The following is a 72,089-nucleotide window of genomic DNA, read 5'->3' as shown; positions in this document are numbered from 1 at the left end:
TTGGTTAATGAATAAAGGCTTCAGAGACAAGGTAAACTGAGTCGAGTATTAAAGGAGAACAAGGTTTGGAAAGGCAGAGGGAGAAGAGCAGGCATTCCAAGTGAGGCGATGACAAGGGCAAATGCATGGAGAGAAAAACCAGTGTGGTCAATGAGGTGGTCAGCCTGTCTACAAGAGGGATCTGGAATACCAGGGCAATTATGTAAATTTGATGCGTAGGGGTCCAAGTATTGTGGGGCTTTAAAGCTACACTGAGAGGCTTGTGGTTCATGTAATAGAAAATAAGGGGCCACAGAAGGATTTTGACCTAGGGAGTGATGTTATAAAATGGTGTTTTCAGACTCTATTTCTGGCAGTGATACAGAGGATGAAGAAAGACTAGGAGCAAGGCAGCTGAGTTGGCTTAGCAGTAAGGGAAAACAGGACACTCTGACCATAGTGGAGGCCATGGGGGCAGAGGCAAGAGATAATTCAAAAGAAATTTCAACCAGTCTCGGTGTCTGGCTAGATGTGGGGTAAGGATGGAGTAAGTCAAGAGCACATTTGAAGGTGGGTGAAGGATGGGGTGGGGGTTTCAATGACAGAACCAGGGAAGCCAGAGGAGGAAGTGTCTTTGAATGTGTGAAAAAAAAATTTTTTTTTTTAAGATTTATTTGACAGAGAGAGACACAGTGGGAGAGGGAACACAAGCAGGGGGAGTGGGAGAAGTTTGAAATGACCCTGTAGGAGGCTGATTTGAGAAAGTAATGAAACTTTGTTTCAAAACCTGAGTCTAAGTCATTTAACTGCATTAACAAGGAGAGTAGTGCCTGACTCACAGGGCGGCTATGGAACTGATTAACTGTGGTAAGAATGTGAAAGTGTTCTGTAAAGTGCTATCCAAATGTATGCCTTCAGCAGTTTACTATGCATGCATCTTCTCCCCACATGCATATGATGCTGAAGAGGATGTAGAGCTTTTTATTTTTATTTTATTTTATTTTATTTTATTTTATTTTATTTTATTTTATTTTATTTTATTTTATCTGACAGAGATAGAGACAGCGAGAGAGGGAACACAAGCAGAGGGAGTGGGAGAGGGAGAAGCAGGCTTCCCGCGGAGCAGGGAGCCCGACGTGGGGCTCGATCCCAGGACCCTGGGATCATGACCTGAGCCGAAGGCAGACACTTAACGACTGAGCCACCCAAGCGCCCCGGATGTAGAGCTTCTGCTCATAAATTTCACTCTGGTATGTTTTAAGATCTATCACTTATGGTGACAGGGAGACGGGTTGGGAGGGCTTTGCAGTGAAACAGATAAGATGATGAGGAGGATCTGGCCGAGGGTAGTGACAGTGCCGGTAGAACTCAGTAGACTTACAGGCTTTTCAGGAAGAATTGATTGATTGGATGTGCGACATGAGTAAGAAGGAGGATCCTAGGATGACATCTAGGCTTTAGCAGGGGAAATTGATAGATTGTGGTTTAAATCACTGAGCAAGAAAAGATGGGAGGAGGAGCAAACTTGATCAGAGAGGAATACCATGAATTTAGTTTGCACGCTGTGGTAGGCAGAGTCCTGCCCCACCCAAAGAAACCCACATCCTAATTCTCAGAACCTGTGAACATGTTTATGGAAAGGGGACTTTGCAGATGTGATTAAAGATTTTGAGATGAGATTATCCTAGACTGTCTGGATGGGCCCAGTGTCTTTCTGAGTGAAAGAGGTAAGGAGAGTAAGAGTCAGAGTGGAGGGATGTGAGAAGGATGCGCCATTGCTGGCTTTAAAGATGGAGGGGGCTGCAAGCCAAGGAATATGGGTGGCCTCTACAGGCTGCAAAAGGTAAGAAATGGATTCTCACCTAGAACTCCCCAAGTGAACACAGTTCTGCTAAAACCTTGATTTTAGCCAAGCGAAGCCTGTCTTGGACTCCTGACCTTCAGAACTGTAGCATAATACATTCTGGGGTTTTAAGCCACTAAGTTTGTAGAACTTTTTTACAGCAGCAATGGGGAACTAATATAAACACATTTGAGGTAGTAGGAGTCATCCAAACAGAGATCTAGGACAGTTTTATATACAGGCCTGGCATGGAATTACAGATTTGTCTATAATTAGTCATTAGCACATGTCATACATATATATGTATGTATGTATATTTTATATATTTATATGTATATTATATATATATATATGTATATGTTAACATCTCTGAAATCAGGATGTGTCCTACAATTGATAATATCTTATAATTGTTGCTGTCAGGCAACAGATGTGTTGTCTGTGCATGTCCAGGTGGCCAGACTAGACAAATGTCACCTCTGGACATTTCAGTCAACAAAACACAAAGACTAGTTGAGAAAGATTTGTGAGTCCTGTTGTTGTCTGAAGACTTTTTTTTAAGTAAGTTTTGGCAAGATCAAGAAAGGGCCAACCTCAAATTTTTCATTATGGGTACCAATGGCTTTGAAGAAATTCTTCGAGACATTACTAATTCTTTTAAGTAATGCCAATTTATCAACATTCATGATAGGACAAGAGATAGCACTGTGATGAAAAAACAAACATAAAGACGAATATGAGTCAGAAAGTAGCTCTGAGGAGTTGGATTCTGAAAAATCTTAATACCTTAATCAATATATTGTGCTTATATTTCCTTTTCATACATGTACAGAAGTCTTAAAGAACTTTTCAAAAGTTATGAAATGAAAATTTTAAGTGATAAGAAAGCATCATGTCAACCTAATTAACACACGCTTTACTTCTGCCATTCACAAAAGAATGGTGAACCTTACAATTGAATGGACTCTTAAACTTGACAGTGTTTATAGCCAAAGAGATGGGCAAAATGATTCAGAAAATACAGTATAAAAAGAGAAGATTCATGGAAAAAGTGTCAGAAGTATTAGTATCAAATAATTTGACAATATGTATCTAGAGCCATACAAATATTTATACTCCTTAATCCCATTTTTTTGGGTAATTCATCCTAAGAAAGTCATCTAAAAGGATAAAAAAAAAATAATTAGACAGTGGAAGGTTGCTTCCATGAGGAGCTGGCATGGATGACAATATCAGAAGCTGGCCTATGACCCTGAGTCCCAGCCCTCTGACACTGGCAAGTACACCACGCCTCATGCCAAATGAGAAACACAGTTCAAAGTTATTCAGAATATAGTGGTGGGTTTGATGAGTCATGACTTGGGTACTGGTAATCTTTCCCCCTTTCCAAAAGGGTATATCGAGCATCTTGACTTATCTGTATAATCTTACATTTATACTTACAGAGACATAGGAGAAAATGGGATCAGTTTGAGCCCATCCAATACGGTGCCATGCTATTGCGCAGAGTCTCTTACAGAGCCACTTCATGGGCCTTTCTGATCTCCAGCCTAAACACGTCGGCCTCTGGCCCAGGCACAGATCCCCGGCCCACAGGTACCCAGAGTGTGAAACCTTAGGAGGAAAAGAATTGTCTGTGGCTACTTTCGCAGAGGCAGGCTATGCCCATGGCAGGCACTTAGAATTTCATGGACTACCCACAACTACACAATTTAGGAAGGGGGACGGGCTATACTTTTTGTTACAGAAAAAGAAGAGATCATCTAAATATCCAAAAATAGTGAAGTAGATTATTCCATTATTTTAGTACATTCACTCAATAGAATTTTATTCACCTTTTGGAGATGACAATTATGAATAAGAAGGATAACAAGGAACAACATGGAAAAAAGAGAAATACAATAATGAACGTAACTACTAGTGAAGTTTCTTAAAAATATATATTTATATTGAAAATGATCACAGTTGTATAGGGAATGGGATTTATGAGTGACTGTTTTCTCTATAATGTGAATTTTGTGAGGCATTATTATGTTATTTTATAATCATAATAGGAGAAAACATGATTTGAACAACTGTAGTTTGTGAAATAAAGTCATCGATCCAACTTCATAAAAGATACATAATCTGGAGTTGCAAACTACTAAAATATGAAATAATTAATAGAAACTTTAGGACAAGTGACCAATAAAGGTCTGATCTGAGTAAATAATGATTTAAAATGGACTTATAAAGCCCCAGAGCAGAATAACCCATTTACTTTCATGTTCTTTCATTAGAAGTAAGTTTGTTACCAATACAGTGGTTCTTGCAAAAGCCAAAACAGAGGGCCACCTGGGTGGCTCAGTCCATTAAGCATCTGCCTTCGGCTCAGTTCATGATCCCAGGGATCCTGGGATCAAGGCCCCGTGTCGGGCTCCCTGCTCAGCGGGGAGTCTGCTTCTCCCTCTCCTTTTGCCTGCCACTCCCCCTGCTTGTGCTCTCTCTCTCTGTCAAATAAAACCTTTAAAAAAAATCCAAAATGGATTTTTATGTAACTCCTACTTAATAACATTCTTGACATCTTCAAAGATCTCAAAGGATTTTCACATATAATAAGTTTTTCTACCCTAACAACTGGGTAGCAATGATCAGTCCCATTTTGTGGTGGAAGAATTGGTAAAGACCTGTCCAAGATAACCATTGCCCAAATAGTCAAGTGAAAAATATAGTTAGCCTTTTGACTGCTCAGTTGGTAACAACAACTGCCCAGCATTCTGTACTCATGGAGCATTGCTAAATAGTAATTCTCCAGCTACATGAAACTCATATCTGTAGATCTCAAGCACCCCCACTCCTATACTGAGAATTATTCTCTTCATCAATGCATCAAAATTTTCTTTACCTTCTTTAACATATATTGAACATAATTTAGCCTTTCAAAATGAAGGATTCTAGTTATTAAAATGAATTATCAACAATTATATACTAACTTCTTTGCAGTGATGACTCCTTAGATTATTTAAATTTATGATAATTTTTATGGGAAAATGGCCCCAGATATATTTTTACCTTTTGCATTCCTGAATAATTATTCCTGAATATATATAAGTGTATACACACATAGACACATGCGCGCGCACACACACACACACATACACATACAGATTCCATCCTGGCAAGCCTGCCTACTTTCTTACTGCCCTTCTTTTTCTTTTTTTTTTTTTAAGATTTTATTTATTTATTTATTTGAGAGATAGAGAGCGAGCCAGCAAGAGAAGAGCAGAGGGAGAGAGACAAGCAGACTCTCCACTGAGTGCAGAGCCTGATGCAGGGGGCCAACACAGAGCCCATGAAGGGCGATCCCATGACCCTAAGATCATGACCTGAGCCGAAATCAAGAGTCTGATGCTCAATCGCTCAACTGACTGAGCCACCCAGGCGCCCCCTTACTGCCCCTTCTTAATTTCTACTTCTAATTTGCCTTGGACATAAAAACTAGTAAGCAAGTTTGTTAAAAATGTGTGTAGAACAAGAGTTTAAAAGTTTGATTTGGGTACTTTTATGTATGTAACATTATAAGCATTGGTATGCAGTTATCTAGAGGCCCTTTTATAGAGAGATTATTGGAAAAAGAAACCCCTCTCTCTAAAAACCCCAATTAAGGGCAGGTTGAGAAATAGCCATGTGCCAGGGACCTTGTGTTTTATGCCTCACTCCCTGACTTCTAGAAAATTCCCCCCATTTTATCTGGAAGTACCCCCCACCATCTATGTGGTTATAATGGGAAAAGCCATGGTTGGGCACTATGATCCCTCTCCCCATAGGGTCATAAATGTTGGGCACAGGAGTAGGCACATGATTGAAGACTGGCCATTCATTTTCTTCTCTGGACATGTGAAATCAGAAGGAAAGGAGGGAGAAAGATCAGTCTCTAAGTGGCCACACGCATCAGATGAAAATTCTGAGAACTGGTAAAGGTCCTAATCTCCATCCCATGAACACAAAGGCAGAGAAGGCAGTAAGAGAGGATGGAGCAGATGCAGAGAGAAGAGAGCGGTAGGCGAGGCAGGACAGCTTCTAGGAGCCTGGTTCTAAGGCCTTCCTGAGGCCCAGCTAAATCTTTGTCCTTGAGTTCCAAGTATCCCTATGGGGGGGGCTTTCAAAATGCTTAACAGTGGGGGCGCCTGGTTGGGCGTCTGCCTTCGGCTCAGGTCATGATCCCAGTGTCCTGGGATCGAGCCCCCGTCAGCCTCCTTGCTCAGCGGGGGGACCTCTCCCTCTGCCGCTCCCCCTGCTTGTGCGTTCTCTCTCTCTCTCTCTGTCAAATAAATAACTAAAATCTTAAAAACAAAAACAAAAACAACTTAACAGTGGCACAAGAAAAAAAAAAATCAGGTCAGGGCCAGATGGCTGCTACACAGTCCTGGAAGTCTGCTGCCCTTCTAGGCATTACCCCTTTTGTGATAGAGCACAGAATCCTGAGAAATCCCCAGGAGATAAGCGGGGCTGGCTGAGGCAGGAGGAGGCCTTTGGGGCAACAGAGCACTTTATTTATTTTTTTAAAGGAAGGAAGAACCCCCCCCTTTTTTTAAGATTTTTTTTTTATTTATTTGAGAGAGAGAGAACACAGGAGCAAGAGGGGGAGGGGCAGAGGCAGAGGCAGAGAGAGAAGCAGGCTCCCCGCTGAGCAGGGAGCCCAATGTGGGGCTCGATCCCAGGACCCTGGGATCAGACCTGAGCCGAAGGCAGATGCTTAACCGACTGAGCCACCCGGGTGTCCCAGGAACAGAGCTTTTTAAAATATAAATAACCAGCATCACTGTATAAGTACAACCAACTGACTTATCGGCCCTGTGTCCTTATTAAAAAATGTTGCTTTTTCACTTCAGCTAGTTTGAGTGATTTGTTATTCATAAATGTAAATCTAAAAAATTGTGATTGGTGCTGTGTCATGGTTTGCCATCTCTTTTGCTGACTGAATTTGACGGTGGATGGTGACTTCATAAATCCTTAGGGGCTGGAACAAACTTTGAGGTAATTTTGTCCAGTCTCCCGCTCACATTTACTTTTTATCCAAATAATGGATCACAAGGAAGAAAAAAAAATCTGTGCCTCTTAATTTAATCAAAGTACAAGGAATAAACCCACTAATTAATTTTGTTCATATTACAATGTAATACACGGTCATTGTAGAAAATTATTTTAAATCTAGATTTAAAAAAAAACTCTTCTCCAATCATTAATTTAAAAAAATCACTGTTAACACTCTTATTTGTATATATCCTTATTTTATGCATTTATAGAATTCCTAGTTTTTTCAAGAATAGTTTTACATGGCCACCATCTCTTACTTAATGTATTATGCTCTTTCTTTCCACAAAACCCAGATTTTAAAAATCTCTTGTCCCATATTTCATTTCTCGGTGTTTAGGCACTGGGGGAAGGGAGGGGGACAGATCTTCTGAGTTCTTCGAGGTACAAGGTTTATGTAGCTCTTTGCTCCTTGCTCACAGTGCAGATCTCAGGAGAACAGGGTTGACCTTATTTCCAAGCAGAATTATTCATGTCACTCCTTTTACTTTGGAAGCTGCTTAGCGAGTCATGTCTGACTGTATGAGAAGGGATGAATTTACACATTCAGCAGCAGGTGCACTGAAGTCAACGAAGTCCATTATTTAATCTCCCGAATTGCAAAATGGGAAGAAGACAAATGAGTTATGAAACCTCATATATCACTTAGCTTCCTTACTTTTATCCATTGGGAAGTAAAGTCTTTTCAAGTAAGAAAAGCTGTTTGCATTTAATCACTTAGACTTCCATCTAGGGTATTTTTAAGGTGATGCAAATTGTTGGTGTTAAAGAAGATCCACCAGACCAAGTGAAGTGGCTGGCCACCGTATGGGGACACATCCCCCACAATGCAGCAGAAGTGGAGAGACCTGAGAATTCAGATGGCCACAGAGGAATAGCCCGAGACGCTGGCAATAAAGAGCAGCAGTTAAGCTATGTGAGGCTGGGCAGGTCTGTGCTCCTAGAAGCCCAGTAAAATGAAAGAAGAAAAACTATTGCCGTTTCGGTCTGCAATGTTCAAAAAAATGTAGTGGTTCACCCGAACTCCACATTCATTGTCATCTGTCTGGATCAGGGGCTCAGTTCTGCAAACCACTACTGAAGAGGGGAGACTGGCAAATTAGAGTATGTCCAACAGTAAAAAAAAGCCAGAGGGTAAAAAGGGCACATAAGGAGGTTTTAAGGTAACAGGTATGGTTCATTTAGAGAGAAGAAGACTGAAAAAGAGGATGTCACTGTCTTTATCAATTTGAAAGTACCTAAATGTCTAGCAAAAGGAAAATATTTAAATATATTAGGGCACGTTTGTATGATGGGGCAGTAGACAGCCATTAAGGATCTCACATTCAAAAAACGAAGGAAGTGACAAAGTGAGAGTATAAAACAAATTTGCTTAAAAATAAAATGTTTTGTCTTTAATATTTATGAACTTTCTACAATAAAAATATCACATCTGTATTCATACAAAAACCAGTAAATATATAGACAAAAGAGAGAGAAAGAGGGGGGAAAAAGTCTGACATGGTAAGATGGAGGGGACTGTGTGTGTGTGTGTGTGTGTGTGTGTGTGTGAGTGTGTGAGTGTGTGTGTACAGAAGAGAGATTAGTGTTTTTTTCTCTTTATTTTTATTTTAAATTATAAAAATACATGAACACTTACTGTAAATAATTAGACAGTAATTTCAATCCTTCAACAAATGTTTACTGAGCATCTCTTAAGTACTTTTACTCTTCATGGTTCTAAAGGACAGAACGAGTAACAGTGGGGAGAAGGGACCTGGGAGCGGAAGGTGGCTCAGTATAAGAAAGAAATGTCAGAACTGCCAACAGAATGGGCTGTTTCATACAGTGAAGAACTTCCATGACTGGAAATATTCAATCATGTTCTTTACTGTGGGAATTCTTATACTGAATGATAAGATATAGGATTTCCAAGATCTCTTCTGATTCTGAGGATATATTACTTTCTACATTAATGCAAAGGATCAGGACATAAGTCCTCACCACTCATCCACCATACAATATTGGGCAATTCAATTCTCTTCTGATAGTCCTTTCTAAAGTCGGAGAAATAATACTGACTTAGACCAATGTAAACTTGATGGATAAGATTTAGAGAATGTTTCTGAAGTAGTTAGATCATGTTTAGTAGATAAGTGAAGTCATTTGTTGTAAATGATCTAATGCAATAATCAGGGCTACAGCATCATCTATAATATTACAATCTTTAATGAATGTCTTAAACTCAAGCTAGGATTGCAAATGCTCACTTTAAAAACCTCTGGTTCTACACCGAGCTCGTGGTTCATCTATTATTTCCACACTTTCACAATACAATTATGTCACAACGTGCCAGGGGCATGCTCATACTGCAGTGATTCAGAAAACATCATTTTGGAGATTGGAGCATGTTTAAAAAGGAGGAGGAAAAAGATAATTGTAAGAGCAAATTAACGCCACAATAAGCTACCACTTCATACCTACTAGGATGACTGTAACCAAAAAGACACAGTAAGCAATGCTGGTGAGTAGATTGGGGAAATGGAAGCCTCATACAGAGCTGGTGGAAATGTAAAATGGTGCGACCACTCCAAAAAACAGCTTGGAAGTTCCTCAGATGTTCACTGGGGAGTTATCACATGACCCAACAATCCTACTCGCAGGTATTAACCCAAAAGAAATGAAAACTACATCCACACAACAACTCGTATTTGAACATCCATAGCACCATGATTCATATAGCTAAAAAGTAGAAATCACTTAAATACCCATCAACTGATAAATAAACAAAAATGCGGTGTTCATAAAATGGAATATCATTCAGCAACAAAAAGGAATGAAGTATTGACAGGTACTACAGTGTTAGAGGAACCTTGAAAAGATTATGTGAAGTGAAAGAAGCCGGTCACAAAAGACCGCATATTGCATGATTCCATTTGTATGACATGTTCAGAATGGGCATAGAAACAGAAAGTAGATTAATGGTTGCTAGGACTGGGAGGCTGTGGGAGGGGGCACAGGGTTTCTTTTTGGGGTTATGAAATGTTCTCAAATGAATTGTGATTACATGACTCTGAACATAGGAAAACATTGCATCGTACACCGTAAATGGGTACATTTCAGTAACGCCATTTTGAAAAAAGAAAATAATGATAGTTTTTATAAGTTCATTTCAGCTTCCTAAATTCCTCTGGCTGATATCAGGCCTGCTGTAATATTTCCTGGACTTCGTTTCGTAGCCAGGACACCGCTACAGAAACAGTGTGTGGTCTTCCAGTACGATGTTCCGCTGGGGTCAGCACTTTGAAACAAAGGCCAGGAGGTAGAACAAGCTAGCAAACCAAACTTAGACCTTGTGAAAGACACTGCAAATGTAAAATATTAGCTCTAGGACCTCGCGACCTCCTTGGACCCAGTTAAAATTACGGCAGAGCAGAGCTCCATCGCATGGATCACAATCTAAACAGATAAAAAGCAGATGTTCCAATGTTTCAAAGCACACAAGTGAAAAGCCGGTCCCTGATTTGAGTCAAAGTCTTCTAAAGATCGGAAAAGGAGGCAAGAGTAATTTTTAAGTTGCCAAAAAGGAGAGAGGGAAAGAAACAAAACACCGCAAATGAAGACATTCACCAAAGAATCGGGGGTAGTGGCTGAAATACATCTTTTCTTTTTTTTCTTCTTCTTCTTTTTTTCTTGCTTGCCATGTCTAACAGGATCGAAAAATCCCAAGGACAGGGCCCTTGTGCTTTCCTTTTGAGTCCTTCCATGGCCCTTACACAGTATTCTGCCACAAAGAATTACAGTGACCTAAGGCCCTACACTGCCCAGCTTCTGCCCACCCTCACCTCACCTCCCTCTACACCTGCTCCCCACATGCTGGTTCTCAGATCTCAGGTTCTCGACCACCTTAGGCCTCTGCCCATGCTGGTCCTCTGCCTGAATGTTCTTCCATGTTCTTCTCATGGTTCCCTTTTGTTCATTTTCAGGTCTCCACTCAAACATTACCTTCTCAGAGAGGCCCTCCTTCACCACACCATATAAAGCAAATCCACTGCTGAATGGATGAATGTCAGTCATCTCATCCAATGTGTTTGCTACACAGTATTTATCACAAAGTCTTTCAACAGCATTCCACAAATATTTATTCAGTCCCTAGTTTTAGGTGCTGGGGGATACAGCAGTGTACAAAACAAGTAGCAGTTCAATTTGTATTTGTTGTTTCTTGCATATTCTTCATCTTCTCTATCATAAACCTATCCCATAATCTCTTTGTAAGCGGGGACTGGCTAAAGGGAGGCAGCATGATGCAGAGGTCAAGAGCAGTAACTCCAGAACGAGGAGAGAATCCTGGATCTACCACCTCACCAAATTATTTGATCACTCTGACCCTGTTTCCGCATCTGGCATAATAATAGTGTCTTATTTGGGGGGTGATTAAAGGACTAACCAGATAGTACGGTTAAGTCACTTGGAAAAATACCTAGCACACAGTAAACCCTATAAAAATGTTTATTAGAGAAAGGTTTTTTGACTATTGGGCCAATCCAGTACCTGACAAATAGCTAGTTTTAGCTGAACGAATTAGTAATTGCAGTGCCTGTGGTTAAGCTTATATTTTAACTGGGCCAAAACTCAAAGAGAAAGCGGATAAGCGAGTAAGATGCTCTTCTTCATCTCTGAGCTCCCTGTTGGAAAAAATTCTTTGGTCTTAGAGATAGAAGGGGACATCTTTGGTCAAGTGAAAGCCAGAGGCAGGACTGTCTTTGGAATTTGCTAGAAATACTGTGGCTGTTTTCTGCCGTAGGAGGTTCTGGGACTTTCCAGGAAGGAAGGGTGGGCAGAATTCCACTTAGTCAATAGTCTGGTGTCCACTGTCACGTGAAAGAGACCATCCGGCTCCTGGTGGGGGTGGTGGAGGAACCATAAAGATACCTCCGTACTCGCCATCTACTTCTCCTATCCTCTTCTCATTATGCATACCCACGATTTCTAAATCGATTTGTTGTTTATCTGCTATAAAACCAAAATAGATTTGTGAAGAGGCTAACTCCTAACCATTCCCAACAACTCCTCCCGGTAAAAATTAGCCAACATGTGGATAAATGCGGTGCATTGGCACCTGAGAATTCTGTCCGTACAAACTTCCAGGAGAGATAGAATCCAATGGAAGTAGGATGACTATAGTCACCAAAGCCGTTGGGAGCTGCTGGTGAGTATTTACCAAGATCCTATCAAAATCCTGGCATTTTTGAAAATGTTAACGGGGAAGACCAAAAATATAGAAAAGCAAAATATTTTATCATAGATTTGCCTTCAAGAAGTCCACAATTTACTTAGATCAAAATCTCCATACATCAAAATGGAAAAAAACCTTATAAAGGAGGACCAGCACATACAGGAGGCAGAATAATGGGCAACGCCCCCCAAAATGTCCACATCCCAATTCCAGGACCTGTGACTATGTTAGGTTACATAGCAAAGGGGATTTAAAGTTGCAGATGTGGTTAAACTGCTAATCGGCTGTCCTTAAAATAGGGAGATTATTCTAGATTATTAAGGTGGGTCGGCTGTCATCACAAGGGTACTCCCAAGGTAGGGAGGGAGGCAGAGAGTGTTGGAGAGAGGGCTGGGAGGACAGAAGCAGGCTCGCAGAGATGCTATGTGGCTGACTTTGAAATGAACAAAGGGAGCCATGAACCAAGGAATGCAGGCAGCCTCTAGAAGCTGGGAAAAGTAAAGAAACAGGTTCTCCCCTAGGGCTTCCAGAAGAAACAAAATCCCACCAACATCTTGATTTTAGCTTCAGTGAGACCTCTGTTGGAGTTCTAGCCTATAGAACTGCAACATAATACATGTGTTTTGTTTTCAGCCACCAAGTTTATGATAGTGTGTTACAGCAGTTAGAAAACTAATACAACATATAATAAAACCCCAAATATTATCAGAAAATAAATTAGGAAGGGAAGAGACAACCATGCTGACCAAAGTTATCCGGAAACGTGAGAGTGAGTGTGCGGGATTTCAGATTGCTCTTTTCATAGTTTACAGGATGAATGTAAAAAGCAAAAGCTGAGAATGGATATAGGCTATAAAATCATAAACAGAGTGTGGATTTGTTTACTAAACCCCAACTTACCAGAACCAGGAAGTACTTCCCTGAGTCTTTAAAAAAAAATAGCTTTAGGATAGATGGAGGGATGGAGAAACAGATGGACAGATAGGTAAACTGGGATGATGGCGGGGGGTAGGGGGACGGGGGGAGGACAGAGAGACAGAGAAAGACAGACAAGGAAGCCATTGCTTTATACAGTGTGAGACCCTTTTATCCTTAGAGGCTGAAAATATAAAAAGCTTTAAAATTTTCGGATAAATTCAGGGATGCCAGATGCAAAATGAGGTCAGGGAAAACAAGATGTTTGGGGTACGAGTGGAGCCTCTGTCAATTAGAAAACTTGCTTTTCCTCAGCCTGACTTACAAAATTCTGTCCAAGACAGACCTAGCTTCCCGCAGCTTAGAGCCGACACAGTATGGCAATTTCTGTTTCTGATCCCTGGTGTGGGGCTTCCTTGGAGAATAAGGAAGCTGACTTAACTGTTCCTCTCCCTCCACACTATAACGTGTATGTGTTTCTGGTCTAAACACAGCAAAGAGGGGAGCGCCTGGGTGGCTCAGTCAGTTAAGCTTCTGCCTTTGGCTCAGGTCATGATCCCAGGGTCCTGGGATGGAGAGAGCCTCCCTCCACCACTGGGCTCCCTGCTCAGCAGGGAGCCTGCTTCTCCCTCTCACTCTGCCCCTCCCCCCGCTTGTGCCTGCTCTCTCTGTCTCTCTCTCTCTCTGTCAAATAAATAAAATCTTAAAAATAAATAAAATAAATAAACACAGTAAATAGGAAAGGTCCTCATGTGCTCTTTGAGGGAGGAAAGCGGAACCCGGCATCTTGAGCAGCTAAGAGCCTCTGCGCTCACTGTGGGGGCGTCAGTCACACCACTGTTCCCCTGCTGCACCGCTCCCTGAGTACTCCCCTCCCACAGGCATTCTTCTTCCCCTCTCAGACTCTGTTCTCTACTTCCTCCTGGAGTGCCTTCCCCTGAGCTGTGGAACAGCACTCCACTCCTCAGGGAGCCACAAGACAATGGTGGGTGAAGGGACGCCGGTAAGCTCTGCCAGGCCTTGCAGCTGCTCGCATCCTCCAGACCAGAGGTCCCCATTTGCATGGATGGGGTACAGAGGATCAGTCTGAGCCTGGTGCAGCTCATGAGGCCTGACCCTGGGACGCTGAGGGGACGGCTCGCTGGAAGTGTCCCTGCAACTGCGCTCGCAGTTAGGGGATGAGACCCAAAGACCAGATGCTGAGCATTACTCACCCTTTCCGTGTCCTGGGCGATCGTCTGCTAAGAGCCTGTACATTCACTTAGGTCTTTAAACCAGTACGATTTGGGAACTGGGCATGGTGGACACCTGATGTGGAATCTGACAGACTCAAAAAAAGAGAGCAGCAACCAACCGCATCCACTTGCTTTCCCGTGTAAATTGTCAGAGTGACTATGAAATCAGTTGTAACTCATTCCGAACCCAGGCATGTACCTGTCATGCTTCATTTTAGAGAGTGATGGACTTAGAAACGTTTTAGGTTCCCAGCAACTGTTCAAAAGCAGATAAGAAATATAACCGACATGCATGGGGCTGGAGGACTACCATGTGACCATCACATTATACCATCATATAAGGCAGGTGTGCCTTTTTTTTTTCACTTAAAGCCGTCACCGGCCATTTATAAAGTTTGGGGAGTGGAAGCCCTCTCTGACCAACGTTGCTAGCTGTTACTCTTTCAGGAGGTAGACCTTATCAGCACCAAAGGAAAATCTTGGCGCTAATTCAGGAGGCATTTTAAATGGACTGTTTTCCAGTCGAAGGCCACAAGGGCAATAGGAAACAAATGATCAGAAAATGAATTTTCTGAGGCTGGAGTAAAGAAGTTCCCTAGAAATTAACATCTCTGCCCTGCTGATCCATTGATAGGGATTTCCAGTAATATTCGAAGAACTTGGCTCTCTTATCCCTGCCACACCTCTTGTTCTTTTCAGTGTTTATTTCTATTATCATCCACCAATATATGAGGCAATTTTGTGCATAAGGGCTTTCCTAAAGCTTGGCTCAGTTCTATTAACCTTTATGAGGTAATTTATAGTTAAGATCTAAATGGCACCGGTACATGTAAATAGTGTCTGTGGGCTCTGCCATCATGAGGAAAGCACTGTGCTTAAGTGGCTCCAACACATTTGCTCAGAACATTATGGAAGGAACTGCTGAGATCTCTGTAGGGAATTATTTAGTGAAATACTCCAAAAGATGAACATTGCTTTGAAACAGACTTTTTGTTGTGTTGAGTCTAGTAATTCTCAGGGAAGTGTGTGGAATCCAAGACTCTGTCTTTCTTTAGCATCAATTTCTGACATGCTCCCCCTAAAAAGAAAAAATTTTTTTGAAGTCAAGAAATTTCAGGGACTTTCAAATTTCCTTGTGATTTGTCTTCAAGGATGAATGGATTTGAGAAAATTCTCTATCTCTCAGGAGAAAATGCAAAGAAAGTAAAGACATCCTTTGGCCAGGCTGATACCATAAAACAAATGTCTTTCTTTCACCTTCTCTTAGCCAAAAGCAGCCTCTCTCTGACCCTTCTCTGGATCTGCCCATCCAGACTCAAAGGAGGCCCTACGGTATCCAAATGACCCAGTCAATAGATTGCTCAAAGCACCCCAGAAACTTGACTGGTTTCATATCTACTTCTATCCGTCCATCTATCCACTCATTAATATTCTACTGATCACCCTGTATTTGTGAGGCCCTCTGCAAAATTCTGGGATACAACTCTGGGCGTTATGAATATGGCTCTTTCCCTTATGGAGTTATAAGTCTTGGCTGGGAAAAGACACATTCAAAAGGTAATTCCATAAATAATTATTTAATTGCAGCTGGATAAGTGCTCTAGAAGAAAAGTGTTGTCCAATGAAAAAATTTAACAAGGGTTTTTGGCCTACTCTGGGCAATAGAGATAGGGGAGGCACCCAAAAAAAAAAGGGGGGGGCTTCTCTGAGGAAGTAATATTTGTGCTTGATTCTTTTTTTAAAATTTTTTATTGTTATGTTAATCACCATACATTACATCATTAGTTCATGATGTAGTGTTCCATGATTCATTGTTTGTGCATAACACCCAGTGCTCCACGCAGAATGTGCCCTCCTTAAGACCCATCACCAGGCTCACCCATCCCCCCACCCTCCTCCCCTCTAGAACCCTCAGTTTGTTTTTCAGAGTCCGTCGTCTCTCATGGTTCGTCTCCCCCTCCGACTTACTCCCCTTCATTCTTCCCCTCCTGCTATCTTCTTCTTTTTCTTTTTTCTTAACATATGTTGCATTATTTGTTTTAGAAGTACAGATCTGTGATTCAACAGTCTTGCACAATTCACAGCGCTCACCATAGCACATACCCTCCCCAATGTCTATCACCCAGCCACCCCATCCCTCCCACCCCCCACCACTCCAGCAACCCTCAGTTTGTTTCCTGAGATTAAGAATTCCTCAGATCAGTGAGGTCACATGATACATGTCTTTCTCTGATTGACTTATTTCACTCGGCATAACACCCTCCAGTTCCATCCACGTCGTTGCAAATGGCAAGATCTCATTCCTTTTGATGGCTGCATAATATTCCATTGTGTATATACACCACATCTTCTTTATCCATTCATCTGTCGATGGACATCTTGGCTCTTTCCACAGTTTGGCTATTGTGGACATTGCTGCTATAAACATTGGGGTGCACATACCCCTTCAGATCCCTACATTTCTATCTGTGGTCAATACCCAGTAGTGCAATTGCTGGATCGTATGGTAGCTCTATTTTCAACTGTTTGAGGAACCTTGTGCTTGATTCTTAAAGGAAGAATGGGAATTCATCAGGCACATAATGAGTGTATTAAGGCGGGCTGGCGGGAGAACGGAAGAAGGGCAGGGAAGTGGGAGTTAGAGAATCTAGGCAGCCACATAAGCAAACAGGAGGGCCGTGGTGTATGAAGGACCTGGGCACAGTGAGTGACAAGGGAGAGCAGATCGGTGTGGCTGGAGCAGGGCCAACAGGGGGCAGGGAGCAGAAGATCAGGCCAGACTTTACTCTTGGAAGGGTTTAGGAAAAAATAGTTGGGTCATCTTAGCTTGCTCCCAAAGCAGTCAAAATTCTGAACCTGTGACCTTCTTGGGATTTTCAAGCTGGCTGTGCCCTAAACCTGTCAGACCTACATCCCCGAGGCCAAGCTGAATGACACGGGGCCAAAGCTACAAGTGATGAACAGTCAATCAAGAGCATAAATACCAAATGCAGTGTGTGGACCTGGGCTGACTCTTAATTTGACTAAGTCAACGGTAATTAAACATTTGGGGGACATTGAGGAAATATATTGTGGATTAAATATTAAATGATATAAAGAGATTACTGTTCATTTGTAAATACAAAAATGGTACTGTGTTTGAGAAAGAAAATGTTCTTATTTTCTCACAGTATTTACGAGAGAAATGTCATGATATCTATGATATAAATTAAAGTCAGCCGAATTTTCAGGAGGTATACATATAAACATGCAACCACAAGATACAAACTAAAAGGTTTCCTAAAAAGAGATTTCTATATAATCTCAGTGAGAATACCTTCCAGGATATAGTGAACAATAGGAGCAAAGATGCAAAGAGTAAAGCATAAAGTGTGCTTTAGAAACAGCAAGTGATTCACTTCAATCGGAGCTTTTGGGTCTGTTAAAAGGAATGCTGAGAAACAAAACCAGAAAAGAGAGTTGGCCCCTGTTACATAGGGCCTTGAATGCCAGACTCAAGAGTGATGGCACTCAAGGACCACCGAAAGCGTGTGAGCAAGGGAGAAACATGAACACAGGAAAAAGAGTAATTATGCCAACATGCATATGACAGAAGAGCCTGGAGACTTATTATAATAAATAGTCACTGTGCTCATTGCAAGTGTCAGACATTGTGAGCAAAAGGGTCCCTGCCCACGTGGAGGCTACCGTCTAATGGAGGAATGAAATGTTAAATAACCACGCAAGTAAGAGTTGTGAAGGAAAAGTACCAGGTGTTGGGAGAGCTCACAAGGAACCTCATGTAGGTGAAGGGATCAGGAATTCTTACCTGAAGAGGTAACATCTACTGGGATGTAAAGACGCTCAGGAGTAAGGCAAGTGGGGACCAGGCAGAGGGGCAGGCCAAGCACAAGCTCTGTGGCAGGAGGGAAAATGGCCCTTGTGACCTTCCAAAAGAGGCCAGTGGCACACAGGAGGAAGGCGGTGGGGACTGTGACTTGAGATAGGGGAGCATGAGGCAGGGTTAAGTCACCCACCACCTTGGGCACAGCTGATGGGGCCAGGAGCCAACACCTGACCAAAGGACAGACTCCCTGAAGCTCTCCAGTCCCCTATGAGGTGACCTGGAGTGACAGCTATTGACTGCCTGAACCAATTAAAGCTTCTCTCTCCGGAAGTTTGAATACGGGAGAGAGGGAGAGAAAGACCCAGAAAGAGAAAAAAGCAAGCCAACAGATAAATAGGACGCAGTCAAGTGGAGGCACAGAAACAGAGATGTGGGCCAGGTAGCCCATATTTAATATCTTGGCCTTTATCTTCAGAACAAATACTCATGAGGAGTGATAAGAGCCTGACCTGGGACCGTGGAAAGAGATACAAAGAAGAGGGGGTGGTGGTTTGAAAAATAAAAATGTCCACAAATTCTTTGACATTTCTCCTTAATTCTCTCATGCTACATGTGGGCTGTACTTAGTGATTTGCTTCTAACAAATAGAATATTGCAAAACCAACCGTGTATGATTTTCAAGATTGGTTATAAAGACACTGCAGCTTCCATCTTAAGTCTCCTCTCCCCATCCCTCTCCCTTTCTCACTCTCTCCTCTCTCTCCCTGTGGGGAGAAGCCAGCTGTCCTGGGGTAAGCAACCCTATGGAGGGGGACCCACCTGGTAAGGAGCTCAAGTCTCTGGCCAACAGCCAGCAAGAAACAGAGACTTGCTAACAACCACATGGATGATCTTTGAAGCAGATTCTCCAGCCCTGATCAAGCTTTGAGATGACTGTAGCCCCAGCAAGAGCCTGCCAACAACCTCATGAGACCAACTAAGCTAAGCCACTCTCAGATTCTTAATTTACCTCAGGAACTGTGTGAAACAATAAATGTGTCATTTAAGCTGCTACACCTCAGCATGCTTTGTGATGCAGCACCAGATGATGAATATAGAGGAGAACGGATGACACTAGCAGTACACAGTAGAACTGCTAGGACTTTGTAATGATAGCTGTTGGTCATAGGGAGAAAAAGAAAGAAGTCAAAAGGACTCTGAACTTTGAGTCCGGCTCACTGAGGTCCCGTTTTAGAGAAGGGGAAAGAACGCAGGAGGAAGAACTTTGGAGGAAAAGAAAATTATTTCCATTTGAACTCCTGGAAAATGAGATGCTGGTGAGACTTTCAGGGGCAAGTGGCCAAGAGATTTGGAAATCTAGGAAGGTGGTAAAGTGGTCGTGGGAGAGAGGAGAACCATGGCAGTGGAGGGCATTTCCACGGAAGGCAAGGAGATAGGAAGGGCAAACCATAAGGAACATATGTATTTATGAAACTAAAGGAGGAAAAGAAGAAGTAATGCTCAGGAAAAAGGGTGAAAAGCCCAAAGAGAGTCTTGACAAGGAAAAGACATTCAATAGTGCCAAAAAAACTGTAAAAAGGGGAGCCCTATCTCTGGAAAGCTCTACCTCACATTGAAATCCATACATTGGATGATTTAGAAATCGCCTACTTGGTGTAAGCCAACACTGGCTACAGGGATGAAATTAAATTTCAAAGTCCACAGCAGAGAAAACAAGACCTTGAATTGTAGCGACCCTAGCAAAGCATTTGCCACCATGTAAAGCTCTGCCCAGGTCATCTGTATGTCATTCTATAATGTCTCTCTCAAACTGCAAGGGAAGGAATGTCTGTGATTATCTCTAAACAACCTACTCTTCTTACAAATGGGGATTTTTCAAGTTGCAAAATATGGAGGCTACTCTTTCTCCTCCGGGTAAGAGTTTCCATTGTAGGGACACTTGGGAGGGTTGAGGAAGCAAAGTAAATGGTTTCCAGAGCTCCATGGCAGGCCTCACGGAGAACTAGAATGTTGTTTGGAATAAAACAGCAGTTTCTCCAGCATCCTGCCGCTCCTGAAGCATCTCCTGCATCCTATTCCTTTCTCTATGGGCTTATTCTACTAACTGATGGTTTTCTATACCTTCTTTCATGCCTTCCATTACTGAAGTCATCTCTTGCCTCATAGTTTCTGCTTACTGCCTTCTCTTTCCACATCCCTAGTTTTTGGCATTGACACTGGACTACCTTGTTTGTAAATGAGTCTGATTTTCTCTCTTTCTGGGTCCTTTTTTCTGTCTCAAGTTCAGACTTCCCTTTGATTGGTTCAGACAATAACAATCCAGTGCCACTCTCAGGTACCTCAAGGGGGCCTGGAGAGCCTTAAGCAGGCTATACTTTTAGTCAGATGTTGACTCCTGTTGTGGCCATGATGGTGGGAGAGATGGGCACTACGTCTACAGAATTCTCTGTGGCCTCTCTTTACCAAAAGGAGGCAGTGGGCCTATGAATCTTAATGACCTTTGAAGTACAAATCCCCCAGTGAGTTAATGGTAGAAATGGTTCAAAGTTTCCAAGTATGGATTTATTCCAAACAGGTCTTTATCTTTAATATTAGTTTAATTTAGCAGCAACTACCCATGGTACTAAGCCTCAAAGTAGCACATGCTGACGGCTTATAGATTAAAAACCCAAGGTAGACATAGAAAATACAAGCAAGGAAGCCTTTGATAGACTGAAAAGGCCTAAAATATCTCAGTGAACTCTGCCTAACCTTAGCCAGTTAGTTCCTGCTTTTCATTCCCTTTTTTTTTTTTTTGAAAGAGAGAGAATGTGTGTGCAAGCCCAGGGGTTGGTGGGGGTGGGCGGCTGGTGGAGAGGGAAAGAGAGAAAGAGAATAAAGCAGGTTCCATGCTCAGCAGCACAGAGCTGACGCAGGGCTCAATCTGCGGACCCTGAGATCATGACCTCAGCCCAAATCAAAAGTCGGGCACTTAAAACTGACTGAACCACCCAGACACCCCTCCTGCTTTTCATTCTTATTTATTCATTCAGCACCACTACTTGGTAGGCATCTTCCTAACCTGATTAATTTATAAAGATAGTTAATAGAGAAACCCCACCCTCAAGGAGCTGACCTCCAAGCGAGGAGAAAGGAGCTGCATCTTCCTTCCCATCTCTCTTCAGTCTAGCTCAACTTTCTCTCCCCCCTTCACCCCTGCATCTTCTGGAAACATGTGTGTTGAAAAAGAAGAGCTGATATTCAGTTCTCCATGTGTCTTTACTATACTTGACAAGAATTCATAGAAAATCTAACTGAGGGGTGCCTGGATGGCTCAGTCAGTCAAATATCCGACTCTTGGTTTCGGCTCAAGTCATGATCTCAGGGTCCAGGGATGGAGCCCTACATCGGGCTCCACGCTCAGCAGGGTGTCTGCTTGAGGATTCTCTCTCTCAAGTAAATAAATAAATCTGAAAGAAAGAGAGAGAGAGAAAGAAAGAAAGAGAGAGGGAAAGAAAGAAATCCTAACTGACTCTGGTTCTACCAACAGATAAAAAGTGTGGCTGGAAGAAAGGGGACTGGGGGACAGAGTCTGCTTTTTTAATTTGTATGCCTTTATATTGTTCAAATTTTTACAAGCTTTTATTTAGAAATTCCCTTTTATAATGGAAAAAGAAGTCAAATAAGTTTTTTTTTAAGTTTTTGTCTATAAAGAAGGAAGAGAAATGAGAAGGGATGGGCAACTATGAACAAATGGAGTTGGTAAAATTTTCCATGACTCTACTGGCAAGATTATTTTGGCTTCATTAAAAACAAACAAAACAAAACAAAAAAAAGCCATCTCAAAGGAAGCATTGTGAAGTGAAGGAAGAACATACTATGCTGCGAGTGACTGAAAAAATTTCTTTTGTCCTTTAGATTTGCTTGATACACGTAGGTTGCTTTCTTATCCTTGAAATTCACATGACCACATTCCTTCTGCACTATAGAAAAGCAACTGACATGATCAAATAAGCAAGCATCAGATTTTAGAGGTAGGCAATGGAAAATCTGGTGGTAAGGGGCCAACAGGGCATGGTTTCTTATACGTGTGAGCTTCCTGTAAAATGTGGAATGCGTACGTGTGAAATCACCAGTCACTACATTTGCAATAACTTAATAACATGACAGTTCCTCCACCCGTCCTCTTACCCCACACCGAGTTCCAGTTTCACACGGGGCTACTTACTGTGAAGCTTTACAAAGAAAGAAGGAAGTACGCCCACCAATGAGGCGGCAGTGTGTTTCCAACGCCACATTCTGAACTTGATGAAAGTTTCTTTTATCACATTTATCAGTAATGCTACCTAGTTCAGAGTGGATGGTCCAGATCTTGTATTTAATTGTTTCCCTGTGCCGTGGACCTTTCAAACGTATGAATCATTATTTAAAAGACTCTCCCTCACCGAGGCAGAGTTAACAGACAAAACAATCCTAGCCAGGGTCATCTTCCTTCTGCCACAAGACTGCACCTGCTCCCTCATCGGAACTGAAAAGGGAAGGAAAAAATGGGGTATTGAAGCATGCAGGTCCTTTCTTTCTGATGCCAGGAAGGGGATGAGCGTTCCTGTTTCTACACTGCTGTGCACGCTAAAAGGTCTCCAAGTATGTGACACTCAGGGGAATTCGTTCCTAGCTCCCTAAAAGCAAGTAGCTCTGCAGGGGCGAGGCAGCGGTGGCTAGTGGGGCCCAGTAATCCCCAGCAGCACTCCAGGGGCTAACAGAGGAGATTACTGTGTTTGAGGAAACTGATAGGATCTAGAGAGAAACCAAAGCTTAATACCTTGTCTGTCGCTCCTCTTAAAAATTAGGAAACAGCAAAAATAGGCAAATCGCTGCTTGAGGAGTGACTAAGGAGAGAAAAGGAAATTTGGGGCCTACTGCATTTTTCTAAAGCAGCCCTTGGAACCCAAGCTGGGCTTGGTACCAAGGCACAGAGAGGTGGATAGCTCTGTGGAAATGACTAATGTAGTAATAGTTCCGAATAATGCCATACCCTAGAACAGATTCAAAGTGGTATTTGACATGGTTAGTGAATTAGCAGAGCCTACCAGCTGACCCGGCGAAGGTAGTGTCTGGCTCCCGAAGGGAAAGCAAACCATGAACACGTAAATATTTTAATTAAAGTATAATATAGAATATAGAACTCACTGAACTTCATATTGAACCTGGGACTGCTATTACCCACCGCTTTAATCTTAGCTCTGACACTGTTAAAACATAAGCAGCAAGTGAGAATGCAATGTTTTGCTTAAAAAAAAAATGCATTTTTGAAAAATCCGGAAGCTAAGATTATTAACAATTCTAAAAGCAGTAACAAAAGTTATGAATGTTCATTCTACCATTTACAATTTTGGAAAAATGTTAATCTGTCCTTTAATTTTATGAAACAATTTTGAAAAATATCAGTCAAAGTTCTGCTCTGAATCTCCAGGTGTGAAAACAGGGTATGATGGGAAATCCAGATGGTCAAAGTATCAGCAGAGTTTTTATATTTGTGATTGGTAGAAAGAAGGAGGCCTGTGTCTGAAGTACAACAGATGGGAAATGCCAACTTTGTCACTAAAAGTATTATCCTCACTCCCACCCCACAATCTGGAAACAAGCCATGTCCGTTGCTCTATTTAAAGATGGCAGTCCTGGGGCGCCTGGGTGTCCCAGTCAATTGGGTGTCTGCCTTCGGCTCAGGTCATGATCCCAGGGTCCTGGAATCGAGCCCCACATCAGGCTCCCTGCTGACTGGGGAGCCTGCTTCTCCCTCTCCCACTCCCCCTGCTTGTGCTCACTTTCTCTCGTGCGTGCACTCTCTCTCTCTCTCTCTCTAATAAATAAATAAAATCTTTAAAAAAAGAAAAAAGAAAGATGGCAGTCCATTTCTAGACGAGGGGCAACTTAACGGACCCATTTAATTACCCTCACACAACACCTCTTTGGGTTAAGATGTAGCCAACACTATCTCCATTAGTTAATGAAAGGAGTTACTGCCAGTCATTAAAAAATAGCAGTCTTATTAGAGATTTTAAATACTACATGTACATTTTATCATTCTGAAAGGCAAACTGAAAAAAATTACAGTGGAGTGACTGAGCAACAAGTGTGCAAACCAATACACACGTGCATCTGAGCGTGTGTGCACCCGAGCACAGTTACATTTTTAAGTAACAGGAAAAACCATCCTTTGCATGTTTAAGAGATCTCATTGGCAGCTCAACCACCTCCCCCAGCCTCTTGCCTCAGGCAGGTAGGAGGACTATTATTTCCTACTGCCTAGAAGCAAAGGGGAGAGTTACTCAAGGTCCTATAGCCAATTAAAGAGAAAGGGGGGGGATAGAGAGAGGAGGGGTGGGGAGAGGAAGAGAGGGAGAAAAAGAGAGACAGAGGGAGAGGGCGGCAGGGCAAGGAAGGGAGGGGGAGGAAGGATGTGGTCTCATCCAACATCAACTTCTATTTAAGTACCCAGCCCAGCAGACCATCCAATCTTAGGAGTTCCTGTCATCGGCCTTGGAGTTCTGGCCTATGTTTGTCCTGATTTAGATTACTGCTAAAAGAGAGAAAAAAACAATGCCATGCATGAAGCAGGTGAAGTAGAAGAAAACATAAATTTTCCTTTAAATATAAGCTCGGCTAATGCTCAAAACTATTTGTAATTTTCCTTTATTTAACTCAAAGTAATTATTTATCTCAACATGAAACCACAACTATCTGTAAAGATGATGTTTTCTAACTCTTGATTCGGGAGTATCTGCCAGAAAACAACTGAGGTATACACAAAGTTCACAAACCCATACACACACCAGGTGAATGCAGTCGGGAGAAGACTTTGTTTGTGTAACCAATTTCAGCTGCTTTTCTTTCTAAGGAAAAATCTGCGTCACTTTCATTTGAAAGGTTGTTGGTTTTTTAACTCAAATCAAAAGGATGACAAAGAATTAATAGCCTTATTAGATTTTAAAGACCTTACAAATTGCCAGAAAGCTATACAACACATAAGAAAAATGTTCAAAGGACATAAATACTTTGTAAATGGCCAATGTTTAAGGACATTAAGAATCTAAGGAGTCAAAATCACAAGCATGAGACACCATTTTTCACTTGTCATATTGGAAAAAAAATTGAAAATAATATGGAGTGTTGGAGAATATATATATAAATAAGTACAATGGTATACATTGCTAGTATAAATTGATTCAGGCTTTCTGAAGGAGTGTTTGTGCGTGTGTGTGTGTGTGCGTGTGTGTGTGTGCGCGCGTGTGTGTGTTTTAAAGCCTTAAAAGAATGAGCACTCTTTGATTTAGCAACTAGATATCTAGAAGTTTATCTAAGAAAGCATCATAGATGTGCTTCAAATATAGCCATAAGGATACTCATTAGAGAGCTCCACACATGGTCAAAAACTTGGAGACAGCCTAGAGGTCCAACAACAGAGAATTGTTTAAATTCTTTATAAAACACTTATATTATATATATGTCAGAACACTATGCAGAAGCAGAAAAATACTTAATGTTCACAACACATTAAGTGAAAAAGATTTCAGCACGACTTATTGGACTATTTCAGTTTGGTATTCACACACCAAAACTAATAGAAAATAAATTACACCATCAGTGGTTATCTTTTGGAACTGGGAATATTGGTGATTTTTATTTGATTCTCATTGTTTACCTATCTTCTTAGTAATGTTGTTACTACATTTTTCTAAACAGCTGTGTCAAGATATAATTCACATATCATACAACTATGTTATTACTTCTAGGAAAAAGGCAATAAAGTTATTCTTACTGATTGAGGCAACGCTTTGGGAGACAAACATTTCATTCATATTTTATCTCAATAATTCTAGCATCGGGTTCGTATCCAACATCTGTGCAGCGCTTTGCATTTTACATTGCACCTTTACCTTTGCGCTAAGGTCTTCTAGCCAAAAGGACCTCATCACAGACGAACAACTAATGCCCTATACCTATCACAGTACAGGTAACTAAATCTTGTTGGGGGTCTTTGCTTCCTCTTAACAGAAATTAACTGTGAATAAGAGAGCAGAAAGAGGCTTAATTTTTTTTTTGTTTGTTTTTTTGAGATTATTTATTTGACAGAGCGAGAGCACAAGCAGGGGAAGCAGCAGAGGGAGAGGGAGAAGCAGGCTCACCGCTGAGCAGGGAGCCCGATGCAGGGCTCGATCCCAGGACCCTGGGATCATGACCTGAGCAGAAGGCAGACGCTTAACCAACTGAGCCACCCAGGTGTCCCCTTTCTTTTTTTTTTTAAAGATTTTATTTATTTATTTGAGAGAGAGAGAGCATGAACCGGGGAAGAGGCAGATGGAGAGAGAGAAGCAGACTCTCTGCTGAGCAGGGAGCCCAATGCGGGGCTCGATCCCAGGACCCTGGGATCATGACCTGAACCAAAGGCAGACGCTTAACTGACTGAGCCACCCAGGTCCCCAGAAAGAGCCTTATTCCAAAGCCTTAGATATATGTCATGTCCCCCTTTCTGACACACTGTGGGTCCTCACAGAATTCCCAGCATGACTCATACAAAAGAGAGACAGAATAGGACATCTGTCTTTCTCCATTGCTTTCTCATGACATCAAGTATTAACACCCACACAGGAAGTGTGAATCCGTGGCAGCCATGGACACATCCGAATACGTACTTTATAATGTTCATTTCATTTTTCATGATTAACACACAAAACTACCTTTTTAGATGGGAATAAAACCTGCATTCAGAGACACCTCAAATGTTGGCCAGTGCCGCACTGAAAGGACCTTAGTGATACTGGGAACTTTGAAAAGGGGAGTGTGGGGGTAGTGTGCATGGTTGGGGTTGTGGGGGGCCATGTACCGCCTGCGGGTGGGGCACACTGCTTGCTCTCAGAGGTGGCAAGAGCCACAGTGCGGAAAAACAAGGGTCAGTACAAGGGTTAAATGAAAGTGAAATCACGCTGACCCAGAAATGCAAATCAGTGTGCCTGAGCTCTCTGTAGGACTTACGGCGCCTGAACACTCTCTTCCTTTCTTCAGATTACCAGAGAGAGGCTCCAGCGATTTCGAGAAAAGAGGCGAAATGTGGAGGGAAGCGGCAGGCAGCCGCGGAATCTAATTTTATTTGAGAAGCATCTCCACGATTTATAGTGGGCTTCTCACAGGAAAAAAAAAAAGGCAGTTTTGAAGTTTATTTCCCTTTCTTTATATTGCTTTTACTACCTTTACTAGTCCAAATTCAAAGCTCAAAATCAGAGGTGATTTTAAAACTATCTTAACGAATCATAAAAGTAAGAGCGCACGCGTGCTGCGAGATTTATAATGCTGATCTGCATTTCGTTCTACAAAGTTGCAAAGTGTGCAGGAAGCTTCCGGCTGATGAGAGAAAAAGCTTCCTGAAATATAAATTCCAGGTAAATAACGTCATGGTTCTCCTCACTAATGGAATTATGAGGGAGGAAGGGAGGGAAGACAGAGGGAAAAAAGAGGGGAGAGAGAGGGAAGAAAGAGGCGGGGGGGGGGGGAAGGGAAGAGAAAGGATAAATTAGAGAAGAAACGGGTACAGATTTTAAAGAAACAGAACAGAAACCAAAATCAGAGAGGGTCTCATAGTTGGGGGAAAACATGGAACAAAGTAAGCCAAGGACAGATAGCAAAAAGATTGCAAATGTGGGTCGAGAGCCAAATGGCTCAGGCTTGAACCCAGGCTCCACACCTAATTTCTGGGGTACTTTAGGCCAGTTACTTAACCTCCTGAGAGACATTAATTGCCAGAATCTACGCAAAGTGCCTGGAGTAATGCTGGGACAGGGTGAGTGTCCAAGGACCACAAGCTACATGGACAGCCCCTCCTGGGACCCAAAGGGAGGCATGAGCCAGACTCCCAACCTCTACCTTCCTTTGGCTCCACACCTGTGGTCCTTTGATGAGAATGGCCATTTGGGGGCCTGGCCATACACCAAAAACATGGGGTGCTGAACTTCAGATCTGTTCTGGTTACTTGCCAGTTGTTCGTGTGTTAATTTATGCAACAAATACTTCGCGACTATCGACTACCTTCAGGTTCTGGGCCAGGGTCTAATGAATGAAAACAGGCATACCCTGCCCTCATGCAGCCTACAGGCTCATGGGCGAGCCAGAGAGTAATAAAAGAATTAAGCAAGGACAAATAAATTTAAAACTATGAAAGAGGCACACACTCCATAAAGTACATTTAAGTCCCTTGAGGAAGACACTCTTGAGCTGAGCTCTGTCAGCAGAGTGGGCAACAGCCTAGACTATGAAAGGGAAGGGAAGAACCATTCATGCTGAGGGAACAGCTGGATAGCAGAAGCCCAGAAAATGAGAAGAGACTGGAGAGGTCATCTGGAACCAAATCAGGCAGGGCATGGTGGACCTGGTTAAGGACTTTGGTCTGTATCCTAAAAGAGAATAGAAAAATCAGTGGAGGATTTTTAATCGAGAAAATTACATGGTCATACATGAGTCCTGAGAAGACCACTCAAGCTTTGGTGTGGGAATAGATTTGAGGAGGGCAAGGTAGACGACGGAGGTGGTTACTGAGCCATCCATGGAGGGCAGATGGTGGCTGGGCTGGAATGGAAGCCGTGCCGGGTTCTACAGATGGCTGGGCCTTACAGTAGCACGACTCAGAAGTTGGTCCTAGAGGGAGGACTCCTCGCTGGAGGGAGTGCTGGGAGAATGCCAAGTTTCAGGGACGCTTGTTCTTGGGTTTAGTTTTAGGTATGTTTTATTTATGTGACCTGGGAGAAGTCTTTCACCCTCTATGCCTTGAAACCCTTATGAGGATTAAATGAAATCATATGCCTATGAATGCCTGACACAGAGTAGACGCCCGGGATTTTAGACAAGAAGTACTGAAGCAACTCTGTCTTGGCCTTCCACAGAGGGCAAGATCCTTCACTTTCAGTCCAGATATCACCTTCCTTTTCTTTTTTTTTTTTTTTTGTTAAGATTTTATTTATCCATTTGACAGAGAGAGCACAAGCAAAGGGAGTGGGAGAGGGAGAAGCAAGCTCCCCACTGAGCAGGGAGCCTGATACGGGGCTCAAACCCAGGACCCTGGGATCATCACCTGAGCCGAAAGCAGACGCTCAATGACTGAGCCACCCAGGCGCCCCCAGATATCACCTTTCTTGATAGAATATCTGATCCACAAATGCAAGATCCTAAAGTAGAATGTCCCATTTGAGTGCAAAGTAAATCAGGATTCTTGGATCACACTGGGGAGGAGTTAACATTTAATTTATGAGGACATTCCTCGATCTGCCCTTTTAAAAAAAATACTATGAGAAGTCAAGTTCTGAGACTTATATACATGATACTTTCTCTTTTTCACATCTTGCACAGGGAAACAACCTACATCTGATTGTCTAATTTATGAACTTTCAGGATAAACACATATTTAACAAATATTTCTTAAGCACCTCCTTTATGTAGTGAACAAATAAGACCCATTCCTTGTTCTTAATGAGTTTGTGGGCTGGTAGGAGTCACACATACATATTGAAATACCACGAGGGAGTGTAGGATGACAGATAGTGGGGAGCAAAACTCTCAAGTCTGGAAATAGGAGATCCGAAGTTTCAAACCAGAAACAGGAACATTAAGTGCTGCTTTCAAATGCCAGGCCAGCCCCATGGTTTTGGTGGTGAAAGGTCCTATTTAAATTTGGGGTTCTGGAAAACCATCAGGATGGACATCCTCTCAACCCAAACAGAACAAAAGATGAAGATGCTATCGAGTCTGGATATAATAAACATAAACAGTCAAAAATCATTATTAAATTGAATTTTGGGAAGGTGGAAAGGGAAGACCTGAAATGCTTAGTCTAAAGAAAAAGAGTATTTGCTGAAACCAAGATTTTCTACCAACATCAAATGAGAGAACTATTCGTATAGCCAGAGAAGTGATGGATATTATATCACATGGTTGACAACAACAGGTTTGTCTCATAAAAGTAACTTGAAAAAGAATTCACAGAACTCTGCCCAGTACTAGGTCTGCTAACCAGCTTTTGGCGTCAGCTGAGAAATAGCAAACTCAAGGAGCCAGCTTACCCCAAGTGTTCTTGCACTTTGTAAAATTTCTTTTGAAATTTAAATTAAAATCCGTTCTTCAGTAATGAGCTTTATTTTCATCCACACAGCAATTTAAACATGCCATCTATTTTCTGTTTGCCATGAGATTGGGAAATTAGGCATTACTGAACATAAAGCAAAGCTAATTCTAGGAATTTCCGAAATCAAAGACTATCCCTAGAATATTTTTACATCAGGGAAACTTGAGACTAAGTTCTAGAGAGTCCACTTTCTAGATGGTCTTGTCCTCTGATACTGAACTGAAATGATTAAGGCCTGAACATTCACTGAATTGCTTGAAATAAGAATCTAGCGTTTAGCTAATAGGTTCTGTCAGTTAGTCTCCTGATTTAATCCAAAACAAGCTATTGGTTTATACCTCCCTTTCTAGCAGGCAGGTTGCCATTAAGCAGAAAAAGTAATTCTATTAATGGAAAAAACAGTGTTCAACACATTCTCTAAGACTTGCCTCAAAAGCCACCTCCATTACTGCTTCCCTGGTCATCATAACATGGCTCTTGTGGAGTCTTTGTCACACTGAATGGAAATTGTTTCCAGGGCCTATCTGCTCATCTACACTGTGATCTCCTCAAGGGCAAGGACAGGGGCATATGCATTTTTGTGACATAATACCTGACACATAGCAGGCATTGTTGAACACAGACAAAAACACAGAAATACAATCAAAGAGACAAGTGGACCAGAGAAATAACAAAACTGCACACCTTCCACCGTCATACACAAAGAGAAAGGCAATGAAAGCCATTGGAGGTATGGTGACATGTCAGGTAGGCTGCTGAAGGAGCTGGCTGTCAACCAAGGACCTGAGCAGGAGAGCCTGGCCCTTCTCTTTGAAGGTGATATTGCTTTATGAAATTTCCCCTTGGGTCTAGCTCACTGGCCAAAGGGACGGAGCAAGTCCAGAGGCTGAGTGTGTTGTCTGAGGCAAGTCCCAGTCTCCCACCCAAGTAATACACCTGTGGCTGGGGTTTGAGGTCCTTGCTGTGGTTTTCTGTTTGGTGAGTGTTAATGGAGAGTGGCAGGGCAAGGATCTTAAAGGCCAAGGTGCGTGAAATGAACATTGTAGGCTCTGCATGTACCATGTGCTTGAGGAAGAAACCGAGCTGCACAGCCCCCTCAAGATATACCATGAAGTTGCATCACCCCCATTATGTAAGCCTTTATCAAAGGAGGAAGAGGGAGCGGTTCAATTCCATAACCGGAGTTCAGATGAAAATTTTATAACTTTTAACTTTGATGCTTTTCAAAGGAAATTTTTATCTTTGTTTTACATTCCTGGGGGGTTTGTTTTTAAAAACATGATTTTAAAGCCATCTTTTAGATTAGATATAAATAAAGAATGCCAGAAATGTTATGTAATGTTTTAATTTCTAACTTTAGTCTTCATGTTAGTAAACTTAAATTCGTAATTCTATGAACAGACACCCTTGAAAAACTTTTCTTCATTTTTTAAATCAGGGATCACCAAATTTTCTAGTTCAAACGGGCCTCCTCAGTTGACTGGACTCTCTCCATGCTGTGCAGAACTAGGAATAATCACGTTTCACACTGTCAAGAACCAACCTTTGTACTGACATAAATCCAATAAACAGGATTTGATTACATGTTACTGAAAGGTAGTATTTCCCAAAACATATTTCATATAAAACTAGACTTTTGAGATAATATTTTTATAAGATTCTGTGGTCAAACAAGTTTTATAAGGACAGTGCTAAAGAAAGTTCAAAAGGGGTTTTTTGTTTGTTTTGATTTTAAATGATCAGACTCCTCAGAACATTTAAGATACCAATATAAACATCAAGACTATCGAAGAAGGAGGTAAAGGATGCAGTGTCAAGGACCCCAAAACTCCTCCTACCCGCCCCCAAGAAATAGCCATTGTGCCATAGGATGCTAGTGTTCAGTAGAACACAGCTCAGGAAAAGTGGCTATGAAGTTTTCAGCTGTAGTGAACATCTGTAATTTGTAGTAGCTATTGGCTTTTAGTCACAGAGGTAGCATGGAAATTTGGCCTTGAGCTTTCTAGTAGCTGATGCAAAAAGCATTAATCCCATGATCAATGATCACATAAAAAGTTCATGACATTCATCAGATGAAAACACAGTTGTTTCAGAAGTGCCAGCTATTCTTGGTACTTAGAACTGAAAGATACGGCCACTCAAGTGTTTGCGTAAAGAGGATCAGGATGACATCCTCAGCTTCATCTCCTTTAGTGCACAAAATACCATTTTGTAGGCAATCTTATCGCATCCTTTTTTGGAGACCAATGGCATATTGCTAGGGTGTAGCTCAGTAGAAGCAGCTTTACAAGGAGTCATACCATGTTTCACATGTTCATAGTTCTTAATTGTCTAGCTCAACCCAAGACTCTAATCCCATTCTCCCATTAACCAGCTACACCTGCTCTCCAAGGGTGAATCATTTGCCTACTCTGGGTTTGAACTAGATGGTCCCTGAAGTTCAGCTTCAAAGTTCTAGAGGTCTATAGGGTTTATTACTTTGATTTTCAGAAAAACCTCAAGCTTTCCATGTCCTTGAAAGTGTGAATCCATCCTTGTAGGTATCTGTACGTTAAGTCACTTATGTTCACAGGGGATATATTTAACACATCATGAAAACCTCAAGCCATGGTCATGTGTCAGAAATTTGGAAGAACAAAGAGGAGAGATTAAGAATAGGAGTGGAAGAGTGCCAAACAAAATTTTAGCTACTTGAACATTTAGTTTTAAATCAACCTTAGTTTCTTTAGGAGTACTTTAATAATGATGGCAATCATAGTCATAATCATAATCACTTGCTCTAAATGAGCCTATAGTTTCTCCTAGGTAGTAGCTGCAGCAGAAGCAAACACTTATTTGGTGCTTCCAACCTACAAGACCCTATTACAAACGTGAGACACAATTCCTCTTCGAATGCTCACAATAACTCAAAGAGGTAGATACCATTCCTATCCAATTTCACAAATGAAGAAACTATGACTCTGAGGGATTGGATAAGTTGCTTCAAGTCCTGCGAGTAGGAGCAACAGATCCAGAACTCAAGCCGGCTCCGGATCCAAGGTCTAACCAACATACACTAGTGCTTCTGGGCCCCTGAGGTCAGACACCACTGACCGTCGAGAGGTGGCCTCACTCTAGCTATATACCGGATATTATATTAGAGCCCCTTCCTCTCAAAATAAGACTTAGTTGGGAAAAAAAAAATATGGGGCTTTCTAAGAAAAGCAGTTCCATAAGTGCAGAGAATAATAAAGATTTTAATGCTCCATGATTATTACCCACATAGCAATGACCCAGAAAACAAGCCTTCAGTTCTCTTGGAAAATGGAAGATGGCTTCCCCCGTGACAATAGAGCAGTCATTGACACCTTTGGTAAAACTTGGACAACGAGACCATCCTAAAAGTCAACAGAGTTGGGATTGTAAGGGGGTGGGGAGGCAAATTCCCCTGGGGAACACTCTCAGATGTGCATCTTCTGCAAAGACCCCGGGGACCCCAGGCTGTCTTCCTCCCACTTCACAGGAAATGCTAGTCCTTGTTCCGATAGCTCCTCTTCCTTCTAGCTTTTCTCTCCTCCCCTCCCAGCACCCACTTGCCTGTTTGGAGATGCCTGAGAGGAATGCATTTGAAGTAGTCTAGCACCACTCGTAACATATAATCACATATAATCACACATCCAGGAACCACGTCTCACACTTCTAATTACCTTCCTTCAGAGGATCTCAAAGCGCTTTTCAGACAGTAATTAATCACCTCTTCTTAGGTATTTCCTCCTAAGACCTGAAAAGAGAAACACAACAATTATATGTCTTGCCCTCTAAACTACTACCAACATTTCTTTTGAAACCACACACACACACACACACACACACACACACACACACACACACACACGCATATGCACGTTCCGGGAGAGAGGAGGAGAGAAGGAAAGATTTTTTAATGGTGACAAAGCAGTGGAATTCTTCACATCTTGTCCTGTGCTCACAGCAGGGGTGGGGCCCATGTCATCTGTACACCATAAGTGTTAATAATGACATAAAGTTTTTCTGCACATCATGAATGAAATGGAATCCATTTTCATCTGTGAAATTGCCTGCCACCTTTTATTCATTCATCTTCTCTAAGCCCTGAGTTGGCAAAACCACCCTTGTCTCATCTCCCAGCCCATTTTTGTAGTCCTGAAGTACAGACCTCCTTCATAAAGAACTGTGTATTTCCCAATTGGGAGAAACAGTTCTGATAAGTTGGCTACTTTCAAAATCAATGAAATTTGCTTGGCCCTCAAGAGTGAACTGCAAACTCATAGTAACTGTCTTAAGGAATATGGACAATCTAAGAGGCTAAGTTTTAAGCTAACTTTTACTTAGCTTGTGCTGCCTCTTTGGTTTCTCTCCTACCCGTCAAAATAAGACCTGGGAGAAACCCGGCAACCGCTGATGTCTCAATATTCACTGTGGCTTCCTCCTAGGAGCCCCACCTCCACGCCTGACACGGCCCCGTGGCTCAGCCTGGCCTCAGGGGCGGTGCCCGGCCATTTCCAGCTGGTTCCTGAAAGGAGTATATCAACAGTGACCAAAGGGGACAGCTCCAGGCTGATGAAGCCCAGACACTGCGAACAGTAACTTCCAGCTCTTTCCCCACACAAAGAGGCAACGGTCTTTGCCTGCCAGGCTCAGAATGAGCCTACCAGCCAGGAGTACACTGGCTCTTCAGGGGAGCTTTGTCATGCCTCTCTTGGGGCCTGAAGATGGGCCTCTTCAGACAAACAAACATTTGGTTAGTGTGTGGGGTAATCCAAATTATGATTAGAAACAGATTACCCAGCTCAAGACTTCGTTTGGCCAGGAGCAAAACCACACACCCAAATCCCTAATCCCTTTCCAGGAAGAGGCCTCTCTTCCACTGGGATTGGGAACAACAGCCTTTTCTTTAACTTTTCATCTTTTCACATATTTCTAGATCCCTGTGCTTCTCCTCGCGGCACCAGCCTGGAAGCAGCTTCCAGCCAACCCCAGAGTGTTTGAGCACACTCTACTGCCAAGGTGACCGGGGTATGTGTGCAAAGCCTGGTCACCAGCAACTGGAGGATCCAGAAAGGTCAATTTCTAATATTCTCATCACCGGGGTTGGGAACAAAATATGAAATGAAATCATCCTTGGTACAGAATTAAAACTTTTTAAGAATATTTAATTTACCACTCTTAAAAGACAGTTGGCCGGCAATTTTTACCCACTCCCTGCTATGAGTACCCCCCATCTCTCTCTCTTTCCTATCCCGTCTCCCTCCCTCCCTCCCTCCCTCACTCTCTCTCTCTCTCTCTCTCTCTCTCTCTCTCACACACACACACACACTCATCTTGGCAGCAGCTGTAGCCAGACAGAATCTTCATCCTGGATGCCTTCTTGATTCCCAACACACAGCTGCTAAGTTGGCCCTCATGCACCCTCTCCAGCTGTTGTTTACAGAATTAGAAGCTGGACAACTGAGGGAGAAGAGGCAAAGCTTGCTAAGTGAAGGAGGGTAAGACTAACGTACTCCTTCCTTGGAATCTCAAAGATCCAAGGCCTGTGTTGGGGGGATCAGGACTAGCCATCCAGGCACCAGAAAACATCCCTCCACCTGCCCTCACCCATGCAACTGGAAACCCGTGCCTTTCTTTAGGTGATTGAGGAAGCAAAACAATTGGCTATTCCAACAACTACCCCTGTGATGACAACTCCCAAGTCTTCATCTTCAGCCCTGACTACATTCTTGAGCTCCAGATCTGAATTTCCAGTATCATATCCAGATAGACACCCTGCCAGCCCTCCAATGCAACATGATCTATTGTGAAGACCCCCACTCCCAGCCTAGCAGATAGCTCCTCCTCAGTTCCCCTTCTCAGTGGCATCCTCCCCCACCCCTGACCCCAGTATACATGGGCTTGAAACCTTTAATGCCCTCTTCTTCTCTGATCCCACAGCATTCTATCTCTTAGATCTGCCCTCCTATTTTCATTTCTATGGAAACTATTCTCTCTCACCAAAATTATTGTATTAGTCTGCCTTGGTTTTGTCCTTCACCTAGACATTTTTTCCTAAATAGTTCAAACTTTGTCCCCTGCTTCTAAAACAGCAATGGCTCCCCTTGACTTATGATGTTTCTGAACAAGCTTTTCAAGGACTGCCATAGCTTACCCATCACCCCACTTTTTTCTTCTCATCTGTCCTTGGATCCCTCCGTATCTTCCAGCCATTACAAATGACCTGTCTTGTCTCCCTGGAGCACGGCAAACACACCTTACGGTTGCTCATGCTACTTCATCAGAACAGAGTCTCCTTCACCCCTTTCTCAATGATTAACAGTGAGTCTTGGATCAAATGTGGCCTCCTCACCCAGAAAACTGGTTTCTTCTTCATTCCCATGATACTTTTTTTAGAGCAGTTAACATTTCATATATATATATCTTATGACTTAGTCAGTCTATTCCCCTCGTTCTATGTATGAGAATACTGAGGCACAATATCTGCATCTATTTAGTTGCTCTGGAGACTGTTGTGAATTAAAACCAATTCCTAGAAAGAAAAGGCCAGTTCAACAAGTGAAAGGAAGATAAGATTAATTTGGGGGCAGTGTTGAAGGGGGGAAATGTACTGAAAGAGAAATATATAAGAAGGGTGTTGGGGGTGAGGAAAGGCAAAGGCAGACCACCCCATTACTTTGGCAGTAAGGAAAAGGGAGGAGGTCCACCCCACCCCACATCTCCAGTTCCCTCAGGGATCCACAGCCTTCACCTATGGAAAGAACCTGATTAAGCAATGTCCCAACGACTACTGTAACAGAGAACAAACTGAACACTGCCTTGGGGTTAAGAGTTAAGGAACCAACCTCCGAAGTGAGCTCACTGGGCCAAGCACACTCCAGGGAGCATTTTCCCAGAGATTTCCTTCAATGTAGTAACTCGACACTAAATCTTCCCTTGGTACTGATCACATATTTAAACTGCAATTCTTCTACTTGAAATATTCTTAAAGAAAAAGCCTCAGGGGACTGTTGATGAGAGTAATTACACAGAAAGTAGACATCCCAAGCCAAAAGTTTCTTCGAAAACTTAGAAAACTATCAGCCCCGTTGAAGTGACTAGAAAAGCTGAAAAACTGAGGCAGACAATGAATCATTATTATTTAAATTCATTCATTCAAATCTTATTTGTGGAACACCTACCCTATTCACAGAAGCCACTGGATCTGTCACATGTCGCACCAGGTAGATGCAGTTATCTTGATTTTAGAAGCGAGAAAGCTGAGGTTCAGGAGCATGCGTGTGAGTTTACTTTGTCTCTTAACTAGCTTAAATCTTTTTGAGGAAAGCACACGTACAGCCAATCCTATTGTGTCTTCCTCAGTGTCAAAGAATAGTGTGTGTCCAATAAGTACTTGCTGAGCCCAACTGCTCTCTTTGCTAGGTCTAGTATAATGCCTGGCACAAGGTAAATGCTCACTAAATATTTGTTGAATCAAAGTAGTAGAAATCAATAAGGAAGTAACTTAATTTTTTCATTATTGTCCCTAATATCAAAGATGTAGCAAATTAACCCAAAGTATCAACCAGGTAGAGGCTTCAGTGCCCCACTGATGAAACTAATGATAAAACATTATCAATAAAACATTAGATTAAACTAATGATAACAATGAGGATGATCATTCTCAGGCATTGATTTAATCCTTGGAGATGTATAAGCAGAGAGACAACACAGTGGTGGGCACCATGGTGGGTAGGAACATGCCCTGGACCAGACTGCCTGGCTCAAATACTGGTGTTACCACCTCCTACCTGGGTGGCCTTGAGGAAGTTACCTAACATCACCGCATATCAGGGTCCTCGTGTGTAAGGCAGAGCTGATCACACTATCTCCATTGGAGTGCTGGCAGGAAGACTGTGGGAAATCACTATGTAAAGCACCCTGAGCACGCTGCCTGGGGCATAGCATGTGTTCAATAAATGGCACCAATCGTTAGTATTCAAACAGGGTTCTCTCTGCCAAGATAAGAGAACATTAGCCGGGAGATTTCCCAAACCAGGGTGATTTGTCATAAACCATATGTCATCGGAACTGCGTGGGATCACTTATGATGCAAGAGGCCAGCTTTGGGGACCAGCTGGGTGGGTTGCAAAGCCTGGGGCCTAGCCAAGAGACCATGCCCAGACATGCACTTTATACACTTGGATTCTGAAAGCCCCACACGAGTACTTAAATAGAGACCTGCCGATCAGACCAGGCAGTGAACCACTCACATGTAGATATGTGCAGTACCCTCCCTGGGCAGGCAGCAGCTGGGGAAAGGACAAGCTGCTTCTAAGTTCTCTGTCCTGGAGGACAGAGGCTGTGCCTTTTGGCTTCATTTCAGAACAGCAGAATGAAGCACTGTGAGCAGACCCAGCTCAGTTCGGGCCTTTTGGATTTGTTTTTCCATGTTGGGCGTTGCAGTTAGAGCCCAAGCTTAGAAGAAAATGCCTATGGAATCAGAATGGATGAAAGGGGAAAAACACCTGGCTCCCTCCCCAAGCACTGTGTCCCAGTTGGCTCTGTTGCCTTGGAATGGGGCAGGGTGGCTGGGATGTAATCGCCTAGGCAGAAATATGAGGTATGTGGGCCTACGTGCACTGCTGCACACACCACCCGATCGGGAGGGACTCTGCTTAGTGAGCATCCATCTGATAACAGCCTGAACCCTTAAGATGCCAGCTGCCGGCCAAGTGGACAAGTCCGTACGGTGGCACCCAGAGGTCCAGGAGACAGAACAAAGGAGCTGTTATTGAGCCAGTCCTGTGTTAGCATGTCATCCTCACCAAAACAAGTCTTGCGCCAGGCTGGCAGAGAGGCGGTATCCAGGAATTCCAGAATCTAGAACACAGATTGTCAAATTCCAATGGGCTCTCTGATGGCAATTGCAATGCCAGTCATCGAGCCTGGGTCATCGCATCAGGATTTGGCACTTGGGTTCCTATCTCCTATTCTTTTCTACACCTCCCATTGTCACCAGGCCCCGAGAGTGTTGGCTGTCTTGGTGCTCTCTTCTTTAGGGCACAGGATCCCTCAAGGCCTGAACTGAAACCTTCCTTCTCTCCGTTTCACTGGGACATAATAATATTAATTACGGCCAACACATGTTTACTACTTACACTGACCACTTACTGCTCCAAGTGCTTTACATAAATCTGAACTCCTTTCCTTATCGCAGCAACCCTAGGAGATGTGCACAGTTATTTTCCCACTTAACAGATGGGTAAACTGAGGTACCAAGAGGTGAAATCATTGACCCAAACTAATGTAGCTAGTCAAGTGGCAGAGCCAGGAAGCAAGTGCAGGTACTTTGGATCCAGAGTCTGGGCTCTTCTCCATCATGCTCTACTTCCTCTCTATCTATGACCAATTTCTTACTGATTAAAAAATTTTAAAGGCACTTTAAAGGCCTCTTTTTCCAGAATGAACTGCACTCTAGTGCTGAGCTAGGATTTTAGAACCTCCTATTTCATGTATAGTAGAATGGGGAAATGTTTCTAATAATTTAGAAATTATTAGAAATTATTATTATTAGCTAGGAAAATAAATTATTAGCTAGGAAGGAAGCTACTGCTCAAGAACTTGATTAATATGAATCGCAATATGAATATTGAGAATTCTGGTATTTTTAGCCAAGTGAGTACTTGGGCAAAGTACCTCTCTTGGTACAAGCTCTGTCTTGGAGTTCGCAGCTTAAGAGAGACATACTTAGCCCAGTGGGGGACCTGGGTGCATAGTGAGGAAAAGTTGCTACTGACTCCTGCTTTGTTTATAGCACTGACCCCCCCCCCCCCCCCCCCCCACCCCCCCCCCCCCCCCCCCCCCCCCCCCCCCCCCCCCCCCCCCCCCCCCCCCCCCCCCCCCCCCCCCCCCCCCCCCCCCCCCCCCCCCCCCCCCCCCCCCCCCCCCCCCCCCCGCCACAAGGAGCAATCACAACCTTGCAAATCTAAGCTCTGCCTCCAAATTGGTGAGCCATTCCCAGGAATTCACCCCAGAAGGAACTCCCTACAGCCATGGAAATGAAGGAAGAGAGGGAGCATTACTAGGCAAGTACTCAGCTAGGATTTAATGCTCACAGAAAGCGTAGGATGTAGCTGCTCTCTTCCCCATCTTGTGGCCCAGAGAGCTTATATATCCGTCCAATGTTAAGTCCAGAACTCAAACCCCATTCCAAAGGAAGGACTCAGTGCCAGTCCAAGCCTTGGTTTTCCAGGAGCCTTTCCTGGGTCCTCAGACCCACATCCATCCCTCTTCCTTGAAACCCCTGTGTTAGTTGTAATCTTTGCCATAGTCCAATGCTTACTAACACTGTTTCATACTGGACCAGTCTTGTTAGCCAAACAGATGCTAAATTTTGGGGGCCAGTGGTGTGGGTTGAATTTTATTTCAGGCTGTCCCTGAGTATTTCTGGGCAGGAAACCAGGAGAGGTAAAGACCTAAAACCACGGGGTGCCTGGGTGGCTCAATCATTAAGCGTCTGCCTTCAGCTCAGGTCATGATCCCAGGGTCCTGGGATCAAGCCCCGCATCGGGCTCCCTCCTCCACGGGAGGCCTGCTTCTCCCTCTCCCACTCCCCCTGCCTGTGTTCCCTCTCTCGCTGTGTCTGTCAAATAAATAAATAAAATCTTAAAAAAAAAAAAAAAAGACCTATAACCACAGCCTGGTCTCCCTGATCAGGGGAGTCAGTCACTTCATCCCCAGAAGGCGCCAGCTTGGCTTTATAAGTTAACTATCACATTATCTGGTAGCAGCCTTCACGTTACTCCTGCCCTCCTTTGTCATTCCCTTTAAAACTCCTTGCAGATGGTTCCAGACAATGCAAAGCATCGCCCAAAGTTAGTAGCTAGGACCGCATTGTCACTAACTTGGGTTTGGCACAAGAGGAAAGGTCGCCCAGTTTTCAACCCTGCTTCAGTTTTCCAGTAGCCCACCATGTTGCAAGTGCCTCCTCCTGGTGTGGCACCAACCAACATGAGACCCAAGGTCGACTCTCAGCTTTCCCTGCACTCCAACCCTTGGGACTAGAAAGAATGTGTTGCCACACAGAAGGCACACTCAGACATGCCTGCGTCATCACTGAGTCAAAGCCAACATATATTTCAGGAGAATTTACAAGGCAGAAAGCACCCTCTAATTTAACAAAAAAGCAAAAGGGCTGGGTGTTTCCTTTCTTTTCCAAAACTAAGACACAAAAGCTTTTCTCATATTAAAGAGCCAGAACCCACCCAACCTGATTCTGTCCTCTCAGTCAAGGAGCACATCATCGTCAACAACCAGGGACGAGGGCAGACTGAGTCACGAAAGAGGCAACAAGAGGAAGCTGTCATCTCTGTCCCACCACCTCTCCAGCATATGGGAGTGTGAGGGGGTTGTCAGCTGACTGCTTCAAGGACAGGCAGGGCAGTGCTCTGTCTCACGTCCCCTGGGAACCTGAATATCACCTCACACCATGATTTACTACAGAAACAGAGCAGGGTCCAGCAGAGACAGCCCTAAAATATGATGGTGAAGACTCCAAGTATAGGTCCTTCTTGATGCCTCTCAGCTGCTTGGATCTCCCCATTTTAAGATAGATAGTAGGTCCATTTTATACTCAGCGCTTTTCTGAGCCCACCTCTTTTCATTAAAACTTTTCTGTCCAATGTGCTGTTCCTTCCCTGTCTTCTACAGGGATGATTCCGCCCTTCAGTGACTCCAGAGAAATATCCGTACATTTGCATGAATTGCCGAGCAATCATTGCAAGCATCCTTCCTCCTCCTCCCGGGTTATAGAAGCATCCTAAATGTAGGAAATTCTCTTCAGTCCAACTTCCACTTTCAGCTCATTCCAGACTAGTGAGGTGTGAGCTATAGTTCCCCTCAAATCCTTATTTCTCAGCTACTTTCTCCACCTGCCCCTAAGGTCCATTGTGAAGGACATTGGCCTAAGGCAGGAGTTCTAGATGATAACCACGGTTTTTCCTGCCCCTCCTGTGATTGCAGTCCCCTTCAATTTTGTCTCAACTGTGGTCATCCTTGGTGCGATGCTTCCCCAGGGATGCGTGTACAGTCTGGTCAAGGAGAGGGTACTAGAGACAAAGGGTGACTCCTTGCCCTCCTTCTCCCTGGCGCGGTCCACCTCATCTCTCCATAGCTCATCTACCATGCCTTTGGAAGGAAGGCACCCAGAACTGCCCTTCAGAGGCCATGGAATTAGCTCAGTGTGTCTCAAAAGATCTGTAGTGAAGAGCCAGTTCATTTTTTTTTTTCCAATCCATTATGAACTCCAACTTTTGTAAAATAAAAAGAAATTACTAAAAAAGAGTTTAAAGTAAAAGACATGCAAATGTAAGCCCAACTTCTTTTGTTCTTAGATCCAACAGTTACAAAATTATGCTAGCATGTTGCTATAAAAGTTTCTAAACACTGGCTCTCAATTTCTTACCTTAGTCCCAGACCAGCACAGGTGTGAGTAGTAGCCCTGCTCTAACGTGAGGCCTTTGCTACTTATTTAACCACCCAAACCCTTGAACCTCTGGTCTCTGCAAGATGGGAGAACAGGCAGCAGCTCAGCTGGTCAGTGATGCCCCCCATCTGTATATTCCAGGGACTCATGGCCAATTCTTCCTTAGGTTCCAGAAATACCTCTAACATTAGAATAATGCTGACTTCCTCAGGAGGAGATCTGTCTGCACTTCTCACTACTAATCTGGAGCTACCAAACCCTAAAGCACCTTGGGGAGCAATGAGGGAACACTTTGAGAAGGAACAGGCAAACTGGCAGGTCACTGTCTTGGGCCATCCTGTGTAGAACCGATGGGACTTTTGAAAAGCATCCCCAGAACATGTGAAGGTCTGAGAATTGTTATCATTCGAGCTGGTAAGTCATGGCCCACCCAGGCTTGCAGTCATGCAAGTACCAGCTACACAGTCAGCTGCTGTTTATTCAAAAACCTGTCACTGGAGCCAGGCAGGGGGCAGTCCCTAAATGGCTACAGACAGAAGAGGGTAAGCTTCTCTATAGCATTCAGGAGGGCCTGGGAATTAAGTGGGAGGAAATGGTGACCCAATTTAAATACTTCCTTTACTTCCAGAAGAAGCAAAGAAATCTCAGTGTCTACCGTAACAAAGGACTGATTGCACGTTAGGAACAAAATGGGGTGTGATCACCTTTTAGTAGGAGGAAGCTGGAAAGTGAGGTAGGAAATGTAGGGTGGGGAATAGGACTCCATTTGCTTGCAACAATTTTAAAAACACTTTATTGGTGTGTAACTGACGTCCAATATAATTTGCATATATTTACAATGCACAACTTGACCAGCTTTGACATACATACACACTTGTGAAACCATTAACACAATCATAATAATAATGAGCATACCCATCACAACCCAAAGTTTTCTGGTGCCCTTTTATAACCCCTGCCTCCTAGTTCTTCCCTTGCTACCTACGAGGCAACCATTTTCTGTCACAGTAGATCAGCTTGCATTTTCTAGAATTTTGTGTAAGTGGAATCACACAGTACATACTGTTTGCTCAGATTTCTTTCACTCAGCAAAATTATTTTTTAACAACTCAGGTTGTTGTATCTATCATGTTGTTCCTTCTCTCTTACTGCTGAGGAGTCTTCCACTGAGAAGTAATTTTACATCACAAGCAAGGTTAGCCCATGACTAAGATTTTGAGGTGTGAAGGGAAACTTACGAAGATTTGGGCTTTCTCCTAGAGTGGAGTTTGCTGCTCCTATCTCGGGAAATAAAGCTTTATTGCTTCAAAATTAAGAAGGATAACAAAGAAAAATCAGGCACTTACGATTCTTAAATGATAAAAAGGATTTTGTAATATCCAGGGTCCGTGGGCTGTGGGGAGTTAAGAAGAAAGAACCGGAGAAACCAGGAACCATCATTCCTACCCAAGATACTTCTCAGCCTTTCTGACTTTCAATTTCTGATTCAGTTTATTTCTTCCCTCATGGTAGGAAATACTCTGGTGAGGATGTTCCCATCACAGCTGTGGTTTTGCTTTGGGAGTTACCAAAAAGGAAGACTATTCTGCAGTCACAATTAGAGTTATCCATTCATTCACTCACCAAACATTTCTTAGGTATCTTCTGTATGCTGGGCATCATACTGGGGATACAGAAACATGCCAAAGACCTATAAGAAGACTTGGTTCCTGCTTTCACAGAGTTGTAGGGTGTGCAGGCCTCACAGCTGGTTATTTTACAACAGATTCTTTCACAATAAACAAGAGATCAGAGATGGCAAATAGGTCAACATGGTGGTTGGGGCTGAGCTGTTACCACCAGGGAGACCAGAAGACATGATTGAATGTGGATATGGTAGCAAAGGAAGAGTTCTGGTTCACAGATTATCAGGAAGCACAGTGTCAGTGACAGAGAATGCAACCCCAGCTGCTCCACATGGGGTAGTGAGGAAGATGGGAAGATTTAGGGGATATATAGACCATGGCTCCTGCCCCCCCCAAATGTGTCTTGGACATGCACATTATTGTTTGTCCTACCAAAAAGTAGAGAACCTATTTTTCTAAATAGGTGACAGTGTTCTAACAGAAGTTTTCATAAAAAAGCAGACCAATATTTGCTCCCAATCTTCTGTCATAGAGTTATCCTAAAAGAACACAAATGGAAAATAGCAGGATACAAAGTTGGATGAGTAAGATGACGATTAAATGACGATGATAAAACAAACAACCAAGCTATTCCTTGGAAGGGAGGGGTCTAGTAGGGAAATGTCCAAAAAAAACCACCAAAAAAGTTAAAAAACCACTTGTTTGTGTCTTCTTCAAATTTTCTTGAGTATTTTGCCATTAAGTTTTTGAAGAACTACTTTGAAACACACTCTTCATGGAAAGTCATGGGTTCTCAGCCAAAGGAAACCAAAGTCAACAGTCTGGATTTGCCTGTAGTCTGGAGAGAAGCCTGGCCACGGAAGAACGTCAGGGAAAGCAGTGGCAGTGGAGGGGTGAGACCTCGTGGAAGGGTTTTTGCCCACCTGAGGCTCCACCCTGAGGTGCAGAGAGCCAAGAAGAGGTGCAGCTGGAAGTGGGACTACAGCGCCACTGGAGAGCAGTGCAGAGGCAAGCATGAGTATGCAGACAGCCTCAGATGGCCCAGGACCCACGAGGCCAGGACCTGCCTGGGTGACCATGAGAGAGTAACTTGATGGGCCTTCGTGATCCTTGCCTATAAAAAGAAAAAGCAAGACTGGATAACCTCTAAGCTCCTTTCTAACTCTAAACATGTAGGAATCTGAGTGGTATGATTCACTTCAACATGTATCCATTGAAGACCTTGGCTATACCTGAAGAAGCTCTGTGGGTCAACAACCACCAACATCCTCTTTGATTTAGCGCACATCAATTAAAAACAATTGAACACCTGTTACTAAATGTATAGTGATATATATTTTCCAGGAAAGGAGTTCTGCAAAAGCTGTCCCTGATTATAGAGTCAGGGCTAAGAGAGCAAATCCACCTCTTTGACAATGTGACAATCCGTGTGGTCAGGGACATAGGAAAAGGGATTTCCCAGGAGTCATGGAATGGAAATTGACCCATACAGCAATGGGGAGAGGCCAAGGCATTGAGAATAAGCCTGCTGCCTTCATGGGCACTGTTGTTGGAAGAGGTGGTCCCAACTTATTCCCAGAACTATCTCCACTCACCACTCTTGACTCAAGTTAGAGGTAAGCTGTTGTCTCTTGGTGAGGAATGTGAAAACTCACACACAGATGGGTGGAGCAGGAAGCCAAGGGAAGGTCAGAGAAAACAAAGGGGTTTCCTGTGATGAGTCACTGCCTTCTGGGAAACAATTTCAGAAGCCACTACATCCCCAGCACCTGTCCAAGGCTTGTATTTTGTGCTGAAAAAAAAAAAAAAAAAGTGGCAAATGAAGCATCAAACCACATCTGAGAACCCACAGGCCACTTACGGGGCAGAAATCTGGGAGAGAGCCAGGCCAGGCCAGGCACATGTGACAATTTGCACATCGCCTGCCAAAGTCTCCAAGCGGGGAGACTGTGGGTGGGCTGAAGATGCTCCGTTCAAGTCCCCCTTTTCTTTAAAGGGAGCAAACTTTATGCTGTTCTTTCCTTCGATGGTCACAGCTTGGATTTTCAGATAAAGGTTTTTCTTCTTTTTTTTCCTATTGCCTTCTTATTAAGGTCAACGAAACTCAAAGTTTTTAACTGTAACAAGCTTGCTAAATCTAGAAAGAAAACAAATTTGACTAATTCTGGAACAGGAATTGTTGGACTCCAGGTGGGATGAATTCCTTCTCTTGGTTTATGCTGAGCTGAAAACAAAAACCAACATTTATTTCCTCACCCATTAAAAGGGTGAGGTTTATATGTAGCAGGGTAAAAAGCACATGGGCAGTCTCGGGCCACTCCTGGATAGCATCTATAATAAAACTAACAGAGTAAACCAAGACATAAGAAGACATAGGAGCCAGAACTAGGGGATCCAACTCAGGAGAGAGGTGGAGGAAAGTTCCAGGGTGATGGTGAGGAAAACACGTAGCGGTCCTGGAGAGCCACCAGTCCTGAAAGGGTATGGGAGACAGGAGCCTCTTAGGAGGGCTGTCTCTCGAAAAAAAAAAATAATAATGTTTGCACATAGATCAAGATGTGATTAACAGTTATGTGAAAGAGCTCGGTATAGAAAACCAAGCAACTAAGCAAATTAAAACAAAACTAAGTCAAGTATTAAGTCCAGGGGGAAAGAGCTGGATAAAATAGAAAGCACACTCCTAGTACCCTATATGGCTCAGCCTTAATGATATTTACATACTTGCAGAAATGTGATCACTGAATATTCATTTAACCCACATTACCAGTGTTGTGACCATATTTGGAAAAAGAGAGGAAGGGAAGAGAGGGACATGGGTGACACAAATGTCAGAAACCAAACCATCATCTTACATAGAGGAAGTTGATGTGTAATATCTAAACCTGAAAAACTAACAAAGAGCATTATAAGCTTGTTATTTAGAAAGTTTTAAGATTTAGAAGTAGTTGCTTCTGAGGTGGAATCAAATGTGGGGTAGGATGAACATGGCAAATATTTCTTGATGTAAAAGTTGTAGTACTATTTTGACTTTTTCAATTATGTACCTATATTACTTTGGTTAAAAAAAACTTTTTTTAAGATTTTATTTATTTATTTGACAGAGAGAAAGACAGAGAGAGAGAGAACACAAGCAGGGGGAGTGGGAGAGGGAGTAGCTGGCTTCCCGCTGAGCAGGGAGCCCAATGCAGGGCTCAAGCCCAGGACCCTGGGATCATGACCTGAGCCAAAGGCAGATGCTTAACGACTGAGCCACCCAGGCACTCCCCAAAAAACTTTTTTTTAAAGATTTTATTTTTTATTTAATAAAGAGAGAGTGCGTGAGTAGGGGGGAGGGGTAGAGGGAGAGGGAGAAGCAGACTCCCTGCTGAGCACAGAACCCAATACCAGACTCCAGGATTATGACCTGAGCCGAAGGCAGACACTTAATGAACTGAGGCACCCAGGTGCCCCCCCCATAAAAACTTTTAAGAGTTTAGTGTAGGGGTACCTGGGTGGCTCAGTCGGTTAAGCATCCAAACCTTGATTTCAGCTCCGGTCATGATCTCAGGGTCCTGGGACCAAGCCCCAAGTCAGGCTCTGTGCTCGGTGCGGAGTCAGCTTGTCCCTCTCCCTCTCCTCCTCTATCTCTAAAATAATTTTTTAAAAAAGACTTTCGTCTAAAGGCTCTTTTCTTCCCCCTCGTTGGGTCAATGCAAAAAAAAGGGAACAAAAGAGAAAAAAGCATGTTACAGAAAGTACGAGTAGTATGAGGCCATATTGATAATGATATCTATTGTGTGCAGAGAAAAGAATGCAAAATGACATACTTCGAGGTGGTAACAGTGATTAACTCTAAGTGGTAGAATTATAATTTTTTCTTCTTTTCAAATTTTATCTATATTTTATTCTATCTTAATATATTTAATAACATTTAACAAGGATCATATATTGCCTCCATAAAGAAGAAAAATAAAACCTTTAAAATTAAAAAGAGAAGGAAAAGAGGAAGAATGGAAGAAGGGGGTTTGAGTTCAGAAATCAGGCCCTACGTCTTCCTAGGTTTTTCTTCTATTAGGCATGTTTTTATCCTTCTGGGGCTTTAGATTCCCCAGCCATAAAACAGAGATACTGCTACCTTCTCTCTCTCTCTCTCTCTCTCTCTCTCTCTCTCTCTCTCTCTCTCCCTGGAGAGGTTATTGCAAAAGGTGTGCGAACCTGCCCAGTCATAAAGCATGTTATTAAACATGTAGACATGGTAAGGCCCAGGGGAAGAACATGCAAAATGAGGAGCTCTTTGGACTTCACACAGTCCTCGATGGCACCACTGCCCTTCTTCCCTAGAGATCTTTATCCCCATCCTTTTCAGAAACCTTCCGTTTTCCAGGATACATGGACTTCCCCTCATTCCCCACCAGGCCCACTCCCCCAGCCATGCCGACTCCCGCTCCCACCAGTACCTGTCCCAGCAGGATGCTGTCACATTGGCATTTTGCACAGGGCCTCAGAGATGGCCTCACAGGAGTGCTCCTCCTAAGACCTCTACCAGGATAAGACATTCTAGTCCTGAGGACATTCCCCTCAGAACTGGGTTGCTTTGAAATGTCCAGGATTCAGGACCAGGATCCAAAAGAGACTTAAAAGTCTACAGGGAGGAGGTGAGTGTATTTAACAATTAATTTCTATCCAAAGCCTTGGACGTCAGGCAGTAGCCCTTCAGACAAATTGTAAAACCTCAACCACCAACCTGTGCTCTGACTGGGTGTTGACCATCAAAACCGCCTACCCTGCATTGATACCAAGAAATACTCTGAAAAGAATCCTAAATTAGGAGTTGTTAGAGGATCCATTCCCCAGTCTCATCTCTACCTCTGACAAGCCATGAGATCTTGGTGAGTCATTGACCTCTCTGAGTCTGTTTCCTTATCTACAAAATGAGACAGTGATCACGCTGATTTCATGCTGAAGTCACAATCCTCTCCTGAGCATGTGTTCACAGTTTCTACCATCTTTGGTTCCTTCATTATTTCTAGAGTTGCCTCTTACTCTGTCATCTACTCTCCAAGTTTGCTTTCCCTGCTGTCTTTATAGCTCTCAGCCCTTGTGCCCAGTCTCCAGGATGCAAGATCAACATGCCCCTGAGGAAAAAGGGAGTAGAGCTGCCTCTACCTCCTGGACTCCCGAACAGCAAGGCTCTCCGCCCCCCCCACAGGGTCCTGCCTTAGCCAGCTGTCCTCCAACAGCAAGCTACCTGGAAGTAAGAGTCACTGAACGCATGGAAGGACTGGACACCCAGGAGCTGCCACGGGGCCCTTGATAGAATAGTGAGAGTTTTGGGGGTAATCTCAAGGACCCTCTCTTCACATAGAAAAGATTACAGAGAGCTACTTTGATTTTTAAAATTTAATCCTCAAACTGTTAAAGTTATAAACTTAAAAATCTAGGTCTTCCTTAAACTTTTAAGTTCAATTTAGAGATATTATTAATCTTTATAAACATAGCAAGTATTAATCACATTTAAGAGGTTTTTAATTAATGTTTGATTCCATCTACAAATTCAGTTTACAAAACTCACTCATTTTAAACCATGTTTATATTTTGATATTTAATATATAAATTATATATATTTAATATTTAAATTATAATATAAATACATTTGATATATTTATATATTATAAACATATTCAATATTAATATGTAACATGATATATTTAATCTTTTATAAGTACATCTAATTGTCTAAAAATCTCATATAGCTCTAATAAAATAAAATTCAAAGTATGACATATCTTCCAGTCTCAAATATTCCAATACTGACAGTAATTTTAGAATGTCTTTCAATATAAAATCACAAAACTAAGTCATTTCTTAATTACATATTTAAAATGGTCAAAAAATGACCATTACTCTCACAGGCCAATTTCCCTTAAATATTGCAAATACTTAAAATACCAATTTGTACACAAATTGACAAAACTATTATGAGGTTGATGGTTCTCTTAAACATTTCTACATTTACTTATAAATCTTTGCAAGATTAAAAATGCTAACCCAAGGTCCAGTATTTACATTAGTGCTCATTCTCAGTGGTGTACGTTCTATGGGTTGGTACAAGTGTATAATGACACTGTTTAATGTAAACTATGGACTTGGAGGGAATATGATGTGTTGGTGCCAGTTCACCAATTATAACAAATGTACCACTCTGCTGCGGGATGTTGATAATGATGGAGGCTATTTATATGTGTGGACAGGGCATATGTGAGCAATCTCTGTACCGACCCCTCAATTTTCCTGCTTTAAAACTGAACATAAAACTGTTCTAACAAATTAAGTCTTCATTTAAAAAAAAAAATTGCTCACCCTCTAAGAAACAATGTCAGCTTAAATAGCCTGGGCTCCCCTCCCAGGCAATTTGGGGGGTGCTGTCTCAGCTGGAATAGGTTTGCTAACAACCAGAAGCCACTGGTGGTCTCAACCCCACAGATCATGGCCTCGTGTCAAAGCCTGTTTCTGAGTTGCCTTGTCTTACAACCTACCTCCCCAAAATGCAGGTAACTCCTTACCCGATTCTCTTCTCTCCTAGTTCGCCATGTGTTTAGCTTCAGCCAGCCTATTTGCTGGTCCAGTCTATCCTCAACTTTTTTCTTATTCATTTTTTTAGCACCACAGTTCTTACAGATAGTTCAGTGCCCCTCCCCCCATCCCATAGAATTCCTCACAGTTTTATCCAACTCTGTTTTTCCAGTTCCAAGTTCATGCCACCGACAGGTAGAAGAAGGTGGGGTAGGTAAAGCATATTTAAATTTCTGGATGGCTTTCACCTTCCTCTCTATAAGGACAGGAAACAAGCAGAGAACGTATCGCTGTCCCTGCCCTCTCTTTCCATAGTGAGGCCATCTCTGTCACTTCTCATCTGCCTGACATCAGGCTTCTTCCGGTAGAGTCCTGCAGGCCCATCGGGTCCAGGCACCCCAGGGTCAGCTCACAAATGGGCTGATGAGGTTGGCAAGAGATTTTGCTTTTTTCCTCTCTCTCTCTCATATGCACAGGCATCCACACATGCAGAGGTATATAGGTGCACACACACCTCTATACAACTAACCCTCTGTGGCCCAGAGCACAGGCTCCTAATCATGCCCACTAACTCCCATGAGGCTGGGGAATTCCAAATTGAAATCCCTAAGCAGGCCACACTAATTCTGTCATATCCTTCAGCTGTTGACAAGCTGCCTATCCTATTTCCTTTTCGGTCTTCTTTTGTCGCGGGGGCTCTTACTTAAATACCAAATAGGTTTTTGCACCAGGGCACACCAGTTGAATGACTAGTTTAGAACAGACCATTTTCAAGGTGAGGGGAATAACCCAATAAAATTGATGGGGCAAGTCTCCCTCTTCTGACCAAGAGGGGTCCGTGGTGCAGAAGTGTGGTACAAGGAAAAGGTACTGGACATAAAGTCAGATAAGTTGCTCTCTAATCCAATTTCTGCTTCAGACTGTGCATCTTGGGCCCAACCTGTGTGAGCCCAGGTTCCTCCACCTATGACATCACCTACATGGCTACAGGGGCAACTGACAAGGATGTTTCCAAGATTACATTTTTAAAACATGTAAAACACTTGAGTCTCTTCTTTGGTTGGCTACCAGGATTCTGACATGCTCCTGGTTTTCCTCCTGCCTCACTGGCTGTCCACCTCAGTCTTTGCTGGTTCCTGCTCATCTCCCCAACCTCTAAAGATTGGGTTCAAGCCTTGGACTTCTGCTTTCCATCTCTACTTACTCCTTCAATGATCTTATCCAGTCGCATGGTTTTTAATATCATCTGTAGGCCAAAGAGGTGCACATTTCTATCTCCATCCCAAAACTCTTCCCTGAACTCCAGACTCATATGTCCCACCTGCCTATTTATCATCTCATCTTGGGCGACAAATAGGCATCTCCAATTATACATTCCAACCCTACTCTCCTGCGGTCTTTCCTTATTCAATAAATGACAATTCCATCCTTCCAGTTGATTGGATCCAAAATCATGTAGTCATCCACGACCCATCTTCTTCACACCTCCTATCCATTCCATCATGCAAATCCTGAAATGGAGCTCTAACTTCAAAAGATACCCTGAAACACACTGTTTTTCACCACCTCAGCTGCTACCACCTTGACACAAGCCAACAACATATCTTACCTGGATTCTTGCGATAGTTTCCTAAGTAGTTTCCTTGGTTCTGGCCTTGCCCCTTCCAGCCTCCTTAGTCTGTTTTCAACACAGCAGACAGAGTGATCCTGTTAAAACATAAATTAGATCATGTCATTCCTCTTCACAAAACTGTCCCAATTTCTACCCATCACTTTCAGAGAATCACACTTACTAAAACATGGGGATCAGGGCGCCTGGGTGGCTCAGTCGGTTAAGCATCTGACTCTTGGTTTCAGCTCAGGTGGTAATCTCAGGGTCATGGGATGGAGCCCTGTGTAGGGCTCCGTGCTCATCGGGGAGTCTGCTTGGGATTCCCTCTCCCTCTTCTTCTCCCTCTGCTCCTTCCCGCCCCCATCATGCTTGCACGCATGCTCTCTCTCTCAAATAAATAAATAAATAAATAAACAAAAAAAAAATATTTTTTATTTTCAAACCAGTGCCTGCTTCATAGAGTTGTTGTGAGGATTAGGAGTCACTATACGGAAAGCCCTTAGAACTGATACTCACTGAGTGCTTACCGCATAGCAAGCACTACCCTACATACTTTAATATAAACTCATTATGTATCAGCTCATTAATTCTCATAAGAATTCTGAGGTATGTACTATCATTACACCTATTGTACAGCTGAGGAAAATGCCTTACAGAGAGATTAAATACCTCTCCCAAGACCACACAGCTAGTGAGTGGCAGAACTGGGCTTCCACTCCAGGCAGTAGGCCTCCAAAGCTGATGCTTTCACTACCCTGCCTAGTCAGTAAGCCTTCTTCTGTGACATACTCGTTATGTTTTTTTTTTTTTTTTTTAAGATTTTACTTTAACTACTCTCTATACCTAACATGGGGCTTGAACTCACAACTCCAAGATCAAGAGTCATACGCTCCACCAACTGAGCCAGCAAGGCTCCCCAGTGACATACTCTCTAGATGCTGAATAGTATCCCATCATATGGAGGGACCATTCATTTACTTAACCAGTTCCTCGCCAAGTCCTCTGATCATTCCAGAGCTTCTCACTACTGGGGACACAGCGGTGAACAACCAAAAAATGGATGCAAAACTGTCGTCACGCAGTTTACATTTTTCAGAAGTACTTTTTATAATGGAAGTGTCACCAGAGGCCTGGTTTGCTTATGGACTAAGTGTTCTTCTCTGTTGAGGCAATCAGCCTCAGTTTTATTCATTTGACACATCTCTTGGGCAAGGCACTCAGCTAACTTCTGTGGGAGGAACAAAAATGATTCAGACATGGACCTTGCTCCATGGAAGCTTCCATCTCTAGGAAGCAGTTCTTGTAGCACTTGTTTCTGGGTCTATCCTGTGACTTTTTTCATTTGCATACCTGTCATTAAACATCTAAGCTCCCCAAGGGGGAAGAACATTCATGTGGTTTCCTTTTTCTCTTCCCACAGAGCCTAGAAGAGTGCTTGGAAAACAATGGCTTCACAGATTTATGGAGTACCAAGTTCTAGAAAGATTCCTCAAAAAACTATTTGGGCACAAATTTGATTCCCCCATTGTTCTGCCCTTATTTAGGCCACAGGAATTTAGTCCATCAACACACAGAAGAAGAAAAGAATTAAGACTATGAGCCACCTTTTATAATTATAAATATTTTAATTATTCTCTCCCAGACTACTTTTAACCATTTAACCATGGGGATGGAGGAACCCTGGCAATCAACTGGATGCTCACTTCAAAATACAAAAGATTAATCATCACATGCACACAATGCATGCACATGTGCACACACACCGCTGCTTAAAACCCTTCAACGATTTCCCATCAGTCTTGAGGGGAAAATGGGCAAATCCTCAGCAAGGCCTCCAATGCACAAGGCCCCAAGTGGCCTGGCTGTGCCTGCCTCTCCAGCCTGGCCTCACAGGGTACCATAAGTGCTCTTGCTTTCTGCACACCAGCCGTAGGGCCTGACTATGGTTCTCCAAACAAGTCTGCGCCATTCTGCCCCAGAGCTTTTGCACACGTAGTGCCCTCTTCCTAAGAAAGCATTTTTTCTCCAACCTTCAGAGTCAACTCAATCATCACTTCCTTTGGCAAGCTTTCACTAGCTCAGGGCCCCAGACTCCACCTGGCATCATACCTTCTCAAAGATCCATACCTCTCCTCTAGGCTCCTATCCATCTGTTCATCCAACCCCGTTGTAATTTTACTTGTACATGTGAAAATATGTCACTAATGTCTTTCTCTCCTCCACTAAACTCTATGCTTCATGAGTGCAAGAACCACTTCTGGTTTTCTCATCATTGTACATCCAGAGCTGACCACAGTACTAGAAACCTTAAAAAGCGATCATTTATTCAACAAATATAAAATGATCCTGTTCTGTGTGCCCAGTCTTGTTCTGTGTGCTGGGAATAGAACAGTGAACAAACGCAAATCCCTGTCTTTCTGGAACTTATATTCTGGTTTTGGAGAAGAGACAGTTAGCAAATAAATAAGTTGATTTCAAGGGCATAAGTGTTATCAGGATAAGGGGGTAGGATGTGACCACTGGGGATGGGATGGGGATACTATTTCAGACAATGATCAGGGAAGGCCTCTATCAAGACATAGCATATGAGCAGAATCTTGAGCATTTTGAAGGCGGGCTGGATTTTCAGTGCAAAAATTGGAATAGTCCCAAGCAAACCAGAACAATCGACTGATCACCTTAGCACAGAATGCTCCTGAGAGCCTGGCTGCCTGCCTTCAGCCACTTACCCAAGAATATGTTTCTCTCACACCTTCTAAATGTCTTTTCCAGAAACATTCACTTTTTGAGAAACTATTAGAGCTTAGAACTTAATAAATACTTTGTAATGATGAGGAGGCTTCCCAGGAATCCACCCCCACTCAGCTTAGGAATGATCTTGGCTTTGAGATTCCCAGACACACGAGGCCCCCTCCTGCAGTCCTCCAGCTCTTGGAGGCCCATATTTGGACTTCCATTTGGGTGAAATCCACCCACCAGGAAAAGCTCATTTCCTCCCTCCCTCTGGCTCACACTCCCAGCCTGGAACCTTCCCCTGCAATATCCCTTGGCGGACTGCTTCCTCACTCCCTCCCGGCTGGCTGTGCTTCCAGCGAGTTCCACCCAATAGTAAACTATCTGTCATAAACTACAGAGTGGCAGATCTGTGCCCAGTGGTGTCCCCACTCCTTTGGGCCCCAACAATCTGTGGCTGCCCCCTTGGCACAGGTGCTAATTTCTCCCCCATTCTCATTGCTCTAAACTACCTCTTGAATGGATTCCAAAAACAGTTCACTGGCTAACTTTATTTTTTGTTTCATGTCCAAAGTCCTAAGCCACTGTTAAGAGCTTCTCTTTTTCTGTTACCCTCTTTCCCACCTTCCCTCTCCCTGGCCTTCTCCCCTTGCCTCCCCACTGCCTCCAAATGAGCTGAGTGCCCTAATGCTCCAGAGCCAAACCTACAGGGTTCTGGTCCCAACTGCAGGGGCAACATTCTCACCTACCGCATTGGGATGTTAGGAGGATAAAAGAGTTAATTTACATTAAGCACCTAGAACAGTGGTACACAGTAGGCCTTCACATGGATGTATTGAACAAATGAGATGTTGGTTGTCCTGGAGATCTAAGGGCCCTTTGTTGCCCTACTCAGAGCTTAAGTGGCTGCAATCTATGGTTTGGTTTTTTTTAAAGATTTTATTTATTTATTCATGAAAGACGGGGGGGGGGGGGGGGGGGGGGGGGCGGGCAGAGGGAGAAGCAGGCTCCCAAGGAGCAGGGAGCCCGATGTGGGACTCAATCCCAGGACTCTGGGATCACAACCTGAGCGGAAGGCAGACGCTCAACCATCTGAGCCACCCAGGAGCCCAGTCTATGGTTTTATCTGAAGATACAAAATATCCTTCTACCCAAGCCTCCCTCCCAACTTTAGAATCCCTACAACTAACATCTGTATTTAACAAAACACATGGGCAGGAGGAGAAACATTATTAACAATTATTCTATTCTTTTTCTAGAAGAGTTTATCAGATTAAATGGAAGAAGAATAAGGACTATAGCTGGATGGGAAGGAGAGAGTATGCGGCTTGTGTGGAGAGAAAGTCCAGGGGGGCACTATAAGGAAGGGGGCAACAAGAGGGCCCTGGGTCTTGAGAGAGTGAGAAAAGCTGAAGCAAAGGGCATGCAGAAATGCAAAGGGTGGAGAGAGGAGAGATACAAAGACAAAATTCATCTAGGTTAATGGAACCAAGTTCTTTTCTAAACCAACACACTTTCCTCCCCAGCTCTGCCCCAGTCAAGACTGGGCTGCTTACTGCGGGCATCCTGGTCACGAGAAAAGAGCCTGCATTTCCAAGCCAGTCTAAGCTTGGAGAAAATGCCAATTCTACCACTGACGATTGACAAAGTTAACTGAACCTTTCTAAACCTTCTCTGTAAAAACAACATAAAAAACAAAAACTTAAACTGTATAGTTGTGAGGATTAAATAAGGGAAAGCCTGTGAGATGCCAGGTTCGTGCCAGCTCCTGGGAGGCACTCAAATCATTTAGCTTCCGCTAACTGTTACCCCAGCGCCGGCCCTGAGCACCCTCAGTCAGCTTTCTCAGCACAAACTCAATCCATAACCTCTTGCACAGTTTCATGTCTGGTCTTTGCATGTGACTTATTACATTTAATTCAGTTCAACAAAAATTTTGTAGAATGCCAAGCACTAAACTGAGTGCTAGGGATACAGAAAGATCAAGTCCCACTTGCTCCCTCCCCACCAAAACACGTAACCTCTAGGGGACATTGGTGAGGATGTAGTTCGCACAGTAATGAGCACACCAGTAAGAGAAACACAAGGGCTGTCAGAACACATACAGCTCTCATATCGTATAATAAATGCATACATAAAATCCATGTCATTTATGTTGTGTCAAGATGTCAGGGACATCTGCAGTAGAGATCTGCATAGACATCACAGTGGAGCTAACTTTTATGCTGGCAGTAGTTCCAAAGTTGGCACATAACTGAAAACTATGTAAGCAATCACCTTTAAAAAAAAAACAAAACCCATATTATTAATAAAATACAGTACACATGGTTTTTACATACAACCATGCATAGTTATATATGTGTAAAAATCTACAATAATAAAGATTATTTAATAAGGAATAAATATGTAAAATATAAGTTTATAAAATTTTATTACATAGAAGAAACCAAAAATATGAATTAGATTGCAAAATCAATGTTCTTCATAGGTAAAAACTTTTGGTAAAAATGTATGTTTTTTTTTTAATTTTTATTTTGGGGGCACCTGGGTGGCTCAGTCGGTTAAGCGTCTGCCTTCAGCTCAGGTCATACTCCCAAGGTCCTGGGATGGAACCCTGAGTCAGGCGCCCTGATCAGTGTGGAGTCTGCTTCTCTCTCCCCCTGCTCTTGTGCTCTCTCTCTCTCTCTCTCCCTCCCTCTCAAATAAATAAATAAAATCTTAAAAAAAAAAGGTTTTTATTTTTAAGTAATCACTACACCCCGCGTGGGTCTGGAACTTACAACCCCAAGATCAAGAGTCACATGCTCCACCAACTGAGCCAGCTAAGTGCCCCAAAAATGCATGTTTATTTCTGGTAAATAAAGTCCTAAAGGGCCAGGATACAGCTCAACACAAAGCACATTCACACTCTTCAACTGGGCTTTTCTGGAAAAAATGTACATAAAGGCAATAGACTCGGGAAATCATCCTTTGATTCTTATAGGATCCGGTTGATTTTATAGAGTATTGGAAGAAAACTACCCTCCAAAACTTACTAGCCTTATATCCTTGGACAAATGCTAAGATCATAAAATCTCTAGGTTTTAAGAGAACTTAAAGATCACTAGTCCAACCTGTCATTTAGATGTTTCAGTTCCTCCCTAAGGAATCAAACAGCCTCTACTTAGATCATTCCAGTGGCTAGAAACCACCCATTCCACCTAAGAACACCTCCAGCAATAAGTAATTTAAACATGCAATTACTTCAAAAATTTAACACATCAAAATAATGTGTTGCATCAGAATCTTCCTGGCATTGCATCACTTTAAAAATATTATGAAGAAATTACTCTGCAATATCCTTAGTACATAAAAGGGTCATACAAACAAATCGCCAAGATCTCAGTAAATAAAAATATAAATAGAGAATCACAACACTTGTATTAAAAGATTCAGTCTAGGGGCACCTGGGTGGCTCAGTCAGTTAAGCATCTGACTCTTGTTTTCGGCTCAGGTCATGATCTCAGGGTCCTGGAATCAAGCCCTATGCCAGGCTCCGGGCCCAGTGTGGAGTCTGCGGGAGACTTTCTCTCCCTCTGCCCTCCCTCCACCACCCCCAATCTCTCTTCCTCCTCCCCCCACTCAAATAAATAAACCTTTTAAAAAATATAAAAAATAAAAGGTTCAGTCTAGCTCATTTAATAGGCAAAAAAAATTTTCATATCTTAATCCACTAAATAGCAGAGGTTATGAAAAGGATAATATGTAATATTAGCAAAGGAACAATGAAACACACTTAGAAACTGGTAGAAAAATTGTAGATTGCTACAAATTTCATGTATTTCAATTGGACAATACTCATTTGTCAAAGAATAAAGACCAAGAGCACCAGAGGTATGTTTTTTTTCCCTAAATCACACCAGAGTCTACTAATTTACCAGCCAAGGGAGCACACACCACTGGAGACATTTGCAGAGCAGGGCCCTAAAGGGGGAAAAGTCGGGGTTGTTTTGTTTTCTTTTGTTTTGTTTTAAGTGTTAGGAGGGAGGAGTGCCTGATGGTTACTCTAATCAAGCGCTGAAAACCAGCACTCTGGATAGGTAGTAGGTTTAAACAAGTCCCATTACTCATTGGTCAGAAGAGTCTTCAGTCAGCTCATGAAGGGGGGGGCGGGGTGTTCCTTAAGGTTCAAGGTCCTTTTTTAGCTTCACCTGGTTAGAACCAGTTGGGATGAAACATAATTTTTGGTTTTAATATTTCCCAGGCAAGTTTTGTTGTAGACGAAAATTTGTCCCTTGTAGCCATTCCTTCAACTGCCCATTAACCAACTCCATGCTGGGCACTGGGAATACAGTAGTCAAGAAGGCAGAGCTAGTCCCTGCACGCATGGAAATTGCCAATTGGCAATGTGATCTCATCATGAAAATGTTTTTGTTATTTGACCTAAAAATTCCACTTCAGGAAACCCATGCTAAGGGGATAATAAATAAAATGGTCAAATATTTATACACAAAGATATTCATCAGAGTATTGCTTAGTCAAAAAATGGAAACAACCTAAACTTCCAACAATGTTGAAAAAATATAATATATTCTGAAGGTGGCTATAATGGTTTAATGACATGGGAGAATGTGTATAACATTAAGCAAGGTAAATAATATAAAATAACATAGATTGTGGTCTCGGTTATATTAAAAGAATTTTTAAAGTACCTAGGAAGAAATATACCTGAAATGCTAACATTACTGGTATATATATGTTGGGTTATAAAGGGTTTTTTTTCTTTATATTTTGGTTTGTTTTTACAAAATCATGTATTAATTTTAAAATCTGGAGTTTGGCAAACCCTCTGCCCCCTCCAAAAAAAAAATCAAAACAAAAACAAAGTAGGCAAACTGAAGAGTGCTCTACAAGTGGCTTAGCTCTGTGTTTACAGCCAAGATCCCATAACCTTGTGCCGTGTCTAAAGGCGGAATTTCCATGAGAATTAACTCATCTTTGTTCCTCCTGACTCTATAGAAACTGTGTTCTCCGTGGTTTACCCAAGATGAGCAAACAAGAGTGACACGGATTCTTCTGAAGTGGACAACGTTTCCCACTTCCCACGACTGATATTGTAGGACCAAGGAAAAGAAACCCTGCCTCTCCTTTCTACCCGACACGGTAGTTAAGGAAACTCCAAATAACATTCTCATCTTGAACCTCATGGCAACCCAAAGTGAGAAGAAGCTGAGTGATGTCAGTTACACTGCTCAGAGTCACTGGCAATGACCGAAGGCTCAGGATTTGGACGCAGGCCTGACGTTACAGGTGCGGCCCTTGCCCCAGGCACCAGCAGGACCCTCAGCCATGGCAGGCATCCAAGGCCACCCTTGCTGTATTTGAAGAGGACTAGCCAGTTATTCAGCGAACACTGGTCTTACTGTAAGCTCAGCTGTGTCCCTTTAAAGCCTACCAAAAGGTAACAGCTGTGCAGACAGTGGGCCGATTTCACATATATTAATATAAACTCTCCCCCCCAGCCACCCCACCCCCGCCGCGCGCGCGCACAGACACGCGCGCACCCGGGACTCTTTTGTTCCTCTTTAACTTGTCTTCCCAATGAACACAGGAGAATGGAAGATGTTGGTAAAACAGGCTATGCCGGCACTCAAATTTATTTATCGAAGAGCTAAGTACCTCTACATATAAGTTACAGCAAATTGTTTTGTTGCCAACTGATAAAATACCTAAACACAAGCTTTGATTTCCTCAGCTGTCAAATGGATTGAACAGCGCCTGCCCTTCCTATCCTTTCCGTGTCACAGGGTTGTTTAGGGATCGACTGAAACAAGGAGGGTGTGAGCTTACAGACGGCTCTTCACGTAGGTAAGATGCTGTGAAGTGCAACCCCCGAGGCCGGGCCTCGGGCCTCAGTGGACTCCCCCGGGAGCCGGGACAGGCTAAGCCCAGCGCCCACGCGGACCTGACGTGATTGTGGCCGCCCGTGCCTAGCAGAAATTCCCGGGTGCCGGCACTGCAGATCCAAGATCACAGCCCCGCAGCAGCCATAAAAGCCGTAAAGGAGATCAAAATCGGCACCAGCGGCCAGCCTGAGGATGAAGTCCTCGACGGGCGCGCGCAGTTGGGCGCGAACCACCCCACAGGCACGCGCGGGCGGCGGCGGCGCGGGCTTGGCCCCCACGCCCGGCCCGGCCCGGCTCGCCGCTCACGTAGCGAGAGCGTGAGTCAGCGCGCTCGGCCGCACCCCTGAGCCCAGGCAGGGTTCCCTGGAACCGCGCCGGCCGCCGGCACGTCCCGCCGCCCTGCTCTGCAAGGCTGAGCGGCCGAGCGGCCGAGCGGCCGTCCGCGTGGGCGGCAGCAGTCGGGACGGCCACGCAGCTGTGGGGCTCGCCTTCCCCCCGCGGACCTTCCCCACTCGCCCCCACCCCCACCCCCGCGCTGGCCGGCCCGGAAGGAGGGGCGGCGGGGGAGGGGGGCGAGGATGGGGCCTGGGACGGTGGTCCTGCGCCAGCGGGAACTCGACCTTCGTGTCCCTGTGTGCTTTCCTTTGAGCCACACACTCGCCTGCTCACGTTTGGCGCAACCGGGCAGTTCCCCCGCCGGGGCTGTGGGGCCCAGATGCGGGGGGGTGTCGTGCCCGGGGCAGACTGGGGGTGGAGGGGGTGGGGGTGACTAAATTAAGGGGGGGAAGTCCCTCATCAACCTAATCTCACAGGCAGCGGGGGCTTAGTGGAGGCGGCCTGCATTTCCTCAAATCTGCACCTGTTTAGTTACAACCACCAACTTTCAAGAGGAAATTGCCTACGTGCCTGACGGCTGAAGGACAGAATTAGAAGTACTCTTGACTAAACGTGTGAACACAGCAGTGCCTCCCATTCAGCCTTAGACCTACAGGGTTGCAAGACTGGGCCTCCTGAGGGCAGAAAAAATTCAAATCCTCCTTTGCCCTTTGGTAAAATATTCTTTCCCAAATCAGGGCGCGCTCTAAAGCTTTCCTTTTTATGTTATCGGTGATGTGCCTTTGTCACTCTTTGAAAGCCCGAGCCAGGGGTAGCCATGTTATGGGGAGGGGACCGAAGAAGAATGCTTATGAAGGGAAAGAGAGAGATGGGGAAGGGGAAATGTGAATTAGGAAAGGAGCATTGAACAAAGAGTAAAGTGATTCACAGGTTATTAGTGAGCCCCTAATGGAGCTGAGGCATGCCTGGGCGCTGGAATGTAAAATCAGTGGCTCCCCAGGGTCCCTACTCCCAAGAGTTTACAGTTGAGAGGGGACATCAACCAAGTAAAGTGAAACACAAGGGAGAATTAGTGCAATGGTTCAACACCCGGACTCAGGAGCCAGGCCGTCCAAGCTCCCCAGCCAGCTCTGCAGCTTCCTGAGCCAACGGATTGCCCTCAACAGCCTTCATTTTCCTTGTTTGAAAAATGAGAATGGAAAACAATACTTTTTAGGACTTTTCAAAGAACTAAATACATTAATACAAGCAAAGCACTTGAACAATGCCCTGCAGTCCCGAGGCACCCAATAAATATTGTTTAAAAAATGAAGGAAGGAGACACAGGCAGGGCCCAGTACAGCAAGGCAGATTATGTGCCGCTTAACTCCACACATAGCTGTGCGGCGGTAGTCCTGAGTATATCTATTTCAATATTGTCCATAATAGCAAAAAATGGAAATTGAAATGCGTTTATTTATAAATAAAATGTACATTCATACAATGGAGTGATATTAGCGCCACTAAAAGGAGTAACTTACATCTGTGTCTATCAAAATGGATAAATCTCAAAAATACACTGAGTGAAAAACAGTTAAGTTGCAAAATGATGCACACAGCATGATGCCATTTATATAAAGCATGCACACACAAAAATCCACGTATTTTATATTTATATGTCTTTTTTTTTTAATGCTGGAAGAATACACACCAAACTTAAAGGTCTCTCTGGATGGAGGAGGAGGAATTAGGATTTGATATGTGGGTCATTAGGGATTTAATTTATTCCACATTATACTAATTGTTTCAAAGAATGGTGTACATTTATATCATGAAGTTTTGTGGGGGTTTTTTAAGGTAACGATATAACAAATAAAATCAGAAGCAAATATATCAACACTGGCTAATTCTGGGTTGCAAGAATATGAGTGATCATTACTTTTTCATTTGTACTTTTCTGTATATTCAAATTAAAAATAATTACAACCTTGCAGTACAAGTGCTATCAGAGTTATGAAAGGGGTGGGCCTGGAGAGCCTGTCTTGGATGAAGCTAGCCTTGCATGCCAAGAACCTCTGGTCACAAAAGAGGAAAGATCTGGCTTTGCAAGACCCCTCTGTTCTGACTGTACCCTGGGGCAGAAATGGGTACCTCTGGCATGCCAGGGCTGGCCCGTGGACTGGGCTGGGGCTTCCCTGAGCATGGTATTGCAGGTGCCTACCCTTTGTAGGTTCCTCCTTCAATCCTTAGGCTCCCTAAAATATGGCATTCTAGTGCCTGCCGGGGAGACAGCTGGCGATGGCAGAACCTCTGAGAGAGGGCGTGTGCTGCTCCACAAATACGCCACCTACAATACTGAAAATGCAGTGAGCTACTGAATGTCACACAGCGGGTGAATAGAAAAGGTGGAAAAGGAAAGCATATCCAACTCCCATCTGTGGATGCCTGCTCTTCTTCTCAGCCTCTGCTGAGGACACTTTTATGGGTAGTGCCCTCTCTGGAAGCAGCTCAGTGTAATGGTCAAGATTCCAGGCTTTGCAGACACTCAAATCTAGACTATGATTTGGGGCAAGTTACTCAACTTCTCTGAGCCTCTGTTTTCTCTTTTGTGAAATGGGGATAATAACAACAGTGCTGGGGGTACAGACTGGGAGCCGTCAGTCAGTTGTGGCTAGGTGTGGATCAGGAAGAGAAGTCTTTTGATAACAGAGACTGTTTTAAAGAGATTTTTCTTATTCTGTGGCTGTCCTTTACCCTAGTAAAGGGTTAAATGGCTGGAGAAAAAGGATGAAAGCCTTTTGCCTCAGTCACGTGGGACTGAACTTGATATTGACATTCTAAGAGAGTTTTAGGCCTAGGAACAGTTGTTTCAAGAAAGCCCATTACCGCCCCCCACACACACACTTAAAGAACCCATTGTTTTTGTTTCTTAATAGCCAGAATTATCCACTCAAAGACCCCATCTCCAAACAGGATGCTCTTACATTTAAAAAAATCACTTGGACACCAGTGCCTTCTGAAGGAAGCAGACGGAACTTGTGATTAAATGAAACACACGAAGAATTCCTTCTTTCTCCCTTGGTTGCTTTCTCTCCCTGGCACCCATAAACAAAAGCGTCTAAGGCATTTTTAATTCCGTCGTGCTGAAACTCCATGATTTAAACCTGATTCCCAGCTGCTCCTTTAGAACGGGTTGCACAAAATGTTGTTCAGTCCAACCAGCCCCCCGGGAGGGGTAAACACGTACCACGGGATGGTGGGACGTGCAGAACGTCAGGGGAGCAGAGCCAAGCAGAGTTAAGCATGTGCTGTGACTAATAAAGGAGACCTGGGGTGTGGCTGTCATGAGAGAAGTCACCTCCCCACAGGGCTCCAGTACCTAAAAACGTTGGGGAAAACAACGAGTGATTCTCAGGCAGTATTTACCCAGCCAGGGTGAATGTGGCTTTAGTTATCATATTCATGCTTTTCCAAGCTGCCCTCCTGTGTTTGTGCAGGAACGGGGTGCTGCCACAAGAAGTCTAAATGATCCCTCTGGGGTAAGCCCCATATCTAGGAAGCCAGCAGCCCAGCCCACAGCAAGACAGAAAAGCTTCCGCCCTCGACCCTGGCCTGAGCAGAGATGCCCAGGCATTTCCCCAGGCATCCCAGCCCCACACCCGTCCCTGTCTTGTTCCCAGGGTTGGGCTGGGTATGTAGGAAGCCTCCTGGCACAGAACATCATCACTAGCATGGGTAACCCTTCCTCTACATTTCAGGACAGCACTGGCCCCTTCACCAAATGTAGTTTGTATTATTTCTCAGAGTACTGGTGGTGGGGATAGCATTTTTAGTTTTTGTTTGTTGGCTTGTTTTGTTTTTTTGCTTTTTGGTGTGGTTGTGTTGTTGTTATGTTTTTTTTTTTTGTTGTTGTTGTTTTGTTTTGTTTTGTTTTTTGGCTGGTACAGAAGTAACACACGTCGGTTGCAAAAAGAAACCTAAAAGAAATAGAAATATATGAAGAAGGGAATATCAACCACCCCTGTGCTGGGGGGGAAGAGTGTTCCCCTGCTCAAATTCATGTCTCTCTAGAACCTGTGAAAGTGATCTGTGAATGGAAATAGGGTCATTGCAGATGTAATTAAGAAGAAGTCATACTACGGGCGCCTGAGTGGCTCAGTCGGTTAAATATCAGACTCTCAGGTCATGATCTCAGGATCATGGGTTCGAGCCCTGCATCAGGCTCCACGCTCGGGGCAGAGTCTGTTTGGAATTCAGTCTCTCCCTCTCCCTCTGCCCATCCCCACCCCCCCCCAAATATAAATAAGTAAATCTTTAAAAAAAAAAAAGGTAGTCATATTAAACATAATATGTCTGGTGTTCTTGTAAGAATAAGGGATTTGGACACAACACACGGGGAGAAGGCCATGTGCTGACAGAGAGAGACTGAGGGGCTGCACGCAAACCAAGGAACAACAAGGATGGCTGGCCCCCAGCAGAAGCTAGGAAGAGACAAGGAAAAATCAAGAGCTGTAAAAGAGAACACAGTTCTGCTGACCTTGATTTCAGACTTCTGGCCTCCAGAACTATGAGACAATAAATTTCTGTTGTTCTAAGCCACCCAGCTTGTGGTACTCTGTAATGGCAGTCCTTGGAAACTGACACAACCCCAAAACCCACCACCCCCAGAGATAAACAATATTAATATTTTAATGTATGTCCTTTGATTCTTTCTATAGTCAAATGCATCTCATGAAAGAGATGGCCAGTTTTTCTCTGGGAAAATTGCAGCGATCCCTCTCCTCATTGACTTCGGGCATCCATTGCTTTTTCAAATAACTAAGCAGCTGAGAGCATACTGAGGAATATCCCCGGACTCCTCCCACACCCCCAAACTCAGAGCCCAAGGCCCTAAAAAGTCCCTGGCGTCACCTCCAAGTGACTCTACAAGTCATTCTAGGAAGGACTGTCCTAGCTGATCTGACTGGCAGACACAGCCAGCAGGGCCTGTGCACCAATCACACTCTCTACCCCTGTTTTCCAGGGCAGTGAGAGTCTCGGCCATGGAACCCTCTTTGCCCCAACCCTCCCCCAGCTCCCAAGGGAGAAAGCTGACTACAGACTAAATTCTTTATCTGGACAGGTCGCCGGCACCTCTGCTAAATACACTCGCCATGAGCCCAGTCACCCATATTAGAGAGGCACCCAAGGGAAAGGTTTTGGCTCCTACTCTCCTTTTCCTTACTCTAACCATCCTCCCAAAATCGAAGTAAATGTCAAGTCCTGAAAACCTTGTCTGTGTAACGTTTCATAAATCCATCCTCTTTCTAGATCAAGGTCAACATCGACAGTGATATATCATGTTGGTATGTACACTTGATGTGAGGTGATGAAAATGGCAGAATTTACCTCTGTGATCTTCCTCCCCCAAACCAAACCCCATCTAAATGTTAGGAAAAACATCAGACATTCCCAAATTGAGAGAGATTCTACAAAACACCCAAACAGTACTCCTCAAAACTGTCAAGGCTGGTGTGCCTAGGTGGCACAGTCAGGTAAGCATCTGACACTTGGTTTTGGCTCAGGCTATGATCTCAGAGTGGTGAGCCAGAGCCCTGAGGCGGGCTCCACACTCAGCACAGAGCCTGCTTAAGACTCTCTCTCTCTCCCTCTCCCTCTGCACCCCCTCCCCACACTCACTCTCTCTAAAATAAATAAAGAAAAAAAAAAAAAAAACCACATGTCAAGTTCATCAAAAACAAGAAAAGCTTGAGAAACTGTAATAGCCAAAAGGAGTCTAAGTAGTCATGATGATTAAATATAATGGGGTATCCTGGATAGATCCTGGAACAGATAGAAAGGACATTCTATAGACACTAATGAAATCTGGATCAGATATGTTCTTTAGTTAGTAATAATGGATCAATATTGGCTTATTAATTATAATAAATGTGCCACACAAATGAATATAAGATGTTAATAGTAGGGGAAACCAGATGGGGCAGTATATGGGAATTCTCTGTACTGTCTTGGTAATTTTTCTGTAAGTCTAATACCATGCTAAAAAATTAAGTTTATTTAAAAAAAGAAAAAGAAAAAAGAAAAGGAAACTGTGTACATAGGGCAAGGAGCTGGTTGTGGATGAGGGTGAGGGTCTGGATGACTAATCAGGAGTATTACATTCCCTCCTGGCCTGAAAAATCAAAACACCATTAACTCAACCCACTCCTTCCTCCCATATACCAACAAGGGTGTCTAGAATTCAAAGAATTCATGACTCTGCCAACAAAACATATTTCAGAAAAGTAAAAACAAAGAACACACAGGGTACATACTACATTAAAATTCACAATAATATGGTCCTAAATGTTTCTTACTACTTTATTTACCATGACCTATCCTGTATAAGTCCTATGCTTTAGTCAGACTGTTCTAGAACGGTAGTCCCCAAACTCAGCTGTGCATCAAAATCACCTGGCAGACTTTTATTAAACACAGATTTCTGAGTTCCATCCCTAGAGTTTTTTATTCATGTGGTCTGAAGTGGGGCCTGAGAATTTTCATTTCTAACTAGTTTCTGGGTGATGTTGATGCTGCTGGTCTGGGGACTAATAGTTGGAGAACAACTGGTCTAGAATTATCTTCCTTATCTACAGACTTTTTTTCCTTCTTATCTCTGTCTTTGCACATTTAGAGTCCTATCTGGAAGGCAATCAACATATTTAGTACCAGGCATGCCAATAGATTCATAGGCTACAACAGTGGTTCCTAGCCTCAGGGAATTTACATCCTAAGAGTCAGACAGGCAAACGATCAATCAATCAATCAATCAATAAGAGAATTATAGTCCATGGAAAGTGCTCTGAAGGAAATAAACAGGGTTATATGACAACTAATTAAGAGTAGGAAGTATACGAACATTTCTTGGGTCCCTGATCACCATCCGTTCTCCCCATTTCCCATGCTTACACTATCATGAGTTCTTCAGCAATGTTGGGTGGGTGGCATGGACCCCATCCATAGCTCCAAAAGTGAAAAACCTACCTGGTTTAAACCAATTAGCACGGCAATCTTCCTGGCCTCAGTGGTGTGATGGAGGCTATGGTGCCCCATTCAGATGTTCTTTTCTGGGCAGTACACACATCCCCCGGATACTGTGAGTATTGACTGCTAAGGCACACAGCTGTCCTCTTCTCCAGAGAGTGGTCCTGGCTGATGGGAGCTGCCCAACCTGGGGGCAGCCCTCAGCCAATAACTGTAACTGATCTACAGGCACAAAAAGCTACATTGCCCCTGAGTTGTGGTTTATGCTCCCTCTGTGCATCAAGCCAAGACTAGAATTGACCTGAGATTTCTTAATTCTTCAGTATCTTTGCCTTCCTTACCCTGTTCTGCTCTCTCCCTCACAAATGCGTCTTCATTCCTTCTCTCTTTTCTTTCCCTTTTTTCTTTCTTCCTTCTTTGCTTCCTTTCTTCCATCCTTTCTTTCCTTTTATAGTCATCATACTGCACATTAGGTCTCCAGAACGTGTTCACCTTATAACTGAAAGTTGATATACTCTGACCAATGTCTCCCCACGTCTCCCACCCCTCAGCCCCAGGTAACTATTTGACTCCCTGTTTCTCTGAGTTTGACTTACTTAGATTCCACATGTAAGTGAGAGCATGCAGTATCTGTCTTCCTGCAGCTGGTTTATTTCATTTAGTATACTGTCCTCCATAATCATCCATGTTGTCACAAATGGCAGAATGTCCTTTTTAAAAACAAATTTAGGGACGCCTGGGTGGCTCAGTTGGTTAAACGTCTGCCATCGGCTCAGGTCATGATCCCAGGGTCCTGGGATTGAGTCCCGCATCGGGCTCCCTGCTCGGCGGGGAGCCTGCTTCTCCCTCTGCCTGCTGTTCCCCCCTGCTTGTGCTGTCCCTCTCTCTCAAATAAATAAATCTTTAAAAAAATGTAATGTAATTTTTAAAGATTTTATTTAAGTAATCTCTACACTCAACATGGAGCTCAAACCCAGAACCCTGAGATCAAGAATTGCACACTCCACCAACTGAGCCAGCCAGGTGCTCCTGGGTGCCCTTTTTTTAAGACCCAATACTCCACATCTTCCTTGTCCATTCATCCATTGACAGATATGTAGATTGTCTCCATATGTTGACTCTTTGAATAATGCTGCAATGAACATGGGAGTGCAGATATCTTTTCAAGATAGTAATTTCTTTCGCTCTGGATATATACCCAGAAGTAAGATTGCTGGATTATATGGTAGTTCTATTTTTAATTTTTTGAGGAGCCTCCATACAGTTTTCCATAATGACTGTATAAATTTACATTCTCGCCAACAATGTATAAGTGTTCCTTTTTCTCCATGCTCATCAACACTTGTTATCTTTGGACTCTTTTATAGTAGGCATCCTAACAGGTGCAATATCTCTCATTGTGGTTTTGATTTGCATTTCCATGATGATTAGTGATGTTGAGGATCTTTTCATGAATCTATTGACCATTTGTATGTCTTTCGGAAAATATTGATTCAGGTCCTTTGACCATTTTTAAAATCAGGTTATTTGGTTTTTTGCTGCTGAGTTGTTTGAATTCCTTACGTATTTTGGATATTACCCCCTTATCAGATATATGATTTGCAAATATTTTCTACCATTCTGTTAAGTTGCCTTTTCATTTTGTTAATTGTTTCCTTTGCTGTGCAGAAACTTTTTAGTTTGATGTGGTCCCACTTATTTTTGCTTTTGTTGCCTGTGCTTTTGATGTCAAATCCAAATATATATATATATATATATATAATTCGCAAGATCAATGCCCAGGGGTTTCCCCCATGTTTTCTTCTAGGAGTTTTATACTTTCAGGTCTCACATTAAAGTTTTTCATCCTTTCTGAGTTCATTTTTCTGATAGTGGAGGGTGCAATTTCATTCTTTTGCAGGTATGTATTCAGTTTTCCCAATACAATTAATTGAAGAGACTATCCTTTCCCCATTGTATATTCTTGGCACCTTTGTTGAAGATTGGTTGACTGTATATGACTGGGTTTATCTCTGGGGGCCTTGATTCTGTTCCATTAACCTATGTGTCTGTTTTATGCCAGTACCATGCTGTTCTGATTAGTGTAACTTCTAATATAATTTGAAATCAAGAAGTATGATGTCTCCAGCTTTGTTTTTCCTGCCCAAGATTACTTTAGCTATTTGGATTTCTTTATGGTTTCATATAAATTTTATGATTGTTTTTCCTATTTCTGTGAAAATGTCATTAGAATTTTGGTAGGAATAACACCAAATCTGTAGACTATTTTGGGTAGTATGGACACTTTAACAATATTGGTACTTCCAACCCATGAAAATGGGACAAGTTCCCATTGCTTGTGTCTTTTTTTACTTCTTTCAACAATGTTTTATAGTTTTCAGTGTACAGATCTTTCACTTTCTTGGTTAAACTTATTCCTAAGTATGTTATTCTTTTTGATGCTATTATAAACAGGATTGTCTTCTTGTCTTTTTCAGATAGCTCATTGTTGCTGTATAGAAATGCAACTGGTTTTTGTATGTTTTTATATCCTGCAACTTTACTGAATTTGTTTACTAGGTTTAAGAGTTTTTGACGGACTCTTTAGGGTTTTCTATATACAAGATCAGGTCATCTTCAGTGACAATTTTACTTCTTCCTTTGTGATTGGATGCTTTTTATTTCCTTTTTTCTTTTCTTACCAGCTGTGAGTAGGACTTCCAGTACTATTTTAAATAGGAGGTGGCAAGAGTGGGCATCCTTCTCTTGTTCCTGATTTTAGAGGATAAGCTTCAGCTTTTGACTGTTGAATATGATGTTAGCCATGGCTTGCCATATATGGCCTTTATTATGTTTAGGTACATTACCTTATACCTAATTTGTAAGAGTTTTGTTTTTTTTTTTTTCATGAAAGGATGTTGAACTTTGTCAAATGCTTTTCCTCCATCTATTGAGATGATATGATTTTTATCCTTCTTTATGTTAATATCACATTTAATGATTTGCATTTATTGAACCATCCTTGAATCCCAGAGATAAATACTACTTTATCATGGTGTATGATCCTTTTAATGCACTGTTGATTTGGTTTGCTGGTATTCTGATGAGGATTTTTATATCTATCCTCATCAGGGATACTGGCCTGTAGTTTTCTTGTAGTGTCCTTCTTTATCTTTGGTATCAGAATAAGGCTGGCCTTGTGAAATGTTTGGAAATAATTCTCTTCTCTCCAATTTTTTGGAAATATTTGAGAAAGACTGGTACTAATTTTTCTTTAAATGTTTGGTAGAATTCAACAGTAAAGCCATGTGGCCTTGAGTTTTTCTTTGTTGGGAGATTTTTTTTTTTTTATTACTGATTCAATCTCCTTATTCATTATTGCTCTGTTCAGATTTTCTGTTTCTTCATGATTCAGTCTCGGTAAGTTGTATATTTCTAGGAATGTAGCCATTTCCTCTAGGTTATCTTCTGAGTTTGTTGGTGTATAATGCTTACAGTAATTTCTAGCAATTCTTTGGATTTCTGTGACAAAAGTTGTATTGTCTCCTCTTTCTTTTCTGATTTTATTCATTTGAGTCTTCTCTCTTCTTTTCTTGGTTAGTCTCGCGAAAGATTTGTCAACTTTCTCCTTTCAAGAAAAACAACCCTTAGTTTTGTTCTTT

At 43.0% G+C, this 72,089-nt stretch overlaps 1 long non-coding RNA gene across 3 annotated transcripts; it reads left to right on the top strand.

The window, feature by feature from the left end:
- Window positions 1-27,142: 27,142 nt before the first annotated feature.
- On the top strand, window positions 27,143-61,781 carry LOC113909820. 3 transcript variants are annotated; one of them, XR_003515830.2, is made up of 3 exons: window positions 27,143-27,502; window positions 35,174-35,311; window positions 60,224-61,781. It is a non-coding gene; the product is annotated as an uncharacterized LOC113909820 (long non-coding RNA). The 3 variants fall into 3 exon arrangements; XR_003515829.2 differs by lacking the exon at window positions 27,143-27,502 and adding an exon at window positions 30,909-31,047; XR_003515831.1 differs by lacking the exons at window positions 27,143-27,502; window positions 60,224-61,781 and adding exons at window positions 30,909-31,047; window positions 53,913-54,245.
- Window positions 61,782-72,089: the final 10,308 nt, after the last annotated feature.

The sequence above is a fragment of the Zalophus californianus genome, chromosome 6 (genome assembly GCF_009762305.2).
Source record: "Zalophus californianus isolate mZalCal1 chromosome 6, mZalCal1.pri.v2, whole genome shotgun sequence".
In the NCBI taxonomy this organism is placed as follows: Eukaryota; Metazoa; Chordata; class Mammalia; order Carnivora; family Otariidae; genus Zalophus; species Zalophus californianus.
This window is presented reverse-complemented; position numbering and strand designations above follow the sequence as displayed.